The following is a 69,510-nucleotide window of genomic DNA, read 5'->3' as shown; positions in this document are numbered from 1 at the left end:
GAGATGGCAGCAGAAACACAACCTTTTAAGGCTGCATACCCAGCAGCCCAGTGCCTGAGGTGGACTCACAAATAGCTCATACACACATGCAGACAGATGCGCGCGCACACATGCACGCATCCGCACATCCACAAGCACACCAAACGCCCGTGTGATTGCACAAGGTGAGGAGTCTTTTTTCCTCCTTTGCTTTGATGTGAGAGTGTAGTGGAGGCTCGGCCATCCCTGGCTGTAGATGAGTATCTCACAGGGATGATGAACATTGTCTGTCTGCCATTTTCATTTTTCATTTATCTCTTTTTCTCTTTTATTCCAGCCCTCTAGTGAAGGGGCCATCGCGTAAACCAATGTTTCCACGATGATCCAATCTTCGGTTGGAGACAAATCAAAAGGCACGGCCCCAGCCTTCTAGTACTTCCAAATCCAGTGGGCACGGGCATGAGTTTTCAAACTGGAAGTCTATTAGTCCTCTGCCTCAGAGCGCAGCGAGGTGAAGGAAGCCATCTTTTTACTCTGTCCACATCAAAGAGTTTATTCTGTTTTTAAGTGGACATTATGAACTTCTGTTTGGATATGAAATACAGAATAAAACCCTTTCTCTCCACAGCTCGGCACGGCTGGCACAGGCATGTGTTCGGCTACAGGGCAGCTAGAAGGACAGCCATAAAGTACCATGTGTGGGACAGCTATAATAGAAAATGATGGCCTTGCAGCCGTTCTGTGCGGTCCCACACGCACACACTCCTCTGGATGAGCCATATGCCAGGTAGCACTAAACCCATCCTCACCTAACTACCCCGCAGAAGCAGATGAATGTTAAACCATTTTAACTGCAGCAGAAGCCACAAAATGGCTGTCAGCAAAAACACCTCCCCTTCTCCCCAACTGTCTTCCTCCTTCCCCTCATCTCACTCCCCCCCAACCTCTGTTCTCTCCCCTCTTCTCTGTGCTACCTCTTTCCTTTACCCTCCACCTCCTGCCTCTCCCTCCCTCCCTCCCTCACTCTTTCTGTGTGCTCTGCCAAAAGGTGCTCCAGTGCTGATATTCTGTTAAGAGCGCCTGCCAACAGTTAGATTTGTCCTTGGATCCCGTTCACATTCCCTCCTCCCCCTCTCTGTGATCCTATTTCGACCCGAGATATCCAGCTCAGAAGGGGATACACCTAATCGATATCTCATGCTTTAATTTAAAGGTGGCATGGGCATCTCATTACCTAATAGAGGTTTTAATAGCCTGCTTCATACTTTTACGCCACAAAAACGCTGCCAGAGTTTCAACTCCCCCAAACCTGTTAACAAGACAAGATCGATGGTTCCATCCGAGTCTGAATCACCTCTATTATCCATCCCTCAACCCCATTTCTTTGCACCAAGTCACGCACTTCTCTTCCGATTGCCTCTCTTCTCATGCCCCTGTTCTTCTTCTTTATCCGCTGCTCATTTCCACGCCTTCAACCCCATACATCCTGAGACCTGACTATTTTTCCACACTTCCCCTGACGCATTCGGGCTTGTCTATTTATCTTCTGGAGCTGTGCTTGTGCCTGAGGTTTCTGGGGGCTGCTGATAACAGTGGCGCGCTGCCATTCAGCCCTCACCTTCCTCCACACGGCCAAAGCACGGCCATCACTTTTGGCCACGCTGCTTCTGACACCCACGTGAAACTGATCGGCTATTGATAAACGCAACCAGAGTGGAGCAGCGCTGGCTTCCGCCCAGTCCACAACATGTTAAGTGGAAGCCACATTTGCATGTACGCTGGCGTCTCTGTACTGATGCTACGGCGGCATGAGTGCTGAGATGGAAAATAAACCAGAATGAAGGCAAGGCGACAGATGAAACACACTCCTCGCATGCCGAGTGTGCTTCAACATGCAACTTCCACAGCACTTGGCATCATTTCGTGTGACATTTGTCCCTCTGCAGCCTCTGTAGCTGGACCAGAACAAGTAGGGGGAAAAAAAAAACACATCCAGCCAAAACTCTTTCAGCTAAATGTGACACAACTCATGACAGACTGAAGCAGCCATCCGATGTGCTGCATGTCACACACTGTGATGCTATGTGATGGACCATCAATGTCAATGAAGATGCAGGAGGTCCACCCCAGCAGGAAAACACTGGACAGTGAACAGCAGTGGCTGAGCTGCTCCTTGATCAGTGCGCACTGGACACTTCATCCCGTTGACCTAATTAGCTGTTTTATCTTACTGCCACCTAATTACCAAGGTATTACACAGTAATAATGGACGGAGACAGAGTGGCACAGCATTGTTTGGGGTGGTCTGTGTGTACGTGCGAGAATGTGCGCGTGGTGGCGTGAGCATGTGCGCGCGTCCGTGTGTTTAGTTGAATTTGTTGGCATGTGACTACAAGCAATTTCACACATTTCATGTCAATGAAAGAATAAAAAAACGGCACAGGCTTCGTATAATACGCTACACGTATTAACGTGGCACGTAAAGAGCAAACATGAAAAGCAGCAGCACACGGCGGTCAATAACATTAATAACAACATTAGCACATTTACAGGAGAGGTGTATTCAGGTGTGGAATGTGGCCAGTCAACCGGGGCTACTTACCCATGTCTAATGTTGTCACACACTCGGCTCTAACGTGTAAATATTTTATCAAGATCATTTACAATCCATTTAGACACATTTTACACAAGCGACGGATGGGATGACAGCCTCCCGGGGAGCTGTCAAACGGTGCCAGAATATATGTATATATTTTTTGACAGAAAACCCCGAGGAAAATGGCGTCAACGGTGCTTTGGAAAGAAAAAAAAAAAGCGAAAATAGGATTTGCAGCCGATCTGATGACAGACGCAAGGTAGCCGCACAGGGGAGGAAAATCCAATCGGAAACTTGGCGCTTCTGTCCGATTCCTCACAGAAATAAGGTCTTTAGAGGCTCTCGCGGATGGACGCGTGCGGTGGGGAGCCGCGGCGGTGCAGAGTGCGTCTCCGGTGCCTTGCAGGATCGCTGGTCACTCGGGGAGCTGCACGGCGCAGAGATCCCTCGCAAATCCGCTACTCGGTTGGTAGGGGAGGAGGGGGGAGCAGGACTGTTACTGCAGTCAAAACAAGCCCGCATCCGACTACAAGCCCAAATCCAGCGGGAAAATGTCAGCGACAAGACCGCGCTTTCAGCCGTCAGGACAGGAGACAAGGGAGCCGAGGCAGGAGACGGTGGTTTAGGTCGCTTTCCCTCGCCGGTTACATCGGATTAGGGTTTTTTCTCTCTCTCTCTCTCTCTCTCTTCTCTCTCTCTCTCTCTCTCTCTCTCTCTCTCTCTCTGTCTCACTCACTCTCTGCTTTTCCGATCGGTGAATGTCAGGTCCCGGAGCCTGGTGTCTGGTAATGATCTCACCCAGCAGACTGAAAGCCCTGGCCGAGCAGGGGAGAGAGGAGAGGAGGAGCGACATCGCCTCCACCTGGCGGCACACACGCTTAGCGCGTCTGCTCCTGCAACCTTCTCCTCATTCCCATGGCCTTCTCCTGTGGGACTGCAAGGCAAAGGGGGAAGCAGCATCTGGCAAAAGGCTCGTTGTTTTGACTGAGTCACTGCTGTATGGACAGAGTGATATTTTGCACATGTTTCCAGCAGGTTCAGATACATGACTGCACACAATGTGACACTCACACAGGTCCTTAACATAAATATTTATTGGATAAAAGTCTATGTATGAACGTCGAATTTTGGTTTTAGAAATGTCTGAAATAGTTGCAGACACAGAAATTATATGAGACTTTGTCAAGGATAGTTGAACAGATGTGGAGCCCACCGACTCAGAGACTTGAGCCCTCATCAGTCCGGTTTGGGTCAGTCTCTCCTCGCTGCCAATTGAGCAGATAATAGTCTAATACTGGAGAGTACCAGACTCCTTTGAACAGCCACGGTGCTTCTTGGCAGCGTTCCAGGAACATCTCAGGAAAAATGAGGGAAAATTAATTTTTTGGTTAAATATCTGGTTAAATACTCTTTCTTTAACAAAGACGATGCCTTACTTAACCTCAGATTGAAATTTACACGCATAAGATCAAAGGGTGGTGGCCACATAAAATGGATAAACACCATCCTAAATCATGATAAAGGCATATCCCATTTCAGTAGTTTAGAAACACTGACAGCTGGATCAGCTTTCCTCCAATTCAAAGAGGATGGATATAAAATAAAAGACAGAATAATGATCAGCGGGTCCTCTCCTCATCGACAGCAGACAGCCATGTAAACCTCTGCTGAGTCATAACTAAGAATATAAATCTTATCGAATGTTGTTCTATTGCACATCCTCAGGGGAGTTTTGACACGAAACATTTTGCAAACCTGTGGGCTAACCTATAAATAAAGTTTAGCGCCTTCGTCTTAATAGGAAATGGTTTGCCCATAAACCGCAACTACTGGGATGCCTTCAGATGATGCTATTTGACAGGCACAGTATAATTAAGTTCAATTTAACATGTGTGTTCAGTGAGACAAAAGTTGCCACAACACACTCTGCTGACACATTTACTTCAGGGGAAGACAAGGCAGGGTGGGTGTGTGTGTGGGCTCGAGCAGATGAATAAAGGTAGATTAAAGTGTGTGTCTGTGTGTGTGTGCGTCTTCGCCGGTGCTTTCCCCTTAATATGTCAAATTGCAGCACAGTGGAAAACCTACATCAACCAACCTTGAACAAGCCACAGTTGTTCCATTCATTCATCATTGTCAGAAGTTGTGTTTATATCGTGTCTCCATGCAAACCTTGACCTTCCTTGTATGGAAAACATCCTTTAACATTAACAAGCAATGCAAATGATGTCAGATGACCTTTCTCTCTTGGTGCCCCACAGTTACTCGCTGTTACTCATCCCTGGCGTGTGTCTGTGTGTGTGTGTGTGTGTGTGTGTGTGTGTGTGTGTGTGTGTGTGTGTGTGTGTGTGTGTGTGTGTGTGTGTGTGTGTGTGTGTGTGTGTGTGTGTGCATGCCCATGTGTAGAGCACCCAATGGGAGGTATTTCATTAGCCAGGGCGGTATTTGTGATTATGTGCTCAGAAGCGTGTAAACACAGTTTCAAACTTGTAGTTAAAAATCTGCAATGCCATCAGTGGTTTGGGTGTTGTTGCTTTTCACTTCCCTTGCTGTGGCACACTGACTAGATTCACGAACGTGTGTGTGTGTGTGTGTGTGTGCGCGCGCGTGCGTGTGGGTATAAGTGTGTGTACATCGTGTTTAGAGTTTCTATTTCATTGGGAGTGTTTTCATAACAATGCCACAGCAACTTTTTATTGCCCATTTGCTCATTTCTCCACTTATGGGCATGATGGGGCTAGTATCGCATTACTGCACGTGTGTTTGCATTTCACTTCTATCTTTATGGGGACCAAAGGTCTCCACAGTGATAGGAAGCAAAAGAAAACTTTCAAAATGAAAGCATTGTCATGGGTCCTTGGTTTTGAGTTAATTTTTGGCTTAGTTTCACTGAGGTTCAATAAAGGACTTCAAATACAGCTGGCTTTAATTTGGGGGGTTGGCTTTAGGGTTTTATAGGAGAGAAATATATTTAACTCTAAAATGAATTCTTAAAACCTCACAAATAAAGAATAACAAATAGCATGTGTGTGTGTCTGTGTGTGCGTTCACATTCATGTGTGTCTATTGATTTGGATGTGTGCAAGAATACAAAGAGACCCCTGAGAGTGAGGGGTCAACAGCTGCTCCCCAACAGCCAATCAATTGCAGTGTATCAGTAGACATTACACACAGACACACATGCACACACACACACACACACACGGACACATACAGACGGCACTCTGTTCTCGAATCTGTTGCCATGGATACCAGATACAGGCAGCCAAGAGGGAGCAGTTTTCCAGCTTAAACTGTAAATATTGAATTATGATGGGGAGGAAAGAGACAGCAGTGCAGGGCATCGTTCCTGCCTGAATGATCTAAATATCTATATAATCCTTTCATCTCTATTCACTGCTACAGGAAATCTGGTGCATCATTCATGTTCATCAAGTTCAGCATAAAAAGATCAATCTGTCTTCCCCATCCAGCCATTTATCTGACTCTCTATTAGACTGAGAGCTGCCCCCATTCCTTCATCTCTCCCTGCCTTTTCGTCTGGAAGATTCCCTCAAGTGGGACGCAAAGTAAATGCTTCCCCGTGCCTGATTTGCAATACATAAAAGTGAATCTAAAACCACTTTACCAAATGTTAAAGCTTTTATGTGGCAACAGTTCCTCTGTGGTTTCATCGATGGGGAGAGAGGAGACTGAGATGAAGAGGTGAAGATGGAGAAAAAAAAGGTTTAACAATGAATGAATGCTTTTTAAATGTTTTAAGTGGGGCCACTGGAGGGGAAGACTGAGAGAGGAAGACAGAGGGAGGAAGAAAAGCGAGACTGAAGGTGAGTGTCAATAATTGGTTTGTTGTCTTTGTGAATAATATAAGCCGTGGAGTAAGCAGAGCTAGAATAATAATAACACACTGATATTCATAACAAAGCTACAGCACTTAACTGCGCCGGGAAAGAGAACGAGAGTCGGCGTGCTAACCTTGAGCTGACATTGCAAGCAGGAGAGACTCACGTTCAATCAATGAAGGGCTTTTCTCAGGGAGTCCACTAATCTCACAGGGCAGCTGAGGGTTCATCAGAGCCGAGAGACCCCTGGGAGTGACAGAGGTAATGGGGTTAGCTGAGAGAGGTGGAGAGGGAGTGTGTGTGTGTGTGTGTGTGTGTGTGTGTGTGTGTGTGTGTGTGTGTGTGTGTGTGTGTGTGTGTGTGTGTGTGTGTGTGCGTGTGTGCGTGTGTGTGCGCCTGTTGAAAAGGTCTTCGCTGTGAGCAAGACAGCGAAAGCATGCAGTTGTGTGTGATAACATGCGCTTGTGTGCTGCAGATACAGATGTGCGTAGCAAGAGTGCATCTCTGTGCATGTGTGTGTGTGTGTGTGTGTTTGAAGGAGCGAGGGCCATACTGATAGAGTGAGAAGTTAATGGGACGTGTGACAAGGTTGATTACTGAGGCCTCAGTGATCTGGCTGGGTTAATGAAGTAAATGACTTCTTGGATAACACACCACTGGGCCTATCTTCAGCCCCTGATACACTCTGATAAACCAGAATGGCCTTCTCTTCTCCCTCATTTACCTTCCAAAGACGACAGGCTTGAACACCCTGCTTCCCTTCGTTCCACAAGACACACTCTGTTCACCCGTGGCGTTATGGGTTTGAATCCATCCTGAGAGACTTTTCACACATCCTTAGTGCTTTTGTGTTTTCTGACTCTATTATACGAGATAATAATAAAAAAAAAAAACGGAACATATATGCTAAATACTGCAATTCATTAAAACAGAGCTGCTCAGCACACAGTGTACAGTCTTTCTGAACGACTGAAGTGGCCACCTGCTGTTTGCACATGCAGCCATACTTTCATATGCAATGCTAGACACGCACACAAACAAACGGAGAGAAAGAGTTATTGCAAGACTTTGTTCTCCATTTGGGGCTGAGATAGAGATTCTTCTAATGAGAGCAATAACGATGTCTGAGAGGAGATGCAGAGCAGAACAAAACAACAACGCAGATGGGAGCAAAGACAACAACAAAGACAGCCCTAAATGCAGTTGACTGTGGGCTCCCTGCTGGCTCTGCCTATGTGAAGAGATGACACCGCGCCCATCCCCCTGCTACTTATAGGGACATTATCATAATGTTGCCTCTGTTTGAGCTGAGCTATCAAGTGGGCTCATCTTGAAGTCCTCCACGAGCCCTGGTGTATGCTGATGCCTCAGATGCTGGAGGAAGACAGTGGTGAACAAAACAAATTCTGCCCTAATATTTATTCAAACTGACAGTTCTGGCATCTAACAATGCAGCCCAGCACTGACAGCACCAATTTGATGAATCTCTGCGTTGGTTGTAAACAAACAGCAGCAAGGAAGATAATGATTGTCCTTCTGTTTGTCCTTCTGCCTTTTTATTGTCTTGCCACTGCAGACATCTGCAAAGAATAAATGTGAAATGGGCAAAGGGAATCATGTTGTGGACTGCGAATGGTTGATGTGTTTTGCAGTAACTGTCACAAGTTCAGTACATTTGGGTTCAAATCCTGGTGTATATGCTGACAAAAACCTGATAAAAAACAAGCATCTATTAGACATGTGAGTAATAAATAATTAGTTCTCAGAAACAGATATTGTTTGTCGCAGCTTGTGTGAACCTTCACACCTCAAACATCAACCCTACAACATCCTGTTGTGTTATAACTGTGCATGTGGTCCGATACAGCTGCGTTCATGTGTGTGTGTGTGTGTGTGTGTGTGTGTGTGTGTGCCTATATGAAAGAGTCAGAAACAGAAACAAAGAGGAAAACTCCCTAGATGACAGAACGCTGCCACTTCCCCTGAGCCTCGGCGAGTAAAACAAAGACAGACACATACAGCAGTGTATGATACAGCAATGACCGCGATAGCGCTGAATCACTCCTCTTTTACACATTCATTGAGTGCGTCAAAATTCCTTTTAAACCTTATCTTTCTAATGTATTGACCTGATAGAGGCCATGTAGATATGACTAAAATGTCAAATGGAACAGCGAATGACTTAATTGTCAAATTGAGCCACAGATGAAATGGCCTTTTCTCTGAAGTTCTCACACTTTGATCAGATTTTCAGATTGTGTTTTCTGCAATTTGACGTGATATGCATGGTTTGTGGGCGGTGGTGGTGGCGGTGGTGGCTTTAAACAAATCTGACTGCCAGTTGTTGGTGTATTGAACATAACGTGTGTTAGGCAGGGTGATGCAAAGAGGAAATGGGGCCCACAGAAAGGCCTTATCTTCACTGTCTTTTCAAAGACTGGCCAGTGTACCCGAGCTTTGCAATCAGTGTACAGCGTCTCAAAGGGCGAATGAAGTGGCCACATACCACACACACAGACACACGCACACAAAAAAAAGACACCTGGCCTGCATTTGTTGTTTACTGTACATCGTGTGAACACTGGCCCATCTGAAACTGCTTCCCAGCAGCAGGATGTGGTGGTGCGACACGTCCTCGCTCAACAACACCCACTTCCTATGAGTTTGATAAACAGCCCTGCGGTTTCACTCTCCTCCTGCCCGTCAAACAGAGGTACACACACACACACCAGCTCAACAGCATCACCATCTGCTAATGTGACACAGAGCCAGAGTGAGTTATTGTGCATAATGTTACCCGTGCTATCACGAGATTTACTGTGACAAACTGTATAAACGCCACCAGAATCATTTATGCATCCACAACTCAGCAGCCGCTCTCCTCATCCACAGCCTCAGAGAGAGACTGAGGGGAATGAGCATAAGAATGCCCTCAAATCATATCAGAATTAGAGGAGGACATCAATATGTCACATTTGTTTTAGAGCGAGTGATGTAAGTGGGTCTGAGTTATGCCCGCCACTGGACAGTTATGTTCCACATTAAGCCCGCCTGTACGTCCCCAAAGGTTGATGATACAACGCCAGTAAAGATTCAGATTACTGCAAGAGTCTCTTCTCTTCTCTTCTCTTCTCTTCTCTTCTCTTCTCTTCTCTTCTCTTCTCTTCTCTTCTCTTCTCTTCTCTTCTCTTCTCTGCATGGTTGCATGGGCACATACGGTCCTGTCAGTCACATCTGTGAGCTGTCAGGATATGAATGTGCATGCATCTGGGGGGAGAATGAGGGGTGTATTAGGCCTGCTGATCCTTCACACTCCTCTTGTCAAACTTAACATGAAAATGAAAGTCAGTGGAGAGACAGAAAGTGTGTGTGTGTGTGTGTGTGTGTGTGTGTGTGTGTGTGTGTGTGTGTGTGTGTGTGTGTGTGTGTGTGTGTGTGTGTGTGTGTGAGCCAGGGAGGGTCAAAGGAGAGGAGCCATGCCTAATCCTGTGGGATGTGAGGGTATCTGCTGTGTATGGAGATGGGATGTAGAGATGTGTTCAGCGGTGCATGGATCACAAAACCTTCCTAACTGACAGAAGAGACTCCCAAGAGACCGATGTCAAACTGCTAACTCCTAAAAAAAAGAAAAAAGAAAAAAAGAAAAAGAAAAAGAACTGTCTGGGACATAACAGTATTGCATATTGCATCATAACTGTGAAATGTTACAGAAATTTGAGAGCAGATGAGATCTGTGTCAAGATGTGCTTTTCTTTAATTGATTAAAAAGAAACATACTGTGCATTGTGACAAACTGTTACTGTATTATCATTACAGTTGTATTATGAACGTTCTTCTAGTATTAGTAGCCATAGTCATATAAAAATAAATAAATATAAAATGTAATACAACAACAAAGGCTACAAGGAAAAAGCAACTTCTGATTTGGAATTAAAATTAAATTTCAATAAAATATCCTACATGAAAATGCAGCATAAATTAGAGTTTTTCAGCTAATCCTGCTACATAAGATTATGTATTTGTTAGTAATTTGACCATAAATAAGGTTTGAGTCGAATATTGTTTGCTTTCAATGTTTAAGAGGCCATACGAATTGTAAAATGCCGAGTACTTGACAGTTATTGTTATTAGTAGTAGTAGTAGTAGTAGTAGTGGTCCCATGTTTCTGCAATAAAAACGGACACTTTGTGATGTGACACAACATTCAAGATAGAAATTACTACATAAAAAATCCCTGTAAACTTAAAAATAAGATAAGTCATATCAGGTTTATGTAAGTTACATTACACAAGTTGAAGTGCTCTCAGTGTTGGACAAATCGAACCGGTAGGTGGCGGTGTTGGTCAATACAAAACCTCCTTTAACCCGGAAAAAGTACCTGCGGACCTTTAACAGAGCAGGAAGTGTCTCCTGATGATACTGACAGTTAGCTACCATGGCGCTTGATGTAAAATCCAGATCCAAGCGATACGAAAAACTGGATTTCCTCGGAGAGGGTCAGGTATGTAGAGACAAATATCAGAGATCTCATTCTTTATATTTGTCTACGTTCATCCCGCACAGATTCTGGTTAATGGAGTGGGAAGCCTGATAGCAGGCTAACAAGCGTTAGCTGGTCGCTAATGTCAACAAAGCCTCGCTGGTTCATGCTGTGCTGCTTATAGCAACAGTGACAGTGAAAGAAAGATATTTTGGGCTCTTTGTGCTTATTTCTCTGTTTCTCTTCTCCAGTTTGCCACAGTGTACAAAGCCAGAGATAAAACGACTGATACCATAGTTGCCATTAAAAAGGTACAAGAAATTAGCTAAATGTTGGACTCTTGTTAGCATCCATATGCTATGATGATGTTTTATATCAAGCTATTGTCTCTTTTTTTGTCCTGGCAGATTAAAGTTGGCCACAGAACAGAGGCTAAAGATGGTAAATGCTGACTCACTTCATATTTTCACCTCACAGTGCAGTCCATTGTCATCCTCCTCTTAATGACTATACTTTCTTATCAATAGGTATTAATAGAACTGCTCTTCGAGAGATCAAACTGCTGCAAGAGCTGCATCATCCAAATATCATTGGGGTAAGAAAGCATTCAAAATGTCAGGATATATTTGCATCTTCGAATTCATACAATACCAGTAGTATTTGTAAGAAATGGCAAATATTCTCCCAATTTGAGCTGTGTTAACATATCATGCGCTGTGTGTTTTTAGCTGCTGGATGCCTTCGGACACAAATCCAACATCAGCCTGGTGTTTGATTTCATGGAAACAGATCTGGAGGTGCGACAGTTCCTCTTTCCTCTTTCTGTCTGCGTCTTTCCAGGCAGAGACAAAGTAACATGATACCATATTATTCAGTCCCATACAACAGGGCTCTGAGAAACTCCAGCTTGTTCTGATCTTAATTGCATTGTGCGGTTTTTGGTCAGTTCACATTACCTTGTTAATTTGTCTTAACAGGAAGTGAAAACACTGTTTCCTTGAACTTTTAGAGCCTTAAATAGCTCTAATTGTATTTTCTGAATGTGTCCTATATAACTTTTACTTAAATTTAACTTAAAAAAAACTTCACATCATATTTTTCAGGCACTATTATCTGTAGACATATGGATGTCTCTGTATGGAGATTTACATCAATCAGTCATGCTTATTATGTATTATCAGTGGAAATGTAAAAGATCATTATGTTCCATTTCATTCATAGGCCACCAGATGAAAATTTTATTACCTCTCCTTTAGTAGAGATCAGGGAGAGAACAAAACATTGGATTTCACCTTAGCGATCATCTACTTAAAGTGTGTGGAAATTTGTTTTTCTGTTATGTTCCAATACTGTGAATGACAGAGCAGACCAGATAATGAGCAGGTAGATAAAACCGTGATCGAGAGATGTGGGGTCAGATGACAGACAGAATAGCATAGAAAATATGACCAGGATGACAAAGATAGCCGTGTAAGTGCCCCCATCCAACCGTTAAGTGGATCTACAGGGTCATTAAGGCCCCACCTCCCCCTCTGGCTTGTTTTAACATACAAGGCTCCAGATGGGCGCCCGCCACCAATATACCAGATCCAAATAGACTCTAATAGAATAATGCAAAACAAGATAAGCACGCTTAAAAAAGAAAGGAAAAATCAATATCACTCCACTCTTGGTTCTCACAATGAATTCAGTGAATGCCATTAGTGGCTCACACACCTCGAGCAGACAGGACAGACATGAGGATGAAATATGATGCTCATCTTATTACCAGAGCTGAGAGACTATTTTTAGGCCACTTGCTTAGATTTGGCTGTATGCTCTTATCAGATACAGATGTGGAATGCTTTTATTTCCAATAGCATGACGTAGAAGGATACTGAGGCCGGTGTTCATGGAGCTGCTGGAACAGTGGAGGTTCTGGGGGAGAGGTTGAATCTGTCTAGCTTGGCTCCAGCTGTGTGCACTTCTTCACAGAGATCTGTCCCTGTTGTCTTTCATTTTCTTATCTGCTCCGATAAGTGTAATTTCATTTTGAATGTGTAGCCTACAGCTGTGTAAAAGCATGAAGTGATGGATGAAGATGATCAGTCGTCAGATATCCAGCTTCACTTCATCTTCTTTTCTTTTTTAAGGTGATCATCAAAGACACCAGCCTAGTCCTGACTCCAGCCAATATCAAAGCCTACATCCTCATGACTCTACAGGGATTAGAGTATATGCACCAACACTGGGTCCTGCACAGGGTGAGGGCCCTTACACCCCACACATACCATGCAGACACACATATGCTCACACACAGTCAGTAATGGGAATTTTGCTTTCCAGGATCTGAAGCCCAATAATCTGCTGTTAGACGGTAACGGAGTGTTGAAGTTGGCTGATTTTGGTTTGGCCAAAGCATTTGGGAGCCCCAACAGAGTCTACACACATCAAGTTGTTACCAGGTCTGTGCTTTTTCTCCATCTTATTGTATTAATAATGTGTTTTTGTTAGTTATTGGAAATCTCTTACAGCAGCGTATCTAAATCCATTCAGATAAATAAATCCTCATGCTTGATTTTGTTCATTTTAATAGTTACATGTATCTCGTGGGGATACATTTGTAACAGGTTAAGACGTGTGTGACGGCACATATTGAAAATGAATAGCTGGACCCATGGATGGCAGCAAACCTTCTCTGGGTTTAAGTGTTGAAGCTTCATTTAAGTTTAACAAGACTAACCTTCTCACCAGAAGAGCAGTGTCCTGTATGTCTGTTTGAGGGGTGTTAAATGTACCTCTCTGTCTCTGTTTATTGGTCCTTTTACTAGGTGGTACCGCTCCCCTGAGCTCCTGTTTGGTGCCAGGATGTACGGTGTGGGTGTTGACATGTGGGCAGTGGGATGCATCTTGGCAGAGTTGCTCCTTCGGGTACACAAACCTCACTTCAAAGAGATATTCATACACTCACAGGGGTTATTTTGGTGTCCGTGCTAATGTCTCTGTCTGTCCACTTTGCTGTAGATACCTTTCCTGGCTGGAGATTCAGATCTGGACCAGCTGACTAAGATCTTTGAGGCTCTTGGGACGCCCACAGAAGAGACATGGCCTGTTAGTATCTGTTTTTCTTCATCACGTTTATTTCACTTTGCTCATATGTGAGGATCTTTACATGCATTTATTTGTCTGTGCAGGGAGTGAGTAGTCTACCAGACTACGTGTCCTTCAAAATATTTCCTGGCACCCCTCTGGAGCATATATTTAGTGCAGCTGGGGACGACTTACTGGAATTGCTGCACGGCCTCTTCACCTTTAACCCCTCGACGAGGACCACAGCTACACAGGTAATCCACCACTAAAGCGTGGTGGCTATTCTCACTTACACATTACTGGAGGAATATGTTATGTGGGGCAATAGTGTGGAGAAATTGAAGAACACAGCAGGAATGAAAGTTTCTGGACCACTTTACATTTTCAGTTGAGAGATGAATCTGAATTGCATTTCTAGAAACTGAGTGTTTTGTATAAAAATTTAATGATTTTTCTTTGTGAGTGAAAATGTTGCAAGAAAATCATACAATCAAACAGTTTAACGTTTCAATAAATGATTTTTCTAATGGTGATTTTGATCAAAATGATGTTTAGGAAACATTTCCAGATGCCTTTAATCAACACATTTCCTCCACAGTAGTAGGCATAATGTTCTCTCTTGGACACTTTTAAAAACAAAACTTTTTTACAGCACAAAAACAAAATTCTAAGAGGAAAAATACAGATTAAGATACAAGAAAAGCAATATATGGCATTTTAAAAAACATAACCTAAGGAATGATTCTCCATCTGCATGTATGACATGTTTATACTGTCGTCTGTTGTTCTCCAGGCTCTGAAGATGAGGTACTTCAGTAATCGACCTGGTCCCACTCCTGGTCCCCAACTCCCCCGACCCAACTGTTCAGTTGAAGCACTGAGGGAGAAGGAAACAATCGGGCTCAAGAGGAAAATGGAGGGCCTGGAGACAAGTAATGAACACATATGAGCTGACAGTTGCTACAGTATATGTACCCATAATCCACCAAGTACCACCTTGACATTGATGTACCCACAGTCAAATAAAACTGGCCAGTATCATCATGATAAAACTGTTTAAAGTGTGGTTTGAACAGCGAGGAGGGAAAGTGTCTGCAAAAATGTTTGAGGCCGATTTTGAAAGGAACTGGAAATTTTAAAACATCCCACTCAGACCAAACGTACATATAGCATGTTGTGAATTTAGACCTCATGAACTGTTCCCCATGTGCTCTCATGGTCATGCACACGATGGTCATAAATCTGAAATACCACTTGGTTGAACCTAGCAATTCGAAGGGTGTTGGCTGCACCTTCAGCTGCAGTTAGAAATTAAAAATACAGTGAAGCTGAACGCACACGCGCGCGCACACATGCAGACGGTTCAGTGGATTGTGGTGGGGTATGTTTTACTGAAAGGGGACCTTGGTGTTCCTGGGAGGTTCAAAGCTTCTCCAGCTCTGCTTGTGGTTTGGAAAATATATGGGTTGACTGTATGCTGTACTCAATGCTGCAGAATATTACAGAGAGAATTTCAAAATACTTCCAGTAGAAGGAAACTTTAGCGGTTAGCAGATTGCTCTTCGTAGGCTTGTTCTGCTTGCACATGTAGTGCAGATACAGTGTTTGGGTGTATTTAAGTGAAGCACTTTTTTGGGTGTGTTTCTAACTAAAGTCTTTGTTATTTGCAGCTGCGATGAAGAAGAAGCTTATTTTCTGACCAGATGGGACCTGGTAAATCACCGTCTTCACACCGCGCGGCTCAGCTTTCCCGCATTGCTCAGGATCGTCCACTGGAATGGAAAAAGAAAAAGAAGTCCAAAACCAGCGGAGAAAAGGCTCAGATGGTTGACTTTAGGACATTTTAGAGATTGTAGCTGTGATATCCGTTGAGAACTGCTTGAAGTGTCTGAGGAGGTGCTGTGTTCAGCAACAGAGGCTGTCTGTGGTCAATAGTATTGGCTCTGGTCTTTCTTCATTGTAACAATGATGCCTAAGCTCTGGGAGCCTCTTGGAATATGTCTATTTATGTGACTGAAGAGAACAACCAAACTAGCAAGCCTGATGTATTTCATGTATATGTATTTTTACTTTTTGTATGTTAAGACCAATAAATGGTGCATATGCATATATGGGAATTCCCTGCTGTCATCAGTGGTGTTGCTAGGGTCTCTTGGGACTCCAAGCAGGATATCCCTTGGGCCCCCACCTGTGCACACTGCAAAAATTTGATTTTTGCACACATAAATGGACAATTTCTGGGACATTTGACGAATACTGAAAAAATAGATTAGTGGTTCTCAAAGTGAGGTTCAGGGACCAACAGAGGTCCCTGAAAGCCCAGGCCTATCAATAATAGTTGTTGTAAATAAGTGGCCAGGGCCCCCCAGTGGCTGGGGGCTCCAAGCCCTGCCCCTGACTGTGATGATGTTATAGTTGAGATAAAATCTGACACTGTAAGCTTTAAATGTTCCTGTTAATGTACACATTCACACCCATACAGTCCACAGAATACAGACTGATTTCATGTTAGAGGTATTCACGCAGTCTACTTTTTCACCTGGTGAATATGTGTGGACAGAAATACACTTGTGGTTTATTTACTCAGTGAGCTACTGCGAGTCAGAGGGAAAGAGGTGTGTATTTGCCGAACTGTGTGCGTTTATGTGGCACAAGCCCTGTCTTCAGGGCAGACAGGGTGACGCTGGGCTTGACAATGTCAAGTAACAATTTGCTACTAGACAAATCCTTCTCTTCCTGTCCTTTGTCTTCAACATTAGTGTGATCCAACACAGTCTGACATGGCAGATGCCTGATGCTCCGGCAGGCGCTCTGCTGCCCTTTTGGTTTTCTGTCAAACAGGATCAGATTAGAGGAGCAGACAGGACAGGAAGAGGGAGAGTATGTCACAGCTGAAAAAGTCAGTCTCCATATTTAATCAGATCTGCTTTTTATTCTGTAACAGAAGCCAGTGCAGATTTGTATTTGTGCTTTTTGTGCAATGTCGTCAGTGTTCATAATGAAATCAGTGTCTGGTGTCTGATTTTACAAAAATCCCAAACATAATCATACAAGTTTGTGACCACATTCTGGATCTGAGCAGAGAGGTCATAGATTCGAGGTCATGGCCCCCTGAGTTCAGAGAGAGGGTGCTGTGTGTGATTCATGCCCATTTATAAATGTCCACAATACAGCACTGAGAGGGGACACAATGACTTTGTGTGGTGGCGGTGGGTGACTACAGTGTGTGTGTGTGTGTGTGTGTGTGTGTGTGTGTGTGTGTGTGTGTGTGTGTGTGTGTGTGTGTGTGATGGGTCAGATGACAGGTCTGGCAAATAGCAGAACAGTCAGTACAGCTACAGTGCCAGCCTTATCAGCTCAAGCTCTCATAAAGACCATTTCATTGGCTGGGATAGCCGCTGTTGGAACAAAAACACTGTTGCCCACATGCTGTGACAGAATATGAGCACAAGGTTTGTGGGAAAAAAGTGATACTTGCTCACATGTCTGAATCAGCGAGATATGCATGTGGGTTGAACTGCAGTGGGATGATAGAGACCTTGAATGAATAATACAGCGCAGAGCCTTATGTAAAACCAAAAACCAAAAGGCAGGTTTACTGATCTCCTCGAAGAAATAATAAATACTTTGTTATGTGATACAGGTGAAAGTGAAGATGAAGGCCATTTCATGTTATTATATTATGCTTTAAGGACTGCACTCTTCATAAAACACTCTTCATTTCTGAGAGACTATGAAGAAAAACTTGAGCTGTGTTTTAGGAAGGGGAGCTTGTGTCTGCCAGATTTCATTTTTAGAGGCTGGGAGCGAAGACAATGTTCTGTGTTTGCAATGTGATGGAAGAAGTTATGCTCATGTCTGACAAAAGTTTCACCTGTGCAGCAGTATTTTTCGGTGTCTTCCACATATATGCGGGCTGGACACTTGTCACAATAACATAACTGACCCTCATCAAGCTATATGAAAAGCTGGATTTAGTTCTCACAGGAGATAACGTCAATGACAGACGTTGCCTCATATAAATGAAGTGTATGATAACCGGGTTTAAAGGTGCTTATGAGGAATTCACCACCAATAATCAATAGGTGTCAACTGCTTAACATTAAGTGAGGTTTTACTGTAATTTGATCCAGAGTACAAGATCTGCACCTCAGGTCTTTTGCTTTCTTTCTTTCTTCTTTTTCCATTTCATGGACCCATTGGCCTTTCTTAGTGGATATATGATTGTATTTTCTCCACGTGCTGCATTTAAAGATCTATTTTGCATCGCTGAGCTGTTGCTTTCATTCCTTTCTCTGCTGTGTCAGATGGAAATGAAATGCAATGGAATATAAAAGATATAAAGATATATATGTAATATAAAAAAGGCCAAAATGTAACCTTTAACTGCCCTAACAATAGTGGTAAAACAGCAAAACAACAGAGGTTTTATTACATGTTTATCCTGCATCTCTTTCCGTGATTTTACAAAGGATCTCTAAAATAAATGAAAATAATAAAATCATAAGGGCATTTAGAGCATCTGTGGCTTTGCTTTGTACTGAGAGGATACTGTAACCAGCGTGTGTTATAGATGTATATTGTTCAAATGAGGCTCATCCTGACCTCTCCACACGCGCTCTGTGGCGGAGGCACCACAGCTTTGTGTCTGGCCTCTTGGTGATGAGCAGTGGGAGGAGAGACAGGGAGGAACTGGGGGGGGGGGGGGGAGGAGGAGAGACAGCAGCGGCAGCGGCCAGGCAGGGAGGAGGAGGAGGAGGGAAAGAGGACGGAGCAGATCGGGGAGGACAGGCGCGTTGCTCCCTGTGTGGTGGTGATTTCATGTGGAAGAAGAAGAAAGCGACTGAGAGAGCAGCGAGGTCGTCACTCTGAGACGGATTTTATTTATTGTCCACCCGCAAAATGTGTACCCCGTGTTGTATCTCGCAGGTGAGGAACAATAATTCGACTTACTGCTGTTTTTGCTGTTGTTGTTGTTGTTGTTCAACGGCTATGAGCGATACAATGAACCGTCACCACGAAGCGTTCAGCTCCGTCGACTGTTTGTTGAACTTACAGTTTGTGCAGATATCTGAAGCCGCTGACGGTCAGCTAACGCGTGTCAGCGGGGTTTTTTTTAATGTCGTTTGGACCCCCGACGCCCATGTCAGCCACCGTCATCCGTCAGCAACATGAAAGTATTATAACCCCCTGACTGGAATGATTCAGGTGAGTCCGCTGTAGTAACGTTTTAGCCGTTGGAAGACAAAGAGACGAAGCAGCGAGCTAAACGTCAGCCACAGCCTCCGCTCCGTACCTGCTGTAGTCATCTGTGAATGTCTCCGCAGATGTGTTGGACGGAAACGCTGAGGGTTGACAGTGCTCAGACGTGTCCTGTCTGCTTGGCTAGATGGCGATAAAAGCTGTCTTCCTCTCTGTTTTCTTGTTATCTCTAAACACTAAAGAACGTTGCTCCCCAGCTCAAAAACTTCAGGCTAATCCGACTTTTAGCTAGTTAGTACAGCACTTGGGTCAGTCACATAAACCCTTGTAGAAATATTCTGGTTGTATTTTTTGTTTTTCTAAAATGTACAGTAAGTTTTTTTGTTTGTTTGTTTTTTTAAGTTGTAGAATTACTTATAAAAGGCAGACTGCTAGTGGCTCAATTTAAAATGAATTACATTATACATGTGCCCCCCCCTCCCAGAAAGAACATGGTTTGGCCTACTTTTTTGTTTGTTTCTGAGACATTTGAGGTCAGTTTAAAGTTGCAGAATCATTTCTAATAATCAATATTTTGTACTCCCATATAAACATTTGAAGAGCTGGAACAACCTTTTGACTGGAAATTAACTGACAACAGTTTTGATAATTGAGTTAAATAGTCGATTAAACAAAAACGCCAAACATTTACTGTGTCCAGCTGCCCGACTGCAAATATTTGCTGGTTTTCTTTGCTGAATTTCTTTGGGTTGACGATTGGAAAACGTTTGGCAAATTAGTACATAAAGAAAATGATCAGTTGTTAAGAATCAGAATTATTTGAGGGCTCTCAGCAATATGAAGTTGCAGAATTGCTTTGAAAAGACACACAGATAGTGGTTTATCTGTGAAGTTCGAGAGGGTTTTCTTCAGAGCTGAGGGTCTTTTTTCAGCTCACACATTGTTTCTGACCACAGGGCCACCAGTGCTGAGCTGGTCCGGTCAGGAATTTAATTACACAGACACATCCCTCATCTAAGGGGAGCTCGCTTCTACTTCCTGTTCCTTTCAAAGAGGGAGCGATGGATGCAGGGAGGGATTAAGAGAAAATGAAGGGCAAACAATAAGATCTGTTTTGTGTGGCTGTGCCGGTGGTGTGTTAATCCTCGTCACAGACGTCCCATTTAGTTTTGTCGCAATCTCTATTTATGTGTGTATACTTGTAATTAACATTTTTTGCATGTGCACTTATGTGGCCCTCTTGAGGTTTGGAGTGGCCCGAATTGATGTGTGGTCTGCTAATTTCCTCTTTGGCTCAGGGATGGAAATTAAGGGAGGGTGGGCGTTGTTTGGGCTATGCAAGGAGAGAGGAGTAGGCATGGTGTGGGAGCAGCTCACTCATAATTTCTCAGTGGGATGAGGGATGTATGCCATGTTGTGATGGGATGGGGCTAGGCTTTAGCTCAGTGTTGAGTTTTGTCCAGAGCCCTGCGAGCGTTGGCTGTGAGTGTGGGACAGGACTGGAACCATGTGGGTGTCTGTGAGCAACACAGCTATGGCACAGACAACTTTGGCAGGGTACATGAGTCAGGAGGTCTTAGAGGATACAAGAGACTGCTGCTCACTGAGCATCCTTACTGATAAAGTGTCCTCAAGTAAGACATCAAGCACAGAACTTACACCCTGGCCTCAGTGGATTGAACGTTGTTTCACTCACTGAACATTTCTGGCTGTCCTACTTGTGTGAGGGTGGGGTGAAATGAGGATTGGTGGGCAGCGTATTTTTAGTTGTTTCTCATTTATGACAGTAATTCTGTGGTGGGGATTTTGAATAATCACTCCATGATTGATGCAGGTTAATGAGTAGTGAGGACATCTGGACGCATCAGACCACTGAAAAGGCGGCCAGGTCGCAAACTTTCCTATTTAACAGCTTAGCTAAACTAAAATATGTTTCTGAAAATTAGCAGTAACATAATTTTGATTCATATTTTATCAGCACCGCCTAGTCTGGCAGTTCTGATCCGATTTTCGCGAGCCTGGTGCAGCGCGCTGGACAGACTTATTTGCATAACGTTGAGGACGAGCCATGGTTATGCATATTTAGATACAGCAACTGGTCTGTCAACACACTGTGCCGTATCCATCATGCACCACAGAGCCAGCTCTCCTGCTCTCCATAGAAAATAAATAGGATTCATTGAATTGGCATCCTTCAATGGATCCAGTGTGTCTGTTCCATAAGTGCAAGGTTGCATTTCTGCAGTTCTTAAGAATGGCAGCTGAGTCTAATGCTATTTCCCATATACACAAATTATGTGAAATCCCCAGCTGTCACCATTAGACTGTGGTTTGAAGGTTTGCTGGCAAGGTCACGGCACAGAGGCTGTTATGTTGCAGAAGGGCAGGTGATCCTAAAAAACAGGTGTTGATGAGCTGTAAAATGACTTGACTTGTAAAACCGCAGCCTTAGTGAATACATCCACCAAACATCTGTAGTAATCCCCTCCAACATAAATTACTGGGTCAGTCATACGATTTGGCCACCTGTGAGACATATCGGCTATTTTCAGCTTCTCTTCAGGAATTTTGCTGTGGTCAGCAGCAGCAGGAGTTTGTTTTCCCACAGCGACATCATTGTCGATCTTTCATTTCTTTTGTCTCCCTCTGAACTGACACACGGCAGCGAGAATGTCTTCTTCAGCCTTCCTGTCTCATATCTTCCCATGTCTTGTCTCTAATTTATTTATTTTTTTCTGGAGGGGTCGAAGGTGCTGATGTAACCGTGTGAAATGCCACTCTTTGCATGGTGCCGTTAGTATCAGTTCACTTACAGTAAGGTTGGGTGGAACTGCCTGATACCGTGTGCAATTCTGTGTAAGTGAAACCTACACTAGCAAACAACAAAGTTTGGGAAGTGAAACAGGCCTCTTGGTAAACACAGCATGACGCTGGATCAGCCTGTTGATCTGATATTGCCTTGTGTTTTGACTGTGTTCCTGTTCTTGTTTGTTCGCTTTCCTTTGGTTATTTTGGTGACTAACTCCATTGTCTGCATGGGATTGTTTCATTTCTGCCCTGTTTTCATCTCTTCACTGTACCTCAGTTCTTCTTTGGCTTGCTTTTCTTCTCTGTCCATCGGACTTAACTTTGTCTCTGTTGGTTGTAGCTAGGGGCTGTATTTGCCAAGAGAGAAGCAAAGACCTCCCTTTGTGTATAGGAAACAGAGCAGTGATACATTTTTGCTGTGTGTATACAGCTGCCTAGCTATATAGACAATAGTGGAGCTGTCAGTCACAATATAGGAGGAAACAGAGCAGGTCTTGGTGTGGAGCTGGCCAACCAAACTTGTGTGTGAGAAAGATTCTGCCTTGTAGCTTATTGTTTTAAAGGTTTTTTTGTTTCGCCTTTCCCTGTTTTTTCTTTTTTTTCCCACTGCTGGTTTCTTCTCACTGGGTTCAACACTCAGCATTGTTGTAATTTGAGATGAGAGGGTGTGTCTACAGTTTGATCTGAGCCGCTGGTCTGTCATGATCCATTGTGGTCAGCTTTGTCCACTGGCCACTATCATTAAGGTCTAAGTAACAGGCAGTTCCTGCAGTTGTAAAGCAGCCAGCTACTGCACAGAGTACACTTGAAATGCGGAGTGCCCTTAAGTAAAGAAGCACAGGGGATAAAGATGAATGTATGAGGTGTGATGAATGAATGAACTTCCACACTGACGGTTGGAATCAACCTCAGACCTGTACTCCCACAGACGCAGCCACTGAAATAGTTATGCCACACTCTTCCAGTCAAGCTGTTTTGACAGCGCTCATCTCAGATATGAGTCACGTCTGTCTGTGCTGCTATATTTTTCCCACTGGAAAGGGGGTGGGGTTTTTTCTTCTTTTTTTTCACGACTTAAAAACATGAAAGCCGACATCTCAAATCAGCTAATGAGAGTTTTTCTCTCTGTTCAAACCCTGGGAGGGGAAAATCTGTGTCAGCCACAGCAGGAACATATCATTTGTGAAGCCTGGTGCACAAACTCACAGATGCCACTTTTAGTACCCATGGTACTTGTTATGGAAATTGTTGTGTTGTGAATTCTGTTTGTATGTGGCATAAAGCATTGATTATAAGTCTGGAGAAATGCTGTTTGTTCTGCCTGTTGGCTAGGCTCTCTCTCACATTTAGGTTTAGGTTTTTCTCCAGGTATTTCATCTGTTTTTTATCAGATATCCTCACCTGTGGAAGCTTGGCTGGTTGTCTTGCTGGAGGAGAACTGGCTGTGTATCTGTCCACCCCCTCTTGATTCCGATTTCGCTGTGGTTCCTGTAATATAGTGCGTGACCTATTTTTGTGATTGCTCTGTTTGTATTGTGCAAGCAGTGTCTGTGCGACTGTGTGCTGCAGAGTTTAGCCCTTTGTGTTTGATTTAGGCTACCCTTGCCATTTCCTGTTTGTGTAATGCCGTGAATCTTTTCATCACTACAGGGTTGACGATAATAAGGAGGAGGAGGGAAAACCATGGTAATTATCATCGATGCTCAGTCCAATTACAGATGTGGTCTTTGGATTGTTTACATGAAGAACTGTATCACATTTGTTGATTGAGCATTCAGCTGTAGGTCAGGGTGCTTGTTGATCAATACAAGGTCATACACACTAAGACTGCCTCTGCAACCTCTTGCTTTACTTTGAACGGCATTTGGGTTCATTTCCTGAGGGTATTCTGAACGCTGTTTCCTGTCCATCCTCTCCATGTAAAGGCGATCATCTTTCCTCCGACCCCAAGAACAGCTGGAAGGTTGGCAAGCGTGAGGGAGGGAGTGCTTTAGGTTAAAGGGCAGCTGAAGATAACAAAGAAAGGGTGAAGAAGAGAAAACAAGAGGAAAACAGATGAGAGATGCCGACAATAAGCCTCCAAGTAGCAGGGTGGGGGAGGATGGAGGAAATGAGATGAAGAGAGTGAAACAGAGCTTCAGCCTGAGTGAGAAAGAGACAGGCCTTTGTCTCTTGAGAGTCTCACAGTCACAGTGTAGTGAGGATTCAGTGGAGGGTACTGAGGACTTGGCTTATTTAAAGTCTGGTAGGCCTGGCTGGCCTAAGCCGGGCCAGGGTACGGCTAACAAGTGCTAAAGTGCCGTGTTTGCTGTTGCATGGGACGATGATCTTTGGGACCGATGGCTCGAGCAGTATGACAAGCTAGTGGGGGGTTGCTGTTGATATTGAAGTCGGGGTGTACACGACAGACACGGAGACCACCTGTCACCGTGCTGGCGGGGCAGGCGGCCAGTGGAGGAGGGGTAGATGCCTGACCCATGAAGTGGGTAGGGTCAGCGTTGGTTACCATGGATACTCTTTTTGTATGTGCGTATGGTGGAATTCCCCGAGACATTCTTCCCCTCTCCTGGCTCCCCCTCCCACCATCAGTTCTGCTGAAGTTTGCTGCTGGCCCCCTCACTGTGTGCAGCCTGCTGCTGAAACACCCCCTAACTAATGAAATCTAAATACGCTCGCAACTTCAATCATCCTGTTTATTTCCTGCTTAATTTCAATCTGTTGTGGTTAATTAATTGCCCATTGAGAAAGACATGTGGGTGCAGCAGGGACAAAGGAAACAGCTTATCCTGTTAAGGCGTTCGTAGTCAAATGGAGACCCGGGCCCACATGCATAAAACTTAGATTCAAGGCTGGAAGTCTGTGTATGCATAAAAGCAGAAATATGCTCATGCGATCCTGGAGGCAAAACGTCAAACCTTCTCCACATTGGTAAATTGTGTGCAGTATATGAGCTTAATTCCCGCTTCTACATTTATCCATGAATGGATGTTAACACAGCCCTCCTGCATCCTGATTGGGAATAAACCGGTCGTGTTCTTTTATTTGATCTGGAATCAAAGCATCAAAGAAGTCTTTGTGTTTGTTGCCCACAACCGTTAACCAGATAGATCCTGTATGTTGACCTGTTTACTCCTGCTTGAATTCTCTCACGGGGCCAAATGCATAAAACCCTGCGTAGATTCATGACTAAAACTGTGTGCATGCACAAGGTCAGAAATATGCACACACATTGTTTTTGTCAGATTTATACGGCTGTGTGCATGCCTGAGGTGCATTACCACCACCAGCTTTCACTCTCATGCCACGTGAGAATGTGGAAAGCAGTCCTGCTGCCCACATTGTGTTACTTTGCAAGGCAGCTGGACGTGCAAGTTCACACGAGAATCCAGCCCTGTGTTGCTACACAGCTCGCCCCAAGTATACTGTATAGCAGAGACACTGGGATCAGTGGTGGAGGCAATATTGCCAAATCCCTACCGGTGGACACATAGCATCATATTTCCTAACACCACCAGAACAGTTGTCATTTTGTGAGACCATTAACTGATCAAATGATTGCTCAAATGTAAGTAAACAATAAAATGCTCCTTTGATTGGCATTTTGCAGAACATTGAGTAGAAATAAAAAAAAGTCTGTGAAATAGGCAAACAACCTTAAACTGACAGTGCTTATGGACTGATGATGAATACCTTACCATGCCATCCTGTTCCCCCTCTCTGTTGATTTCTGATCCGAAAGTTGCAGTTGAGTGTTTTTTTTTTTTTTTTAAATTTAATCAATGATTTTACACGTTGCAGTTTAAAAAAAAATCTACCTTCTGTGACAAAAGCAACAGACACGGCAATGTTCTTCTCATTCTGAAAGAGCACCGGCTGGAAATGTTTTGAAGGTCGGTGGTGAACTGTCAAACCAACAACTCACGGCTAGCATCAGAAAGGCAAGGCTACAAACAACCATTCTACGCTTTGAGGCAAAAAAACAATCAGGTGGGCCATCTAGAAGACACTTAGTAGGGAAATCTCTGGACAGAGAGAGCGGAGAGGCAGAGCCATGTGGGCTGGGAAGTGGCTTGATCCTGACCATGTGCCTGTGTGGATCCACGAGTCTGCAGCATACCACACATTACTAGCATCTGGAGCGGAACGTCACACATCAGACAATGTTGCACACTGGCTTTACGAGATCAGTCCAGCCTGGCTAGATTACAGACCCCGGCTTAGGACACACTCACAGATGAGGGATAAGATTACTAATATGCCTAAATGGCGAATTGAACTGATTTGACTAGGATGCCTTAATTAGGCCTAGAGAGAGAAAATGTATTACTCATGAGAGGACCGTTACTGGAATCCCACTTTGTCCGGACACACTTGAGCGGTGTCCTGGTGGCCTGAAGGTTTGTGACTCAGTGTACTTGCAACTGGGGACCTTGCATGTCATTGCCCCTTTATCTCCACTCTCATTCCTTGTCTGTCTTGGCTGTATCCAATGTAATACATGCCAAAAATAAATAAATAAATAAATGTGAGCTACAAGGTGCATACAGGAAATGTATGGTAAAGATATGAAGGACGGTGAAAAAATGAGTATTGCAGACTGTTATTTCTAAAGATGAGATGTTTCTGTCGTCGCCCTTCAGTTGACAGGTCAGCAGTGTTTTTGCAAGTCATCTCCCATAATTTCCTACCTATCACCTAATGTCATAATGACAGCGTTTAGAGAGAAGTTTTCCCTGCAGCTCACAAAGACTCCCCTGTGGCTTGGGAATGTCACCCACACCAGCAGCATTCCCTCATCATTAGCAAAGTCTGTGTCGCTGCACGTAAATGGAAAACGCACAAAGACAAATGGCGCGTCTAAGCCCTCCAGCAGTGCGCCACACCTCAACCGTCGACCACATCAGAAGTTCACCTCTCACCACAGCAGAGTGTGCTCTGCAGGCTGTGGAGTAGGAGGCTTACAAGCTGGGTGGGGTGGCTACCGAAAAACATTATACTGTATAATTGTAGAGCTTCCTCTTTCCTAAATATAACGCAGGGCCTGGCAGGAGAGCGTCCTTCTGTATGAGGGCTTCTGTGTGCGTGTGTGCTTTCAGACAAGACCTCACTGTCTACATTGACCAAGAGCTGCCACTGTGAAGAAGAGGGATGGATTTGTTCCTCGTGATAGAAACCATCGATGCACAGAGACAGTCAGGCGGGGGTATTCTGTTGGAAGTTTGTTGCTGTGATTTAGATTTCTGGCTCAGGCCTGCACGAACTGCCGTAGTAACTGTTAAAGGACTGAGGAGGGTGAAGCTATAGAAGAAAATGAAAATGTCCCAGAAGGCACCAGACACTGAAGCACATAACATTTTGCAAGAATGGCTGCAACCTTTGGTCAATCTGAATGACAAACATGCACCTTGTGCTATAATGGCTTTGTTTAACTCACCAAATCTAATTTAAGACACCACCTACAAGCTCATTGTTTTTGGTGTCTGAGGTTTAACCATCTGTAGTATTTTACTGCTGCTATTTTTGTCCCTTTTCTGTTTGCCTTGACAGAGTAATCTCCCCCTAGTTGCTCTCCTGAGGTCCCTCCCTTCTTTTCCTGCAAATTTTGCCTTTTTTATGGAGTTTGCCTCAACTGAATTGAGGGTCTAAGGATGGAGGGGGTATGTTTTTCAGATTATGATTTGTGGCTGTATAAATGTGACTTGGCTTGACTCCTGTAGAACTATTAAACATTACACAATCTTGTGTAAAACCTTAAATATTTGAGTATCTTGGCTCCCACTATCTTGTCTTGAATTTTCACTCAACAGACCTTTAATGCCTCCACATCTGTGACAGCCATGATTGAAGACATTATATTGTGTTGAGTTTGATTGTTCGTCCGTCTACGTGGTATCTGAGGAAGCCTTGAGGACATTTCTACAAATTTGCCACAAACCTCCACTTGGACTCAAGGATGAAATGATTAGATTTTGACAGTCAAGGGTCAGGAATGCCTGGAGGAAATTTCATTACATATGGCACAAACATCTAGAATTTGCAGGATAGTTATGACATAATTTCACACAACTGTCTCATAGGATTAAATGAGGATGTTTTATATTCAAAAGGTCAAAGGTCATTTTCAATGTGACATCAAAATGTTCTGCAAAAATACTTTCCTGGCCATTATTCAACACTGTAACTCAGGAACAGAAGGGAAGACATTTGGTCAGATACTCACTGCATACAGTGTATTATATGAGTCTGGACAGACATGAATGTAAAGTGCAACTTGGCTGGTTGGTGGAGGCATACAACAGCAGGGCAGCAATTCTTGTCTATATGTCTGTTTTTATTCATTCTTCTTTCCACTGCTCTCATTCTATATAGTTTAACATCTACAAAATGTTTGTTCTGTAAAAAAATTGTGGTTTACATGGTTTCAAAATGCACACCTAAGCCCTGGCCGACCCTTGACCCAGTGCTCTGTAAATGCATTGTGCCTGTATCAGATGTCTTACATTCTGAAAGGATGTTAATGTATTCCCCGTCTCTGCCTCTTGTTTCCATTGTTCTCTGTGTGCAGCTGGCCTGCTGCTGCGGCTCAGCAGCCTGCTCGTGCTGCTGTAACTGCTGCCCCAAGATCAAACAGTCCACAGGGACCCGAGTCATGTATGCCCTCTACTTCCTGCTGGTCACCATCATCTGTGTCATCATGATGTCCCCGACTGTGGAGCAGGAGTTGAGAGACCATGTAAGTACATAAGTCACGCACAGCAAAATATCAATCTTCCATCACATATATGCTCTTTTTTTTTGTTACTGTGTATAGCTGTATATAATTGGAGAATATATAATTGAATTTTTTGGAATTTGTGCTTTTTTGGAAGGTTGAAAGCATTAATTGTAAAAAGGTAAGAAGAATAAACAGCACAGAGGGAAAATTCAAGCTCTCATTTATGCTCCACAACAGCTGCGTTTTAAATGGAGGAAGATTGGAGCGGATCTAAAACTCTCGGTCTGATAGACGAGTGCCTCCGCTGTACGGTGACGATAGACTGAAGATATGATGAGATGTATTTAGATCAGCTCAAATTAGAGGCCATGATTTCCTGTGTGTGCGGTTGTGTAGGTAGCGGCACGGCTGCAGACTCCTTGAGCGGCGACAGACAGCACAGTCATAGGGCCAATTATAGGTGATGATTTGAGTGTCACCATTCAGACAGTTGCTGTTGATAGTAGGGAAATAAAAGTCAGTTAGCAGTCAGATAATTGTTCTTATCAAGATTATTTTGAACATATCAGATTTAAATAAATAACTGTCCAAATACAAGCAAACAGATTAACCTTGTAGGATGCTGTAAGTGAGAGTGTGTCGCTTTATAATTGAGTTCATCCAGGTGTCAGGGCTGATCACGGCTCAGCTGAGGTCCACCTTGCTCAAGCTCAGTCCCACCTACCTTCCATCATTTCATCCAAATTCTGCTTTTTTGCTTTTGTAAAGGAACCCTCTTTGGATTTCAGGAAGGGCTCACGGTGCTACTCTTATGCCCACTGGTTAAATATCTGCTGCGTTCTGATTGTGAGAAACAAACGTTAAGTTTAAAAAATGTTTACGTCTTTTCTCAGACATAAAGTCCTAATTCTGATGTTTTGCAAATGGCCTATTTTACTGACAAGAGCGGTGGGGGTCTGCTCAGAGGCTCAAGTAATCAAGCCAACAGTAGCCGCAACACGGTGACCTTTTACACTGTTTGGTCTTCCACAGATGTCTGTGCTCTCTCCCCAGGCTTCACTTCGCAGAAGTTAGCAACTGTATTTAAAATGAGCTGTGAGTGTCAGTCTGTGATAGAAACACATTCTGAAAAGGAAAGAGAAAGAAATATTTTGTAGGTTACACGCTCTCACACATTTATGTTGAAATTGGGTGCTCTCTTGTCAGGTTAGCCAGCCTTTGCGTTTAGCTCTCTGCTGGAAACAGAATAGGATTTCAGAGAATGTGCCAGTGTTGCCATGTCGAAGCTAACGGCCAAAATGAAAGATTTATAACATCGCTACAGGCAAAGCAGACATCCTTCTATTTCCCCTGGAGATCCCATGTGTATCTTCACAGTAGTAAGGCCACAGTCGAGGAGGCAGGAGTTCAGGCTGGAAGCTTTTTGTTTTTAACACCCACCTAGCCTCTGAAGTTGGGAGAAGATACACTGGAGGCCTGCTGCTCTCTCTTTTGATCTTTAGAGCTTTCATGTTTTGTTTTTTTCCCCAACGTTAGCTCTTTGAATCTTCCTAATGCAGGATTATTATCAGACTGTGGTTGTTTCTGAGGAATTCCGGCTGGAAGGCTTCTGCGGATACCGTTATCTGGGTGAGGCAGACTTTAGTCACACAGTCCGGCACAAAGGATGTCCTGATACACCGTCCTCTTATCCTTTTTCGTCTGCGTCATAATGACAGCTGAGTATCTGAGCTTGAGAGGTGATGTTCCTGTTTTAAGGTACAGCAGTGTGTATCAGGATATGCTAGAGTACAAGACAGAGTAAACAGGGAATAATGATGCTACTACTGAGAAGGAGAATACCCTCAGCTTGACAGTGTTACCGTGGCAATGACTGCAAGCTTTCTTTAACTGAGAGCGCCATTTGAAGGCAGTGACATTTTTCCACCAATCTTCTTTAATGTTTTTTCATCTCTCTTTCTCCGCCAGTGTCTACTGCACAGTATTAAAAGGACTCCCTGCTGTATGTCTCCTTGTGAGCGGGGAACCCTGTAAAAGGCCCATCCAGGCACAAAATGGCCTCTGATAGCCCCACGCAAAGCCCGCTGAGTTACACACACATATATGCACACATACACGAACACTGTCAGTCTCACACTGCGCACAGTGGGAAGTCCCAGCTAAGAGAGCAGCCTTTGTGTCATTGAGAGTGCTGGTCTTTTCTCAAGAGATTTACAGCTGTCTGAAACAGCCGGCCCCTTTCCTTCTTAATCACTACACCATGGACATGCTAATATGGTCCTCAACATCAGACAAAAGCTCCAAAATGGGCTTTTACTCTATGTTGTGATCTGGCTCTGGACTGTGCTGCACACTGAGGTGATGACAACTCAATCCGCTGCCGTCTCACCCCTGTGTACAACCTCAGGGACCAAAAAACTCATAAAGTCAAGTCAAAACCCTTATTATCTGTAAGTAAATCTGTAGTTCTCTCAAAAAATGACTTCTGTTTGAGAAGCAGCTCTTGTGTTTGACTGATTCACATCTCTACAGTCAGGGGCATCAGAGAAGGGACCAGATATTTGAGCTTTCTGTGGTTGTCATTCAAAAGACCGTCTCTTCTGTTGGCACCGAGCCACTGAAGCACTTCCAATTTCCCGTTTAAGGCCACAGCAAAGTCCTTATCTGCTTTGCTGGACCTGGCCTTGCTCTCCTAATTTTTTACATAGCTCACTGTAGGTACGTTGAAATAGATTTTGGAAATTTATTTCGAGACGGATCACCCGGTCTTTCCCTCCCTCTCATGCTCTTTCTGCTCTCTGCTCTTCCCAATCCCTCTGACTTGCTGACAAAAGGCGGTTAATTTATTCATCTGTGTCTTTTGTTTGGGTACACTGACAGTTAGTTGTAAGGCCCCTCTAACAGCCTGTAGAGAACGAAGGATGAAAGAGGGCTTCATGGAGAGAAAGAGGGGTTGTTGTTGCTGCCTGTTCGCTCTTTCTGCTCCTTTAGAGGCGTGACACTCAGAATAGATGCCATTGGGTCCTTTTCTCTGAGGCCGCGTACTAGACAAACATGAGCAGAGGTGGGTGTTTTTTCAACTCCATAATGATCTAATCGCGGTGTTTTGGGTGTGTGATTTTGTCATTCAGATCCCCTTCTACAGTGAGCTGTGTGAGAAGATGAATGCAGGGGAGAACTGCAAGACTCTGGTTGGCTACTCTGCCGTCTACAAGGTGTGCTTTGGCATGTCCTGCTTCTTCTTATTCTTCTCTATCTTCACCATACGAGTCAACAACAGCACAGGCTGGAGGGCGGCTGTGCATAACGGGTAAGAAGGCCCTGACACAATGACTGACATACACAGAAGCACCTGTTATCTTTAACACAAGATCTTATTGCTCTTGTATTTTTGGATGAATTATACTTCATATTCTGTGTTTTTTTCCATACACCATTCTGACTAGGTCACGCTGAGGCAGTTCAGTCAGAAGTCTTGTTTTGTATGCTAGTTTTTGCGTTTTATGTTTTATTTCTTTCATGTGCAACCTCTAACTTTGTGGCTGCTGTGAATGTCAGGTTCTGGTTGCTGAAGTTTATCGCACTGGTGGCGTGCTGCGCTGGAGGCTTCTTCCTCCCAGAAGAGGAAACCTTTCTGGAAGGTAAAGAGAGGAAACATCTTGCAGTAAGTGACACATATATTACCGTGAGGTCTTCTCATCTCCATAATGATTTCCCTGTCTCTCCCTCTGTTCAATGCCACAGTGTGGCGCTACGTGGGAGCTGCTTGCGGGTTCATTTTCCTGCTGATCCAGCTCATGCTGTTGGTGGAGTTTGCACACAGATGGAACACAAACTGGTGAGAGCAAGATGTCTTCTCTCTGGTCCTGTCTCTCTTTTGACCCAGTAACTCGGAGTCTGGCTCAGTTGCGTAAGCATGGGTGCCCTGCGAATGGGAACTGTGCTGTGCTTTCCGTTTGTTCTTGAGACACTCAGAGGGTGGGACATATTCGTCTGTGGGGTTATTTGGATGAAAAAGGTTTGGAAAGAGGGAGTCATGTAGCTTTGTGTCTTTGTGTGTGGAGGGGAGGCTTGGCAGCAGGCCGGCTCTGGGCAGATTCACAAGATACATATGGTTTAGGAGTGTACTCTCAGTTTCCTCTTCCCTTCCCACAGAGACACACGCATACCACAGCAGACTGTTTCAGAAACCTTTAATGGTTTGTTAACCAATGCAGCAAACTTAAACCTCTCAATATGTATTGGTATGTGCACCCACTTATTTAGTTTTTTAGCAAAACCTTACATTTCCAGGCAAAGTAAATGTGATGTGAAAGCACTTAAGCAGCCATAAACCTGTCCTCTCATCTCATGCAGGAATAACTCACCGAGCATAATTTCTCTTTCTTTACATTTTTCTTTAGGATGTCAGTTTTCTTTGCTTTTTTTCCCCTGTTCACTTGATCTTTTGCTTATTTAATTTGCTTTACCCTTGTTCATCTTATGGTTTTCCTTTCTGCTGTCTGTTTTCTCTCTCTCTCCCTCTTCTCTTTCCGTTTCCAGGAGTTCAGGAGTAAAGTATAATCGTCTGTGGTACGCAGCTTTGGCCCTTGTGACTCTGGTGCTGTTCAGTGCTGCAGTAGGAGCTGTAATCCTGATGGGTCTATTTTACACTGACCCCGAGGCCTGTTTACTGAACAAGATTTTCCTGGGCATCAATGGCAGCCTCTGCCTCATCGTCTCCTTGTTGGCCATCTCCCCATGCATACAGAAACGTGAGGGCCTCTACTCACAAGCACATTATCTCATTTGACTGTGGAAGACAAATAAAAAACTGCCATTTAGGTGGCATTAATAGAAAGTGTTTTGACTTTTGACAAAGAGAAATTCACAATAGCAACACATTTAAGACACAACAAACATAGTATATTGATAGAAAGTAGCAATAAATACGACTGTTGGTTGTAATAATTATAATACTTTTGCATAAACTCTAAATCCTGTGTTCATCTTTGTGTCCCTGCAGTGCAGCCCACATCAGGCCTGCTGCAGCCGGGAGTCATCAGTCTGTATGTCATGTACCTCACCTTCTCAGCTTTCTCCAGCAAACCAAAAGAGAGTGAGTATGAGTGTCAGGCACCCAGCTCCACCTAGTAGTCACAGCCATTGTTGGGTATCAGCTTGGATCAACAGGTATTATTGGTATTGAGTTATGGGTTAGTCTTATTAATGCTGCAGCAAACATTATGGAAAACAATCATTACGTGATGTGTACACTTTACATGAAAAATATACAGAAGGACACAGAATTGAGAGTCAAGAGTTCATTGGTACTACTAATAACACAAATATTTTATTTATATAACAAAATTCATGCATAAAATGCATGAATTTTGTTCATTCAGATGATTACCATAACAGCGAGGGAATTGCGCACGTGTTACGTGAAACGTTGTTGTGACACACTCGAGAGGAAAGAACATAAGTCAAACACATATGATGAGTGTCAAGCATTCAGATCTCTACAGTTTAACCGAGACCTTCAGACAAAGTTGTGATTCTCTGCAGAGACTGGTGCTCTGAATATGTTCATCTCAACAGCACAGCGGTTTATTAATATTTTATGCTAAGATGTTATTTTAAAAATAATCTGTCCATAAATATTTGATATCAGCACATGCCTCTCAAGTAACACACATGTGTACTACATACTGCCATGGAGGCTGTTGGTGTGTTTCCACTTTCCGTATGTTTTACTATCTCCACCCCACCCCCCTTCTCCTGCTGCTGCCAACACTGTGCCAAAATACACACTCACACACTGCATCTTTCTCAACCGCCCTTCTTGTTTCAGTACTTTGTCTTTCACCTCATCCATCTCTGTCTGCTCTGCTCCTTCTTTCTGTTCAGCGGTGGAGAGAGACGGTGTGAACGTAACCGTGTGTGTATTTCCCTTGAACTCTGGGACGGAGAGCGACAAGAAAATCGTCACTGCTTTGGGAACTGTTATCCTGTTTGGCTGCGTGCTTTATTCTTGGTAAGACACACACACACACACATACACACACACACACACACACACACAAACTTATTTAGGTCATATTAATTTCCTGGTGACTTAACTGAACCCTAACCATAACCACTGCTTGCCTGACCCTAACCCGTAACGTAACCCTGACCTTAACCACTAACCAAAAAAATCTGCTGTTCTGGCTTTTGTTCCCAGTTGCACCACCTGTCCCCAGTTAACTGGTCTTGCATCTGAATCTGTCCCTTAAAGTAGCTTAAGTCATACTGACACACAGCTCTTGCTTCTCTTTTTCCTAATTTCAGTGTCTACACACATGCTAACCAAGTTCCCCTGTAGTATAGCTCCTTTAATGTTATATCATAGAATGTAGAGAGTTGAGAGACTGTACAGAGGCTGCCATCCAAACCCATTAACAGTATTTGTGGAATAAAAGTAATGTTTTTTGTAGCAGTGTGTAGCGACAGAGGAAGGCTAGTTTTGATTGGCTATGGCTCCGGAGAGGCAGTGCGTGATTGGCTGTGGCTAAGCGAAGAGTGTGAGAGACAAGAACTATGGCTTTTTGCATTTGTTCACATGTGTTTCCCATTAAGTGGAGGCATCGTGTCTCTTGTGGTCGTTGCCTGAAGAAGAGGGAGTTAGACTCTGCAGCAATGTGAAACGGCACATTATTGGGAAAATACAGAGTGACAGAATTACAACCTTTCTCTCCCTCCGTCTGGCTTCATATCTCTTTCTCTGTTTCTCTTTATCCACTCTCCCTCTAGCTTGACATCCACCACCAGGCGAAGCTCTGCAGCGCTCAGAGTGTGCAGGAACAGTGAGCCAGAGACTGAGGTAAACGCACAAATATTCAGATCTCCGTGCGTGTTAATTAAATATACAGATGGGTTAAACGGATTAACAGGACTTGAAACCCCCACTGACCAAGCTCTCCTGATTAGACTCCCTTATGAAATTATAGAGATTAGGCCCAGGAGATATACAATGTGTTCCAGTTAGGTGGTAACCTTTTATGTGTTTCTTTATCCTGCAGAGAGCTCGCTGCTGTTTCTGTTTTGGAGATGACACAGGTAAGGAAAGTCAAATAATTCCTCCACACCATCACATCTTTTTTCCCCCCTCACCCTCTCTTCCCCCAGCCTCTCCAGCCTGTTCAGTGTGCATGTCTAAGTCCCCAGTGTTTGCACACATAGGGGGCTATGCTCATTGCTATTCCTCAGCCAGATTGAAGACGGTGAGAAAGTATTGGTCAGCAAACACAGATGATGTCACTGTTACTAGGAGGTTAGTATGACAGTGAAGCAGCACCAGAGGCAAAATGAAATTGTGAGTAGGCTGACACTGCCCCCTGCTGGAAGTAAAACTGCTCCATGTTGGCAAGTAGAGCCATCAGAAATATATTGCCACTAGTACTTAAATTCAATTTGGGAGTTACATATAATATAAACTAACCAGTCCAGAACAGCATTTGACTATCTCTAATATCTTTTTTCCTGCCTCGTGTGAGCTAAAGTCAAAGTTTGAGGCATTTTCTCACATTAAAGGTGTAACTCACCCATGCATCCACCCTTAACATCATTCAATGTGCACTCTTTAGACGACTACGACGAGGAGAAGAGCGGTTCAGGCCAGAATGTGATGTATGATGAGAGAGAGGGAACCATCTACAGCTACGCCTACTTTCATTTTGTCTTCTTCCTGGGATCTCTCTACGTCATGATGACCGTCACCAACTGGTTCCAGTAAGTGATCCTCAGTGTGATGCACGTTCTGATTGTGGTGCAGTGGGCGTATACGGATATGCTCCTGAGAGAATTTCACAAATCAATTTATTGTCTGAACTAACTCCCAAGAGGAGTAAAAGGCACTTTTGCTTTCCATTTTGATAAGCCATGGTCCTGTTGTGCTTTTATGGGACATTTAATGGAAATAAGACGTTTTTAACTATAATACATATTAATAACACCAATGCGTTTCCTGCTGCGACAACTTAGGATGTCTGATATGAAAACATGTCTGTAGGGACCTTATTTTAATCAACATAAACAGATGAAAGTTATCGGTTGTTATTATTGTCTTAATTGGGTTAAATCGGCTATAATCAATATCTTTATAATAACTATATATACTATAATGACTGTAAAAGGCTCATAACTTGTGGTGACGAACCCACAGGATGTCATCACCCGGCTGTACAGCTTCTCTCGGCTCTTTGGAGCTGAGAGAGCATTTTAGATCATTGTTTTGTTTCTGTGGTCTGTGGTGTAGGTTCATTCTCATCGCTTTCTAGCATTACGTTTGGACGCTGCAGCCAAGTGTTTTCAGGGAAAAAAAAAAGCCCATTGCTACCTGTCGAGCATCGAAGAGCAGATTGACAAAAAGCATCGAGCTGATCTACATAGTGGAGCATTGAGCTGCTTATGAATCAGATATCTGGTGGAGAACAAAACAGAGCTAAAAGGAGTGTGAATATTTGACTTACATTATACTAAAGTTGGATTACATCAGCTGTATGTGTAAATCTGCATTTCTTTGCAAACAGGCTTGCTGTATCAATTTAAAAAGGTGATATGTCAGTGTTGTTGACATCCAGTGTTTGCTGCCCCCAAGTGGCAAAAAAGTTGTTGCAGGTTTGGGATTGCTCTGTTGTTAATTGAGGTTAAGATTAAGAACCAGTCCCGCTCAGTGTTTTCACTGTGCTTTCCTTTTGCAGTTATGACAACCATAAGATCGAGAAACTGTTGGAGGGGAGCTGGTCAGTGTTCTGGATCAAGATGGCCTCCTGCTGGGTCTGTCTCATCCTCTACATGTGGACCCTCGTCGCTCCCATGGTCTGTCCGAAGCGCTTCGAGGCCTAAGACCCACATCACTACACTACAGTCAGGGTACTCTGATTCTTGGGATGTGGCCAGGCAGACACACTCATCCTGAGCCAAGGGACCACCACAACCCCCATTTACCTTGAAATACAACCCTACACTACCCTCAGCATTCAAAATGGAGGATTATCTGTTGCCTTTTGTTTTATATTTTAGTGTTTCTTTTACTTTGTTTTACGATGTTAAGCTGTTAATACTTTGATGATGATTTTGTCATCTTTTACTTACTCCTGGAGTTTTGTATTACTGACAGGTTTGTAATTACATAAAGAATCATGGGACTTGAGTTACATTGTGAAACATGTGAAGCATCCACCTCCTATAGATTCCTTGATAATTTCAGATTTGAAAGTATGTTTTGTAAGTATTTCCTGTGTGTGTCAGTTTTTCTTGGATTCCCGCTTTTACTCTCAGCCAGGCATTTCAGTTCTGTACAGTCGGACCATAAAGTTGTAGCAAAGGTGAGGGACAAATTTATTTCAGGTTAGACATGTTACAAGAGAAATTGTATTTATTGAAATGTCTCAAGTAATGACAAATCATTTGGAAAGAATGTGGTGGAAATTGAGTTAAATTTGTCCCCAACTTTGTTTAAAAACTCATCTCTCAGGCTCAAATGTAAGCTGTATATGTTTATGCTTTGTTATGTTGCGCCCTTTTGTAGAAGTTTTCTATGCAACAGAACAAGCTCTTTTCGATATTATAGACGCCCAGTGTTGTGAAGTTTCCACTTAGATCACAAGGATAATGTTACAGATTTTATTAATGTCAGTGCTCCCTTTGAGCCAGATCTTTTCTTAGGAAAATCGATGTCATTTGTACAACATTTCCAGTCATCATCATTGTGGCACGGGGCAGTGCTCTTCAAATCAACCTGCCTTACGCAACAATGACGCTAGTGGAGTGCCGCCTCTCTGGAAGAGCTGCAGTGACATAGATGAGGAACGTTTGCCAAAGGTAGATGTCAGAAAACAAGAACATACTCTATCAGATTGTTTGGTCATTTACACACAAAATTATAACTGAGAACATTATGTATTTGCATGCACAGACACTTACATCAGCTATTTTCTGTACAGTTAAAAGGCGTTTTGCCTTGTATTTGTTACGTCAGCTCATAATGGTGGTCATAAGGTAGCATGAGTGCTTTTATTAGTTATTCAACACTGGATGTTGAGTTTACTGCCGAATTAAAGTTCACACAAAGACCTGTTTGGTTTTTTTTTGTGTGTGTAAAATTACATTATATTGCACATTTTCAACTGCAAGTCGTTTATCATTCTCATTCATAATAAATCAGTATGTTCGTCTTTCATCTGACTGTATTCCTAACATGTTTTATAATAACTTATATGTACATTTTGCCGAAAGTTCTGTGGTCTGTGGAAAGTTTCATTTGAATTATGCTCTATGTACCTGCAAATTATGTCATGTGACTTATCTTTTTTGGAAACATTTCTGCATTTGAATTATTGGTATGAATGTAGAAATTAAATGGTGCTCTGCAGCTTTGATACCAAGCTACAAAAGAATCCTAAATCAGATAGCAGGACCCACTGTGAAGGCTGTGTACCACCGTAACATACACTTTTTTGACCAATTAGTATGTTTGAAATACGGACATGTGGGTGCCATGCAGTTCACATTTAATAAAACATCCATTGAACACCATTGTAGTGTCTTTAATTGCCCATATAGTTTTCCTTCATGTAGATAAATAACATACAATGATCTCATACAAAAAATGAGATATAACCTGCTTTGATTTTGTGAAATGCTCAAGATTTTATTGTACTTACAATATATTCAAAAAAGTATTACATCTTTAACACTACTCCTAAAATACTGATAAAATCAGAGAACCCTTCTGAACATTTATTCAAAAATGTACTGGCTTTAGTTACACTGAATTAAAGTATATAATGCCCAAAGTTCTGCTTTCCTAAGACCCTCTCACTCAAATAACAAAGTTAAATGTCATTGCCATAGTCTTTCACCAAAGCTGTCCATCATGTTCCCTCTCACACCCATCTTTAACTCCTGTCCTCTACCTCTTTGTTCCCAGCTGTGCAGCTCTTTCATCCACGTATTCAACAGGGTTCAAGTTGCTTCCTTGGTGGGTCACCCCCCTTCTCTGGCCTCACTGTGTGCTCTGGGCGCTCAGATCCTGGTAGTCAGCAGGAATAGTGTCTGTAGGGATTAGAAAGGAGAAAACTCATAAGCATACTTGAACGTTGTGTACCTGACTAGACTGCCTTTAACTTGCAGCCACTCACCGTTGCAACGGTACTTCAGATTGGACCAGATTATATTCTCCTGTGAGAAGCAGAACACGCCCAGTCTCCCGCCTCTCATGCTGGTGTCAATTATCACCCCTGTGTCGGCCACCAGGTTCGAACCCTCGAAGAAGCGAGCCCTGGTCCACACATTCAGTGAAACGAGTTAGATCACCCACACACACACAGAATGAGTATGTCTCTTCAGTGCTGGTGTGCGTCAGATTGTACCTGATGTATCCAACCTGTGGTCTGTGCTGGAGGAACCAGCGGTAGGACACTTTGTCCTTCCAGCCAACATTCCTGGGATCCTTCCACAGGAGACGGACCTGCTCGCTGGTGTCTCCCGTGTGCCAGAGGGAGTTCCTCAGATACTCACCAGGACCAGTTTTAGACTTCACAACCTAATGATAAGGAGCCAGATAGCACAAGAGAGGGAAAAACTGACGACAGATGATGAAAGTGAGCAATGATGGTCAAGTAAGCACCTTGGCCGCCATTGGTGCGTGAATGGGTGAAAACGTTAGTGCTATATAAGCGCAGCCACTGACCTTGAGTTGTATTCCTGGCTCAGCAACGGCTCTGAAGGGCGCAGCCTGCCAGTACGTTTGTTCTGTCTGTTTCCACATCACCACGTAGAAGGAGGAGGAGTCCTGGTAGCCGAAGATGAAGCCAGCATAGTCATCATCGGTCACCGTGTTCACGTGGAATGTCCCCTCAAAGTCAACCCCACTGAACGCCGTGTAGCCTACAGAAGTGGACAGGGGAGAAGACATAGACCTCGTCAGGCGAAGGCTGACCAAAAACACATAGAAGAGACTGGGAAATATTCAATTGTTAAAAGAGATGGAGATGAGACAGTATGAAGGTATTCTGTGCTCACCTACAGCAAGGCCAGGGTCAGAGTTCATGGTCTGAACTATCTCCATGCCCTGACAGCACAAAAGAGAGTAGCTTCACTTAATTTGTACTATTATGGGACTCATATATTGTTTAATGTTAACAGATTAATCACAGCTTTATGTTGTTTAAAATGAGGAGGTGATCGTATTATAAATATTTTATAGAATATGGACAGAACACACTCTTTATACAAAGACTGATTGAAACAATAACAGGGGAGCCAGGAAAGAGTGTTGAACTTTAGCTATTGTTTACCTGATTGAGGACCACCCAGTTGGGGTCAATCTGAGAGTCCCCCTCTGGGTCCAGCACTACAGTCTGATAGGCTCTGAAGTCGGTCAGGGTGACCTCAGCGTTCTCTGGGCAGTGGTCGATAATGTCAATGACATTGTCTTTGTCAAAGTCTCCTTCGCATGCGTCTCCAACCTTGTTGTCTGAAATACAAGAACACCGCTTAGAAGCCACACAGCAGAAACACGTACAGCACACACACGTACGCACCCAGGAAGAAACATGAAGCTGCACTAACTGTCTGTGTCCTTTTGGTCCGAGTTGGCAACCAGTCTGCAGTTGTCATCCTCGTCCAGTACGTTGTCGTTATCGTCGTCATCGTCGCATTCATCTCCCTTTCGAGACAAAACAGCCCGTTTGGATGAGTGCAAGCATAGAGCCATCTATTTGTCAGTACTCATGAGATGAATCAATGAAACATGATGCATTGAATAGATTAAGTAAAGGATGAAGGAAGAGGCCGTTTAAAACCATTCCATCCTTGTCGGTGTCCAGCTGAGAGGAGTTGATGACTGTGGGACAGTTGTCCTTCGTGTTCTGATGGCCGTCACCGTCGCTGAAAAAGAAGAGCAGGGCAGGTAAAACAAAATGGTAAAACTTCATACATCTTTACACGCACTCACACCACAGGCCCCGACAGTGGGCTCTACCTGTCTATGTTGTCGTCACAGGTATCTCCTACGAGGTCATCATCTGAGTCAGACTGCAGGTAGACACGACAGACACTGATGTTCAGAGTTATGGCAGCACATGAATCTTTTTCAGGTTGTTGTTTGGTTTGTTACCTGGTTAGGGTTAACCATATCAGGACAGCTGTCACAGGCATCTCCCACCCCATCGTTGTCTCTGTCTTTTTGGTCTGGGTTGGGGACTCGCTGGCAATTGTCAAGAATATTCTTCAAGCCTGAGAACATAAACGCCTCAGCATTTTAATTTCTGCATCATGTGTAAAAGTGGTGACAGGCAAATAAAGACAGCATGACAGAACGCAGCCCACAGACCCAGTCTGTCAAATGCATCGCCAGATGGCAGTGTTTGTTTAAGAGGAAGGTGAAATAGTTTCCAGGGGCCTTCAATGCCTGGCGGAGGTTCACCGTGGAAAAATGCTTTTAGAACGGAGACAGACATGACCAAGCGTTTAGCAATCCAGCCTTGGAGTTAAAGACATAACCAAACGATCAAGAGGCTGGCGCTCTGCCAAAATGAACAAAACGGGGTCACCAAACAGTCTAAACATGCAACATGCATAAGCATATAAAGGTAAACATGCAGGCATGCACAGAGGCAAGAAGTTGAAACTGTGCTGCGAGTGGAACGAATGAGAGGTCCTCTAAAAGGGCAACCGAGTGAAGTATGTGAGAAAAGTGTGTGAGACATCGCTTATAATTCCAGTTGGAACATTTCAACATTTAACACTGTTTTCTACTGGGGTTTAAATGGCTTGTTTCTTTAAATGACGCTTGAGTTGTTTCCCTGAAGGCCAATGATCTAACTGCTGGAGGATGTGAATTGGAAACAGAAGCAAAAAAGACCAAGAGGATGTTTTCAACAGATAAAGTGCTGCCAGCCCGCACTTTCCACTGAACAGGATTGTAAAGGTTGTATTCTTGTCTGGACAGTCTGGTCCAGACAGTCTGTGGTTTGGATAACCCTCACAGACACGATGGTCTTTTAATGCGATTATCAGCCATCAGGTTTCACAATGTGTTCTTAGCTTTATTACCTCTAATTGATGCAATAAAAGCAGTAATGGTCCAGTTACTAAACCTCCCACAGTAATGACCATCCAACCTTTTCAGCCACTGCGACCATTTACAAAAATATGCCCCTTTAATTACACCCAGTGATGGGCAGCAATTGCAAACCTATGTGACGATAATAATTATGCGCCTTTTAAACAACAAACACGCTTACCATCCCCATCCATATCATCATCACAGTCATCTCCCAGCCCGTCCTGATCGGTGTCCCTCTGTGAAGGATTTTCAACTGTTCTGCAGTTGTCGCAGGCGTCACCATGGAGGTCCTTATCGCTGTTCCTTTGGTCCACATTTGGAACGAGCCAGCAATTGTCCTGGGACAGAAAAATTACAATTGACTGCAAGATCTGACAGAGAGTTAAATTCCTGTTCACAGAATGCTAGAGCCCACTCATATCTGTGAGAGTTCATATGCTGGTCCTAAGACACCTACATCAATGTTAATAATGCCATCACTGTCTGCATCATCATCACAGGCGTCACCCATCCCGTCCCTGTCTGCATCCTCTTGGCCAGAGTTTGGCACAAACACACAGTTATCCTGGAAACAGCACAGCAAAAACACACACAGCTTTATTTTTTTTATCCTAACATGAATTAACCGTAACAGAGGGTAATGGGTATAGTCATGAGTACCTGCTTACAGTTGTTGTCCCTGCACTTGAGCTTACTGTCAGGATATGCGTCAATATCGGTGTCCTTTCCACACACATAGCCATTACCTGCCCAACCAACGCCACACTGACACACACGAGAAGGAAAAGGCATGGCATGGCATTTTAGGTAAATTATGTAATGTGGAACAGTTAGTGATTCACATTCATAGTACTGGAGTATTCATAAAGCTGCATATGACGTCAGTACTTTCTGAATTCTTACCATACAGCTAATGCTGCCGTCTCTCTGCACGACGCACTCAGCATTGACGTCACAGGGGTTGGGTTGGCCGTTGGGGCAAAGCCTGGCACCATGGCAACCTCTCACCTGGTCACCTGTGAAGCCAGTTCTGCACTCTCCGCAGCGGAAGGAGCCCTGAAGAGGACAGTGCAGAGTCAGAAACCAGGACCTTCTGCTGCAAGAGAGTGTGGTACAAACCATACCCCAGTCCCAGTGGTCTTACCATACTGTTGTAGCAGTGCGAGTTGGCAGTGCAACCTCCATTTTCAGGTGGGCCCAGACACTCATCAATATCCTCACACACCTGGGAAGAGCAGATCAAAGTCAATATATAAAGAGGAAGATTCATATTCTGTCAACAGGCGCAGATAAACAAACAGATTGATGTTTTATATACAGTTGTTATTGTACCTGTTTGTGTGACTTAGCGTAGGACACTCCCACCCCAGTTATCTGCGGTCCAGTGTATCCCAGAGGGCATTGCTCACAGCGGAAACCAGGAGCAATGTTCACACACCGGACACCAGGGAAACATGGGTTAAACTGGCACTAAAACACACACAAATATATATTTGGTAAAATGCTAACAAGTGCTACTGTCAACGGCTGGCGGCAGAGACATATCCACACTGAGGAGCACATGATCCCTACCTCATCTACGTCGTCACAGTGCGTCCCATCTCCCGTATATCCATCTGGACAGGGGGCACACTGGATATCCCCTGACTCCGTATGGATGCACATATCCTGTCTGAAGCAGGTCCCAGGTGGGCACTGAGATGGAGGGTGATTTGTGTCAAACTTCCCAGAACTTGGAGCTGGACCTGAGTTGGTTGGACTGCCTCTGAGACCTGTGGACACATGGAGAGATATGAGAGCACCTTGTTGAAATTTCCCTTTGACATTACAGTCTAAATACTGTGTAAACGACAAGTCTGGTTCTAGTTTTTGTGCTGCTTACCACAGGCAAGACACTCTGCGATGGTATTCCTCAGAAAAGTTGTCTCTTTAATCTTAAACAGAAAGAAACAGCGTGCAGAACTGTTGGTCAGGATAAACCGTGCTGCTCGGGTAATTATGTTGTCACTTAACAGTTATCTCAGAGTTTTCTCTTTTTAAAAAACTACTGAAAAGTTGAATGAGATGGAGAAGTTTTGAAAAGCTGCGTGTCTGCTAAGGTAAGCTCCAGTGATCTGCTTCCTCACATAGAGGATTCTCTCAGTGTGTCTGACAAGTCTGAAATGCTGAACTCTATAACGAGCATTTTATTGCCTCCGGCTCCCTGTTTGATGCCTTATCTTCTAGCAAATCCCCTGCTTTCAACGATCATTTGAAATCATCCACTTCTCTCTGCTGCTCGCTTTCACTCAGCCGTCTGTTGCTGAGGTTACATAAAGTCTTGAAACAAGAGAACTCCAGAAAATCAGCGGGTCCTCACAGTCTGGATTCTCACTTTTCACAACAAAAGCAGATTTTATTGCAAAGCCAATCTTACCCTGAAGAAAGAGGAAATTCCACACAGTTGTGTATCAGCCCACATTCTTCCTCTTTTCAAAGCAGGTAACTCTTCAAAACAGCCAGGGACAATTTCTGCTACCCAGCGTTCCCCAAAAAGATTTTATCTATTTGATTTTTAACAATTTAATTTCATCTCAGCATCAACCTGGTTTAAAAAAGCAACCATAAAGGTTGAAAGCGACACCATCAAAATGATTGGACTGTTGATTAGAACTCCATGTTGAAATGCTGGGGCGCTCTTTTATTGATTTTCCAAATCATTTTGAACAACTTCAGTTTTACCCCTGTGAGACACAAGGCTGGGGCACAGAACAGGTTACCTGCTGGTAGAGCAGCTCCTTCATCTCAGATAACATGCTCTTCAGCTCCACCATGGTGGCCTGGTCCTGTACCATCCTGCCTCCCTGGATGCCTGAGGGAATTTCACAAATCAGAAAGAGACAATCAGACACGCAACACATCCACCAGGTTTCACTTGAAATGACTGCATGCACTTGTTAGGTGCTGTCAGACAGTCAGCTGCAATCTGTTCTCACCCAGCAGCTGCAGAGATTCAGCCTGATCCATGCTACAGTCCTGCAGAGTGGCCACATTGTCTATGGTGTCGCCTATCACCAGCTTCAAGTCTGTCAGTTCATCCTCAAATGGAAAAGAATAGGAGAGTTAAACGCAAGTTATTGCACTTTTCAGTCAGTTCATATTACCCTGTAATTTGTTTCTATGCAGCATATCTCCGTATTCAAATTTATAATTACTCACAGCTGTAAACATCTTATTTACCTGTCCACTCGACTGCAGGGTCCTCAGTGCCACCTTGTTGGGACCAGATGGGAGTGAACCAAACGCAGCCGGCAGATCATCCAAAGTGTGCGCCAGTCTGCAGTCCACGTAGATGTTGAGGCGAGGTGGGCCGCGCTGTAGGCCGCTGGCGTGCAGCATCACGTGGTGATCTCGACCATCTGCCAGCGAGGCATGGTTGAAACTGGTTGTGCCAAATCTGCCATCAGTCTTCTGGTAACGAATAGTCACTAGAGAGGGGAGAATGTGAGACAGAGGAGGGGAAACAGAACAGACAAACAGTCACAGGAAGGCAGCAGGAGAACAGTTAACGTAGTCTGTTTAAGAGCTGTCACAGACACTGTTATGTGTCAGTTTAATAATTCACCCTTGCTCAGTTTGGCCTGCACGCTCAGCTCCAGGTACTTGGTGTTGTCTCTGGGGTTGATGACGCTGTAGAGAGAGGTGGGGGCCTTGTTGCGGAGCTTGAAGGAAGACAGGAGGAAAGCCTCATCTCGCCCTTTGTTCTTCAGACTTCCTTGAAGCAAGTCTGGCAGGCAGTCTGGAGACTCCAGCAGGTCATAGACTAACACAGGAGAGCATTGTTAAAAAGCTGCATCGTGCTGCTGTAGATGTACTGTTATTGTGGCAAATATGTTTAGAGAAAAGGCACAGATTAAGACGGACAGTGAGGGAAACGTGCAGTCTAGTGGTCAGTACATAAAGGAGCTTCAGGTATCTTCAGCACAGCAGCTGAAAGCACTCCATCTGCTCCACTATAAGTGCTGCTGACTTTCTTTTTTGTCAGTATTAATGGAGAGTTTTCTGAGTTTGTGTCTTGATGGCTACGGTACGCAGTGTACTGTGGATTGCTACTGCTGAGTCAGAGCACTACGGTACTTTATTATGTGTGACAGTGCATCTGTGTGTGTGTGTGTGTGTGTGTGTGTGTGTGTGTGTGTGTGTGTGTGTGTGTGTGTGTGTGTGTGTGTGTGTGTGTGTGTGTGCATGCACGTTCATGTTTGTATCCTGCTGTTTTTTATGGAGTGGTGGACTGGAGTTTCAGAGGGGAGCAGAAGTAAACTCTTTCCACTGGAACAAACTCACCGCCTCACACCCACATGCACGGACACATTCACACATACACAAAGAAACACAGCCCATTAGCTGAATTCAAGAATAATACAGAGTGACAGGAAATTGTATGGAAACATTTGTGTGTAGAATCCAGGAAAATCAAAGTTTGGTGTTGTTTCACCAGCGAAGACTGGCCTTATTTAGGTCAGACTGATCAGACGACAACTGCTGCAAGCTACAAAAAAGCCAGCTTCATGCCAGCTAAATCAACAGAATTACCCTCATTATTTGTAGCTAGATGCAGATGAGGAGTTATAAGAGCAGGCAACAGATTGATAGCATTAATAAACGAAAGGACAGTTACTGAAACAGGCTTATCTGATAGTGACATCAAGAGGTTTTTAACATGTGCTGATCTCCTGCTGATCTACAGACGCATATTTGATGTTTTCTAAAAGAGCATGGATCGTGAGAGTACTCACCAATGCCTTGAGCTGTGACACTGAGCACCAGCTGCTGCAGCAGCAGCAGACACAGAGCCGCTGCTCCGGCCCACACGCCCATCATCAGTGCTTCAGTATGGGACACACCTCAGGAGAAGCTGTGCTCAGGAGTTTCCTCTCGAGGATCAATAGGAGATTAATCTCCGATTTTAACACAGCGGTCCAACAGAGTGATGGACAAATCCAGAGGCTGGAGCAAAATCTCAGCAGAGGTGAGATGGTTTTGTTGCCACAGCCACAGCTTTTAAAGCAAAGGGGAGTGTCTTTGTACTCCACTGTTGCGAAAGTGGCACAGTGTGGGGACTATTTTAAGTTTGTGGGAGTGTCCCCGCGCTACTACAGTTCGATTAAATGATAAGTTGCATTTTTAGTAGCACTACTACATGCTGGAAACAGTGCAAACAAAGAAATGACAAAAATATGCAGTATTATACGTACTATTTTTTTCTGAAAAGGATTGTCAGTGCTGCATTACTTGTATTGTATAAACTAAATGAGACTTTTTTTTAATGTATTTCTGACCTTGTTTTATTTAGAGTCAAGATAAAGCTCCTTGAATCTTTCTGTCTACAGTCTTTTGAGGATTTGTGATATAATACCATAAAAAGCCCTCTAAATCAGCCCGTATACAGTCAGCCAAGTCTAAAAAATGTCTGAAATGGATTGTGGTCTTAAGGGAGGAAAACCTTATTCCAGCTGGCCATGTCTTTCACAAACATTGTGAACCTGTGTCATAGATGTGGATTTGATCTCCTAGCTCAGCTCCAGTAAGCCAGTTGAACGGCATAACTGTATGCCAGATGTTTTTAATTTCAGTTTAATTTAATTCAACTTGTTCTACATGCCTCTGCAAACCTTTTCTTAATTCCATCTTTTGTGGGAAAGGAAGGACAAAAAAGGGCTAGACTTAGGACCCGGGATTCATTTCATGATAGATGTCTGGTACTTGTCTCAAAGGTTTCTCTCCGAACCTCAAGTACATTTCAACATCTCAGCTGCTGGGCTGAGCCAAAAAGAGACATTTACCATCCCTCGGTGCATTATCACCGTGCATCCGCCTGTGTCTGGCTGTCTGGTCTCAAACCAAACACCTGGCAGTCTGGAAATTTCTACCTGACATGGAAATGAAAATATGAAACTGTCACCAACTTCATTCTTGCTATACAAGACGTCAGTCATGGAAGGATGCAGTATATCACTGTCCTTCAGGACAGATCTTGCTCTTTTCAGTTCTTGTTTAAAAACGCATGAAACCAGCCAATAAAGACATAAAGAGACATATTATAAAGCTAAATTCTTACTCATTATGTATACTATTTTTGTGCAGCCTCTCATAAAGGAGCATCATGCTGAGTTACTACGATGGTTGAATTCCGTCATGATTACCTCACCATCACTTACCGATTTTATGACCCTGAACGTGACGTAAAGCATCATAGGAACAAACTGACAAAGTGTTTTTACAGGGAATGAACGGTTGAATGAGACTTTAAAAAAAAAACAAAAAAAACATTCATACGTAAAATTATTATTCTTTCACGTTAACACAAACGCGCTCGACACCTCCGCGCGCTCATATGTGCAGGTACCTCATGACGTCACCGGCTCCTTCCATGAATCAAAACATGGCGGCTGCCATGGAGCTGAGATGCTGGGGAGGAGACTGGGGTTTGCCTTCTGTCCACACCGAGTCTCTCATAGTTCTGGTAACGTTATCGCCTGCTCGTTAAACTAAATTACGGTCGCTGTGTCCTGACTTGTTTTATGGACGGAAGGTTTTTTCTCCGGTTTTCTTTGCGTCTGCTCTGTGTGTCTCTGGTTAGCTTCCATGCTAACTTACCCACTGCAGTTTGTTAGCTGCTCATGTTCAGCTCGATGTGCAGCAGGATATGCAGTAATATGTCATGCTTGGTCAGCTGCAGCATAACAACTGTGACTGCATGTTGTGTCCTGCATGGAGGACTGGTTGTCATAGCTAGTTAGAAATGTGCTGCTTCAAGGTCAGCTTGTTGATGCTCCTTGTATGTGTGTCTGTACCTCAGTCAGTTTCTGGTCAGCTGTCGACGGTGGCCGAGGTCGTAATAACCTTGTCAGAAAATTAACATTGAGTCGTTTGTTTGCTGTTTCTCATGTTGTGTCAGTGAATCCATGCAGTTACAACTCTTGCCACAAGGTGACACTTTGAGTAATTTTCTGCCACCTTTTTAATGCATTTATTTAGTGCTGCTAATGCCTTCAGTTTGGTTTGCGTGTTTTAATTGACAGCAGTCTAATAACATGTAAGGCACAACTGTTGTTTTCATCAGCATCAACATCTGGATGCCTACATTCTAGAAAACAGGAACTATTAAACTGGAAATGTAAATCATATGAACAGAAGCAGAAAAGATGAATTGATAGGCCGATTGACAAAAAATAATCAGTTAATTGCTTCAGTTATTTCTCTGCCAAATATTCTTTGGCTCTGTCTCTTCTATGAATTATGCTTTTCTCTGTTTATATCATTGTAAACTGAACATGTTTGGGTGTTGGACTGTTAGTCGGTCAAAATAATCTGAAAATTGAAAATTGAAATGGGCAATTTTAATTATTATTTGTACACCAAATGATTAATTTAAAATAACAAAACTACACATTCAATGATGAAAATGATCTGTATTTAAAGCCCTAATTTTGTTGTGTGTGTGTGTTTTTTTTTTTTTAAGTTTAGTTTTACTTGTTTTCCTCTTTCTGCTTTTAGAGTCTGTTCCAAATTCCTACTGAAGGCTCTTTGCTTACAGCAAGCATTCAGCTTCATTGCACGACTGATGAGATATAAACTCAGCCTTGATTGTATTACAGTCCTGCGTTGGGTCTGTGTACAGCAGAGGAAGTATTCCCCTGAATATTCTGGAGTCCTCTCGCGTTTGGACCAGTAGTTCCAGCCTTTACCTCATTAATGCAATAACTGTTGTCTCTTTGTACCATTTTCCTGTCAATTTTCTTTCAGGCATATGCCAAATTTTCTGGGGCAAAAGTCACAGTTTCTCCGATAGACTGGACATGGAAAACTCTAACAGGTGGGCAGCAGCTTCCCGTAAACCAAAAGTTTATGGTCCAGACATCACCTGGGGATTGCTTGTGAATTCTACAGCTGATATGTGAATATTTGTTAAGTATGTATGGTACACATTTTGAAAATGTATCTATATAACCGCTACAACAGTATTCTTAAAATCACATGACAACCCAGTGCCTGTAATGAGTCATGAAAATTTTGTGGATGCCAAAATGTGCCAGTACGGGCTGAAAAATGTAGATTTAAACATGCGTGTTATGTTTTTATGCATCTGCCTGGGTTCCAAAATGGAGTGAATTAACGTAAATTGCCTTGAATTGTAATGTCTTGTCTCCGTTGTTCGATTTGCAGCGACAGTCCCAGAGCTGCTTTGTGGAGACTCTGCAGTTCAAGAGCCCACACAGATCCTCAACTTCCTGAGGAAACAGGTAAGAGTGGACGCCGAGGCTGCTCGCCGTCCACCACCCGATCATTACGTCCCCAGACCCATTTAGCAGAACCAGAAGGTCTTGGTGATATTTGTGGTGTTTCTTTTTTTTTCCAGAGGTTTAACGCAGACTTTGAGCTTTCAGCCAGACAAGGAGCAGACACCATGGCGTACATCGCTCTACTCGAAGAGAAACTACGACCAGCTCTGGTAAAACCACGTGTCTTCTGCTTATTCCCTGACAAGAACTAATCTGTGAGTCCTGTTGATATTTAGAGTGCCGCTTCGTGTCCCACAGTTGCACACTTTCTGGGTGGATGCGGAAAACTACGCCAATGTGACGCGGCCATGGTTTGCTTCACGCTCGCCGTTCCCTCTTAACTTTCTCGTCCCTGGTCGCCACGCCAACACCGCCCTCTCCCGCATCCTTCTGACCAAAGGAGAAGCACCGCTACACAGAATAACTGAGGTGGAGGGAAAGGTAAATATTGATCTGATCTGTCAGTCACACATCGTGTCAACATGCCAGCTCTGTGTAGTCTGCAAAGCTCTCTTTTTCACAGCTGTGTGTTCTCTCTGCCTCAGATCTACAGTGATGCTAAAGAGTGCCTGAATCTCCTTTCCTACAGACTGGGATCTGCAAACTACTTTTTTGGCAACTCGTGAGTTCATTAATGTTGACTGATTCAAAGCTTCATTTGAAGGACTGTATACTCATGTAGAGGCAAAGCTGTTGGCAAACAGAATAGAGGAAAAAGCTTGAGAGTCTGTGTGCACATTTCTCATTAAATATTCAGCTGGCCATGTGATTATGGCTCAGCGGTATAGGAAAAAAATAGCTTGATAACAGGAAACTATCACAATAAGCAGCAGTAGTGCGCGTGCCTCACAGCAAGAAGGTCGCCGGTTCGATCCCCGGGTCGGGCGGGGCCTTTCTGTGTGAAGTTTGCATGTTCTTTCCGTGCATGTGTGGGTTCTCTCCTCCCACAGACCAAAAACATGCTCATTTGGTTAATTGGTGACTCTAAATTGTCCTTAGGTGTGAGTGTGAGCGTGAATTGTTGTATGTCTATATATGTTGTGACCGGTTCAGGGTGCACCCCGCCTCTCACCCGTTGAGAGCTGGGATAGGCTGAAATGAAATTTGAAGTATTTAAATCACACGATGATGATCTCAGATATTGAGAGAATGGGTCGTATGTATTTCAGAAATCATTCTGGGAGAAATTGGACGTAGGAAATGCTTTAAATCCATCCATCCATTTTCTATGCCGCTTATCCCTTTCGGGGTCGCGGGGGGGCCGGAGCCTATCTCGGCTGTCAACGGGTGGGAGGCGGGGTACACCCTGGACCGGTCGCCAGCCGATCGCAGGGCACATACACACAACCATTCACACTCACACTCACACCTAAGGGCAATTTAGAATCAACCTAATGAGCATGTTTTTGGCCTGTGGGAGGAAGCCGGAGTACCCGGAGAGAACCCACGCATGCACGGGAAGAACATGCAAACCTCACACAGAAAGGCCCGACCCGGGGATCGAACCTGCGACCTTCTTGCTGTGAGGCACGCGCACTACCTGCTGCGCCACCGTGCAGCCGAAATGCTTTAAATATTAAATAAAATATTAATAGTAATTCAGGACAATATGAGTAAAAGTACTTCTAATGTTTCAGAGCTCTATATCGCTTGCCTCTGTGTGTGCCTGAATTTACTTCAGTGTACGTCCCTTTGTGTCCGCAGGCCGACCAGTCTGGATGCCTTTGTGTTCGGTTTTGTGGCTCCACTTCACAAAGCCAGTCTCCCCAGCAGTCCTCTGCAGAGCCACCTCAGACAGCTGGACAATGTCACACACTTCTGTGACAACATCCTCGCAGTCTACTTCAGCTCGGACCACCCTTGTAAGATTGCTGCACATGCTGGAAATACTCACACTCTTGCGGCTTTAACTCGGTGAAATCTGCACACAAAGGCGAAGGGAACGTTTTACGTTTGCAAGCACGCAAAACAGCTAACATCATCAGCACTCCCATCTGCTTCTCACGTCTTCGTTTCGCTGCACGTGCACACTTTGAATCTGCTTCATTTTTAGGTGCTTGTTGAGCTAACACTGTTCCTGTTCCACTGACTCTGCCATCTCTTCTTCTCTGGACGTCATCTCTTTCCAGGTCCTCCCCCACTTGTTCAGGAAACAATGGATGCCAACCTCCAGAAACTAACACAGCTTGTAAATAAAGAGTCCAACTTGATAGAGAAGGTGTTTCTGCTTTCCTTTTATCTTCTTTGCATGGGTTCATGGTTGCATTTGGCAGGTACAGTCTCAGCTGTGCTATAAGTAGAGATAGTGTCTTGTACTCAATCACTGTCATATTATTTTCTGCTCCTGCATGTGTGCTGTAACTAAACTGGACATCCTGTACCTTAGATGGATGACAACCTTCGCAGCAGCCCTCAGCACAAACCCCACAGACCAGACCCCAAACCCAGCCTGGCCAATGAGAAGAGCTCTACCCCTGCCTAACCCCTGACCTGCCAACCCTGATCCAGCCTTATGAATGGAGGAGGAACAGCCTGTAGATTAAAGGTGCAGGTCTGAATCTGACTCAACATCCGGAAATCAAAAAAATGTCACCCAGCTGAACTACAACTTGAGTGGCAAATAACTAAAGTATGACTGTATAATTATAACGTAGGCTATTTTACAGCAAGATAATGATGATAGATTTCTAAGATGTTAGCTTGGAAGCGATGGAAAAGTGCATGTGTGAGGTTTCTAAAAAGGTTGAGCGCATGTACATGGTTCAGGATGGAATGCTATGAAGCGGTGCTCGATGAGAAAGACACAGAAAGTTCAAAGGAAAGGCAAAACGAATGCAAAGTCCAGCAGGGAGAAGAAGTGGAACTGTTTGACCTCTGAGTGTCCATTTTTTCATTGACCTCTTCTTCTTCATTTTGCTTTCTGTAAAAAAAAATCTGTTCTTCATCGCACGACAGATGAAGAACAATGGGAAACATGTTGAAATGTGAGGATATTGACATTAAAGAGCTAAAGATACCTAGGTCACTGAAGTAAACTGGCCCTGCGTTAAGATTTGTTGAGTTAGCTAATGTTGCTCCAGTTCAGAAATTTGTGTTTTCTCATAGAGGACTTCAGATCCTTTAGCTGAGCACACGTCCCTCCTCATCTCCACTGTAAAATACTCTGTGAATTCTAATAACGTTTAAATTAATGTGTATTGTATGCAGTCATGACTATCAGAATAACCGGTTATTTATTTTGCTTTGCTCTCACCTCCTCTGCTTTGTATAGCTTGTATAGTTGTAAATAGTTTTATGATTAAAAGCAATGCAATTTAAGTTTCCTCTCATAGGGCTGATCAGCTTGTTCCTAATCTTTGCTAGATACACAAGTAATGCAAGGGCCTTACATCCTGTATTAACTCATTCATGCAAACGTGTGTTTGTGGGTATGTCTTCTCAAGGACTCTCAGAGTGTGTCTTTCATTATTGTTTCTTCAGCATATTTCATGTCATTAACAGTCCACTCACTTTTGTTGTCGCCATGGTTTTCCACAGCCATCTTTGTACAACTTTTTTTTTTAACTTTTCTGCTGTGTTATCATTTGCTGTGCCTATTTAACGACCGTCTTGCTAAAAATGAAATGTCATTAGCTGCCTTTGTTTTGTTTTTTGCTTCGTTTTTACTGTCCAGTCTCTCAAACTGAAGTTGGACTATGACCTGAGTTGCCACCATTGTGCGTTTTGTTTTTGTTCCCTAACATCCTCACAGCTTGTGCATTACTGAACCTTGTCGACTCCATGTCAGTGCTTTCATCATTTGGGCTTTGCAGCTTTCAAAAAAACCACTTCATGGTTACATTCCCTTTAAAGGACCATGTCCTAAAGCACAAGCGTTCATTGGGACGTGTTTGTGCTGCCAATTACAAAATGTTGTTGGACTTCAAATAGGCTCGTGAGGACCATATGGGTGCAGTGTGCCTTCATGACTGCTGGTGTCTTTGTACAACTGTCAAAATGTTAACCGTCGATTTCATAATTTTGATACGTTGTCATAAATTATCTTCGTCGTTTCTGTTACAGTTCATTCTCCTTTGATAGTCGGTAACTGTCTTCATGTTATTGAAATACAAATCGGATTATCCAACCATGGCCACTGTCTTTTTTTCAAGTAAAATAAATGTGCCTGTTACCAGTCAAGCGGAGTCCAGTTTGCCTCTTACTTGCTGCTTTAAATGATGTTTCGGATGTTTCCTCCATCCTCTAAGCCGCGTTTTTCACCTTTGCCCACCTCTGTTGATTGTGTGATTGGTTGTTTGGATGTTGGGAGGACAGAGAGCTCTTTGTTTGGTTTTGGCCCTGGACATGGAAAAAATGAGAGTAATGAAGCTGAAGGATGATGCATACTTGACATCAGATATTGTTGAAGTCATCGATCACGTGAGGGCGAGAGTCCTGCTGAGGCTTCTCTTGGCTGCCTCTTTAATAGTTGCGGTAAAGGGAAATAAATAGCACATTTGGATCTGTTCTTCATTTTGTGCTAAAATAAATATCTTAAAGATATGAGTCTTTTCACTTGCAGTATTGTTTAGGTCTTTTTTCCTTCGTTTTTCAGGGTTAGAAAAATATGTTTGTCAAATAAATCATATTAAATAACGTCAAAGAGCTCTGTGTTGAGATGAGCTACAAAAACAGTTCCCAATCTGTGCTAAACTTTTTGCCGTAACACAAAAAAGTCCATCCCAAGTTCAGCTACAATAAATTTTGTTCGAACTTCCCAACCCAGTGCTACCCACTGCAGGAAGGCAGAGGCCAGTAGCTCCATTAAAATGAGGCTGTCATCTCTCAAAGAGCTTTCTGTCAGGTTCCAGCTGAGCGGTCCAACAGACCACATGGAAGCCAGCAGCTGTTCCCGGATGGTCCGCATGTGTTTGCTGCACGCTCCTCTTCTCCCTCTCCTCTTTGTTTCCCCAGAAAAGAGGAAAGGTGTCAGAGATGAGGGGAAAAGGAGTGAGCGCCTGGAAAAATGGCAGTGCAATAATTATGAAATGTCCTCTGGAGAAGCATGTAGCTTCGTCAGCGAGGTGTCTGTCTCACAAATCTACAGTAGCTGCAAGTCATAAAGTGCGTGATAGATTTTGCAGAAGTCGTCAGGATTGGTAGCAGAAATGCATTTGATTTATTTCTGCCTGATGTTCCTTTGGTTTGCAGTTGAGGTTAAACCCATTCAACTCACATTTTTTCCTCACATTTAATTTGTGTATCAAAGTACACACACATTTTTAGGTTGCTAATAATGTACATTATATTACATTGCAGTAAGCGTAAGCAGCAATGAAAGAATACATGGCAATAGAATCTTTAAGGTAAACAAACATAAACTTCTGAAAATGTTTGATTTCTGCTCTTCTCAGAGGTTGATTAGGTCATCATGAGTGAAAAGTTATAGTTCAGGTTCATTTTTATGTGACACCGCACTGCTGCTTTGGAGTTGTAGAGCATAAACTTTATGCATTTTGAGATGAGTTTGAGCCAATATTTCAGCTAATGGAGTACTGAGGCCCTCTAGTGGTGAATGTGTGTAAGAGGGGAAAACTAATGAGCTGAGTCAAAACAAATAGTCCACTTACACAAATAAAAAAATAAACATGTTCATTCAGCTCAGGCGTGAAAATCAGTTTACAAGACAGGAAAAGAAAAACAGTCTCCACCGCTGAGTTACACATAACAAAATACAGAATTGATCACATCCGGAAAAGGTTATTTACATACATTAACATAATGAAACGCAGTTCAAAAGTGCTACAGGATATTTCTACATTTCAGTCTCTAAACTGTGTGGTGACAAAAGGCTTTAGCTGTTGTTTGTCTCAGTAATGATACAGTGTGTGTTCAATATGCAGTCAGACGCTTTGCTCACAGTACTTATCCTTAAGGGTTTAAGTAAGAGTAAATCACAGAACATTTACAACTCTCGGCACATATTATGGTCAGATTTATGATATGATCCACAACGTTTCACCTCTCCTGTGACAAAACAAAATACAAGACACTCACCTGTGGAAAAAAAAAAATTCAAGGCACTAAATTTCAATCCTGTTGTATTTCACACAGTCATCATTCACTTCCACTGCCTCTGTTTTTGATATGTACAATTTCATTTTGAAGTGATTTCCTCTTCAATCGGAGAAAACTTGTCCTACAATGAAGTGCTACATTGATAAGGTTCGATCACGCTAAAACTACACAAACCCATCAACGAGGCCTCTTTAGAAGAGTGGGACCCAGTATGTCTTCTGCCTTTTCCACAGATATCAGTATATTTCATGTGCTGTAATGTCTGCAGTTTTCTCAGCGATGCATTAATGTTTGTCATTCAAATCAATATATGTCCAACATGAACTGTAAACAGTGTGTGTGAGGCAGATAGCAGAGCTAGCTGTCTTTGGTAAACTCCGGCGCCTCCAGCACCATGCTGACCTCCAGGCTGCCCGGCATCTCCAGGGCCAGAGCAGGGTGGCACGGCTGGGCGAAGCGCTGGCGGAAAGTGCCTAACAACTGACCGCTTTGGGCATTGTAGAAAGACAGACGACCGAGCTGGTAATCCAGGAGAGTACCCACTCGCTCAGGCATCTCAATCACAAACACACTGGACTGAATGTCACTGTGGAGCAACTGATACCTGCAGCTGGACAGACAGGGACAGCAGAGAAAGGAAGGGTTAGACCAAAACAGTGATGGGAAGCAGAGTCAATTAGGGAGAAATGCTTTATGCGTACCCTGATGGTGTAGGGATACACTGCAAACACCACGACAGGCTGTTTTCCCCCAGTGGGACGTTTCTATTGGCAGCGCTGTACGCCACTCCAAGCCTGTAAGCTGTGCTTCGTGACACGACGACCTCCCAGTAGTAACGTCCTTGTGCCAGCAACAACTCACCCAGGATGGATGGGCACCTTGAAAACACACACACACATTCTGGTTCGCACATAGTCATTAAAAGAGGGTCCAAAGAGTGTTTGGAGCTGACTGAAACTCACTGTTTGTCTGTAGATGGTGTGTTTTCAGGTGCATCCTGACAGTAGTGCAGCGTGGTCTGGTCCACTGACAGCTCCAGAGCAGGGTGGGCTGAGGCTTTCAGCAGGCGGAACCTCGTCCCTGAAAGCAGTAACGGGTCAGAGAAAAGAAAATGAAAGCGTATTTGTGGAACGTCGCACACTAACAGAAGCACAAAGAGCGTTCACGTGTGTTTTGTTACCTTTGGTGGAAATGAGTGCGGCCTCGCTCTGCTCGCTGGCTCCAGCCTCATTCACAGCTTTGATGTAAAACAGATAATTCTCATTGGGCTGCAGGAGAACCTTCTGCTCACAGCTTTTGATACCTGAGATGGACCTAGGAGTATGTAACACACACCCACATACATGCACACACATAAACCTTGGTACATCAAAATGTGTCAGTGTATAAAATGCTTTACTGTAAAGTGTAACTATGTCTGAATCTTTATGTCAGACACATGTGCAGTTTATCATTAGCTTGTTTTAAACCAAATTGACTGACTTCCCCAGTGTGGTCAGGTTGCCTATCAACACCCACCTGAGCCCCTCTCCCTCCAGTTCATACTGGCGGCAGTACTCCAAGGTGTAACTCTGTTCAGGAGTCTGTTTAGCTGAGCTCCACCGCAGCGTGGCCGAATCCCACATGACTGTACAGCGCTCGGTATCAATCACTGGTACTGATGGAGCTGCCAGAAAGAGAACAAGCTGTCAATAAATAAAACTAATTCTTTCTGGGCCCCCACAAATGTAGATACTGTAACAGAATTTACCACTTAAGACCGATTATTTAAACCTTATTATCATCTAAACTTCCTAGAAACAATGCTGGTAAAAATGAAAATGATGCTTTCTAGTTTTATCAGACAAAGTCGCTGTGTTGTTGTAACTTCAGCTCCAGTGTCTGGACTGACCAGTTCTGAAGGTGAGTCTCTCGCTGGGCAGAGAGCAGCCGTTGTAGTTGACAGCCATCACCCACACCTTGTAGGTCTTGTCGGGCTCCAGCTCCTCCAGGACACAATAACTCTCCTTCACTGTCACGCGGTACTCCTCTGACACAGCTGTGGACAACGGCAGCCACGACACATGCACTGTGTTTGTATGCTGATTATTTTAGATTAGTAAAATTAACAATTAATTACATTTTCAATTAGATTTATCTATTAACTTTCATTTCTATCTAAACAGTACATCATTTGACCTGAAGTAGAAGGTGATGAAAAAAATTCACCCACTGTTTTTCAGTTTGAACACCACCCTGAAAGTATTTACCTCCTTGTGGATCCTCCATGCAGTAGACCTGGAAGCAGTCTATGATATCTCCAGGGTTGACTTTCCAGTAAACTGTGACACTGGTGCTGGTGGCTGAGCCTGGCTCCTGAGGCTGCAGCGTAGGCCTCTGAGGCACTGAGGCACAGACCGGGAGACATACATGATTCATAACTGCCACACACATGCACATGATACAAGACTTCTTGAAGCTGACAGGTGTATCTGCAAAGACTTGTTTTTATCAGACCTACCTGGGATTCCCTTGCGCTGTGCCAGGTGAGAGCTGGAAGTGTTGCCCTTGGCATAGTCCTCGAACACCAGCAGTCCCTTGGGACCCAGCTCCAGGGACATGGCTGAGTCCAGAGCTGCCTTGAGCCTGACCACACAACCACAGCAATTAGTCTTTGGCTACAGGCACATTTCTTTTCTATATACTGAGCTCGAAATGGAAAATTTACCCCTACAATTGAATATTCATCTTATTGGCATACTGCATACGTTACAGCTCTGCAAGTCAAACAGCAAACTGTAGCGGTTACTACTATCCGGTCTAATGTTAGTATAAACTGGTTAGAAAACCACATTCGGTCACACTCCATTCACTGAAAGCCCATTACCTTGCATGAATGTCTTCAGGTGACTAGTGGGAGAACAGATTGAAGGGGGACTTATCAGAAATTCGATATAAACCCTGAATATTGGCTGAATATGATCCCACTGATCAGTTAACCTCAGGACTCACCCGTGCGTCAGTCTCAGCCTCTCTGGCCGTGGTCTCCAGCGTGGCCTTGGCAGAGTCGATGCTCTCCTGGAAGGAGACAATCTGGTCATACAGCTGCTCCAGCTTGGCCTTCTTCTCCTCTTCCATGCTGACAGACATGCTGTTGTACTGCTCCATCACCAGAGCCATCATCTCCTCATTCTGTGCCTGCATCGCCGCCTCGGTCTCCACACACTGGTCCTGGTCAAGAGGAGAGGGACAGAAAACAGAGATATTATCTTCACAAATATTCCTAAGTTTAATGAGATGATGGGCTGTATCATATCACTGAATGACAGTGGTATGTACATATCAAAGAGCGGTATAGTCCCATTTGGTTTCATCTTGTTTTACCTCTACTGAGTTGTAGGCCAGTTCAAGCTCAGACACCAGGTCCTCGATGTTCTCTGACCTCCCCTGAAGCTCTGAGATCCAGTCACTCAGCTTCTCCTGATGAGCAAGACACTTGTAGGTTAAATGTCACTTTCATATCTCATATCCTCTGACACCACCATACAGCTGGGATTAAAAGTTATGTTCACAGTTTTTCAGGTCTATTTCCACACTGCCCATGAAGATATCCCTTCCTGACGTGTCTCCAGTGGAAGAGATGGGGAACAAAAATCTACAGTCTACACTGTAAAAAATGTTTTTGTTTCTTCAGACAATGTTTCTTTGCTGAGCCATGTTAGAAGGATCATAAAAACAAAGAGGAAACTCTGTATTGAAAGCAGTGATTTGGGTAACTCAGACTGCTGAAGCCTCATATTTTGCCCATCACTTCCATTAAAATGAGACAGAATCAGCCAGGTCGGCATAGAGAGGAGGAACATTTACAGTGAAGAATAACTGAAAGCTACAAACAGGCATGTGAGCACTGGAAAAATATGAAGCTTTCCTTTGATCAAAAGATGATCATTGCAACTTTGTGGATCTGACTGATGATAAAACTGCACCAAACTCAGCCTTCACACCAGCAGAGCTTTGAATCAACATAAAATAGTGGCTGTGGAGCTTTCTGGGGGTTGACACTGTGGGGCATGTTGCACCTCCACCCACTCCCTAACCAGTGATGTCACAGCATGTGTATTTGACAGGTAATATGGTGTGACATCACTGATTAGGGTGCAATGTATCTGATTCAATCGATAGATGTATGTGTTTCTGCATTGTCGTGGTTAACTGAGCCTGACCTTTTACCTTTAACACCAAGTGTGTGAGGAGGTTCAGACTCTAGCTGGAAAGTTTCGAAGCCCTTGAGAGACCTTGTCTCAGTTTCTTGATATGCTGGGTGGAGACTGGATACTGTTTAGACTAGCTGGCTAACACGCCTCTATTCATGACCTTGTTTTCTTGGGTGGACTGTTGGAAAGATTCTTTGTCAAGCAAGCGCCATGTCATCACTGTTGTCAGGGGTCTGTTTCCTGGTACCAGTTATTGTAAATACATATGTTCATCTTAAGAGAGACTAATGAGAGTGTTTATTATTCACCAAAACAGAGACTGACCTAAATGTGCAATTTTATTAATCAAATGCAGCAGTTTTCTGCAGTGTTGCAATCATGGCGGTTTTTTTAAGACTGGGGTGAGATTACAGCGAACTGCGCCTTCCCTTCACCTTCTGCTTCTTTACTGGAACAAAGAACAGACATTTCTACTGCACATTCATCATTCATTCATGTCAGTGAATCTCCTAACTCTCTTTCTCTGAACTGAGTTTTTCACCTGCTCTAAAGTTTCAATTAATCATTTGCTGGGTATTAAAGATTTCCCACCAGTGGCAATATCTAAAATATGAATTTTACTGAGGCAGATCTGTGGGGTCCCAGTTAACGGGCGACCAATGCTCCTTTGTGTTGTTATTATTTAGACTGATAAGACAGGTTAATCTTCAGGTTAAAATGTTGCCTTGTGCAGCTTTAAGGTCAATCATCAGGGAGGATATTCCAGGAAGAGGAACGGTGGCAATCCCCTGACACCACCCCAACACTGACAGCTCACATTTAACTAGGTCAAGCTGTGGTCCCTTATTGCTCCCTGCTCCACTAAGAGTCAGAAAACAGGTGTGTGTGTGTGTGTGTGTGTGTGTGTGTGTGTGTGTGTGTGTGTGTGTGTGTGTGTGTGTGTGAGCACACTTGCACATATCCATGCATGAAGAAGTTCGGGGTGCATTGCACACTTAGCTCACTGAACTGGACTGGATACAGTTTTGCCGAGTTGTTTTGCTCAACTTGTCGGGATCGATTTTACCCTCCGTGGAGTATCTGAATACGCCGCACTTCTTGGTGCTGAAGTCAGACCTGCGTTAAAGCTTTGATCTTTGTCTTATTTACAGTCCAGCTGTCAATGTTTCATAGAAATACAACTCACACATACACAAGACCTGGTTCAAATATCATCTGGAAATGACATTTGATCACTCTCAGTTTGTTCCAGCTTTCCTTTGATTTAGATGCCAGATACTTCACTATAGTTGTTTAGCAAAAGCATGGTGAAATATGTCACTTCATGTTGATGAATATCTCCTCACAGATCACAGGAAAACAGCTGAAAACTGAGTATTATTTCTTCTCCTGAATGAAGTGTCTTGAGCTACAGTGAGGAACCATGAACTTTAGAAACTGGACAAACGGCTTTTGGAAAACTGCATGTAAAAGAAAACAAAATGGTTTTTTTTAGGTTGCTAGAAGGTGCTATAACATTGATAGACAATAAACAAAGCTGATGGCTGGCCGTGATGGCCCTCGAGGACAGCGAGGGAGAACAGTGTGCATGAACAGATCTCATATCAGTCTCGACTTGATGATGTCACACTGGACCTTTCCACCGATCAAAGTGGAGCATTACATCACAACAGTTCAATGTGCTGGAGCGCAGCCTGCCAGCAGCCTGAGAGCATGCAACCTGCCAGCATGAATGGAAAAGTTACAGCCGACAGATTTAGGATCGCTTAATTATATGATGACCCAAACTAATGCCGGTAAAGTGTGTGATGATCGTGACCGTGTGTTGTAATAATGCTGGTAAAGTGTATGATGATGAGCTGCTATTTGAGCACAGCACGCCATCAGACATGAGAACTGCTGCATTGCTTCAGCAGCAGCCTGCGAAAGGGATCGCTGTGAAGTCTCTGAGGCCACAGACAGAACGAAAAGAAAAGACGTGTTGTCTGATCTGAGAAAGGAATGATTCAACATTTTGGGAAATATGCTCATTTGCTCCAAGAAAGACAGAAAATAGGGTTATTTCCAAAAAGGTTGAACAAGTCCTTTAAATCTAACATTTTGCCACACCTTACAATACATGTGCATTTACTAATGCTGTGCAGTTAACTAACAGTATAATGCAATACAGGTCAACAGCACCGCTAACTGCAGTCTCCAAAAGGACAATACCGCTGAATCAACACCTCTCTGACACATTTTCAATAAAAATGAACTGTATAACCTTCATGAAGATAGGATTTATGGCAGGACAGTTGCATTAGGCTTTGCTAATTTTAGCAGTGGATCCCTAATAAACTGGCAACTGCGTGCATATTCCTTTTGTTTGCCAAAAAGCCACTCACACACAGAATATAATATTATAAACAGAAATCTGTCGACACCAACCACAGACGAGAAGATGATAATTCATTGTATTTAACCAAGAACTTACAGCAGGGGTTTCTGGGACCAGAAACAGAAGCGCTGAGTAATAGTCCTTACTTCTTCATCATCATTGTAAACTCTAAAACAAATGTTTATGTACAGAATAAATGTTCATAGTCACATGGTACACTACCTTAATTTCCTCGTAGGCTTTGTCCACAGCCGTCACCTCATGGCTGTGATGCTCTCCAGACACGCAGTCGTCCTCTGACAGCAGACATCCACAGGTGAGACAGAACCAGTCCATCCCCTGCAGCTCGGCAGCCAGCCGGGCCAGACTCTCCTCTTCTTCATCAATGATTTCATAGTCAGCCTCAATGAGCTCTTCTTCTGGGGACAGATCAAAGACTTTCTCCTCCTCCTTCTCCATCACCATCTCCATCTCCATCTCCATCCTCTCTTCTCTCTCCTGACCACACTCAGGTTTTGGTTCCTCTGCACATCTCTGTGTTTCAGGTTCTGGCATCTCTTTTGCATCCTGTTTGGAGATCACTTCATATTCAAGCTCCTCAGCAGTCACCTCTGGAACCTCTGTGCCTGCCTCATCTTGCTCCATCTTTTGCCCTACATCCTCTCTGTGCAGATCAATCTCTGGACCTGAATCCTCTTTAACAATATTTGTTTCTGAGGCGGTCTCCGCCTCGTGCAGCTCTGCTTTCTTTTCCACATCTGCTCCTTCTGACTGCATATCCTCTCTGTGTAACCCGGATAAATCCTCCCGGGGAGTAAAGCTCCTCAAAGGGGGAAAGATACCTTTGTATTCTTCAAAGTCACGCTCCACCTTCTGCTCAACTTTGTTAGCCTCCTCCAGAGGTGCTGGACTTGGGTACAAATGGTCTAACTCATTTCTAGGTAGTCCTTCTTCCTTTAGAGCAACTTTTGGTTCTACTTCCAGCTGAAGCTCTGTCACTGTCTCCTCACTTGGCGGCTGAAGTGTCTCTGAGCACAGTGTGATGGGTTCAGGTTCTATGAGACCTTCACATGTGCTGTCAGGTTCAGAAACAGCTACTGTAGTCTTCCGACTGATCTCTATGTCCATCTCTACAGCCTGTCCTTTGGGAACAAGAAGGATTAAATCATCCCCCTCATTCACCACCTCCTGAACATCAGGCCTAGTGTCCTCTGTGGGTGTTTCATCTTTGGTTTTGGGTATGAGCTTTGTTTTGTCTGATCCTCTGGATTCCTCTTGCTGATGCTGCTTGAACTGAAGAGTTTCATGCCACTTCTTGTCTGAACCTGTCTTGACTCCATCTGGCCTCTCAGGTTCTGTTCCGTCACTTGAAATCTCAGTTTTAACCTCTGACCCCTGATCAGCTTCAGTAAGAAGACCAGGCACCTGCATCTCAAATGCAGTTTCTTCTGTGAAAGCTTCACAGTCGTCCTCTCCTTCAGGAGCTGCTGTTTTACCATCTGTCGTCTCAACACTCGGTACCTCCTGAAGATCAATCTGAACTTGAGTTTGGATCTCTTTCTCACGCACTGCTTTTTCAATTACCTCCACGACTGCGTGTACTGCAGCATCACAGTCAGTGATAACCTCAACAGGTGCAACATTTTCAGGAACAACTTCTGTTGCTTTTTTTTCCTCAGACAGTAATGGATCAGCTGAAGTCTCAATTTCAGTTTCAAGTTCTTTCACTTCCACTGAGGCCTCTGCTGTGGACTCAGTTATTACTTTCTCATCAGCAGCCACCTCCTTAGTGTCAGTAGCTGCCTCCTCAGACAAACGCTTCTCAGTGGTTTCTGTTGGTGTTTCAGATTTAGTGATAATGTGAGGCACCTCTCTGCTTACAGGTGCTATCATAGCTGTCTCCTCTGAAACATTACTGCTAGCTGTTCCTGCTGGCACGTCCCTCTGATGCTCCTTGCTCTCCTCTGTTTTCTCTATTTTACTCTCCAGCTGTTGAATTCTCGGATGTGATTCAGCAGTGCTGCTCTCAGGAGCCTCACTTTGGTCTCTCTTTATCTCGAGTCTCACCTTCTGATCCTCCATCTGATCTGCTCTCAGTTTAGACGTCTGAATTGGTTCTTCTGAGCTTTCTCTGACTGTCTGCTCCTCCTCCTTCCTCTGTTTTTCTGTTTCTGTAACTATTTCCCTTTTCCCTTCAAATGTTGCTGATGTTAAATCTTCACTCCTATCCGCAACACTGACCTCCTGCATCTTTGGATCCTCTGTCTTTGTCTTGTCCTCGTCCTCCTCTTTGACCACTCTTGTTAGACATCCTGTCATCTCAAACTTATTCTGCGACCACATCGTCCTCCCCTCACTTCTATCCTCCAGTGACTCCCCTTGAACATCCACTGTGGGAGTTTCATCCTTCAGAGTGAACTTCTCCAGGTACCCGTCTGCCTCGTCTGAATCTGACAGACGTCTTTTATAAGACTTCTCAGAAGCCACGCTCTCTGCCTCAGAGTGCTCCTCGTCACTCTTCCTCCTCTCGCCTACAGCATCCTCGTAAAGGTCTGAGTACATGAAAGACATGGCGGTGGGCTCCTCGAGCAGGATGGGGTCGATGATCTTAGGGGGTCCAGGGGAGATAAAGATGGGCGTGAGGGTGGTTTCTTCACTCCCAAACAACACTGAACCATTCTCCTTCACAGATCTCTGGCTCTCTCGTCTCGTTCTCATCCGCGCTCCACCCTCCACCTCATCATCATCTCTCCGCTGCAGTGCATCAGGAGGAGCTCCTTCACCATAGAAGACCTCGTCCAGGTGTTCCCCAACTATCTCCACATCCGTAACAAAGACAAAAGAGTCTTCTGATGCAGATGGGCTGTCTGTGGCTGTCTCCTTCGCAGGCTTTGGCTCCTCTCTTTGGGGCTTCGCTGCAGGTTGTTCTGCCACCTTGTGCAGCTCTGAAACTTGTTCCCCAGGAACCACCACATCAACCAAGGTAAACTTCTCGAAGTAGTCTATGTCGCTGGTGCTCTCTTTCTGAGTGGGTGTGTGTCTGAGCTCTGTGTCGGCTGATGGTTGAGGAGACTCTTGTTCTGAGGGCTGAAGAAAGATCATAATCAGCCCATAAACGTAAATACAGGACGATTTAGTGTTTACAACAGCATTTTACCAGACAAATTCAGATTTCAACTTCATTTGGATGGAATAAAAAGGCAAATTAAACCAAAGCTAGAGTTTGAAAGTGTTAGAAATGAAACATATCATTATCAACTCAACCAGATAAATCAGTAAATACCTCTTGGTGATCCAGTATTTCCCCCTCCTCTGTCTGTTTCTGTGTCCAGTCATGATGGTTTCGAGACCTGATCTTTGGAGTCTGGTCCAAGTAAGACAAATTGTCCTGCAGATCTGTGCTCTCCTCCTCATCCACAGTGGGAAGTTTGGAGGGAACCCTGATGTTGAGAATCTCATAACCCTCTGAAATCAGACTGAACAGCTGCTGATCTTTGTTTTTGATTTCCTCCATGCCCGGCTCTGTTTCAGTTTTCTCCTGTTTGATGTTAGGAAGAGAAACCTCTGCCATCTCCAGTCTCTCCACTCCCAGAGCTGAAGCTGATCTTGAACTACCAGGTCGGCTCAGTCTGTCCCCCAGCCTGCTGCTCCTTCCTCCAGACCTTGTCCTCCTGCGGACTATTTTCTCCTCATCGAAGACGATGGTGATCTTTCCGGCAGCTCCAGAGCCCTCCATGCTGTAGGCTTCAGAGATAGAACTGGTCTCAGAGGTCCAGGGCGTAGAGCAGCGGCTGGAGGCCGTCTCCCAAACGATACCACTGTCCTCACTCTGAACAGTTACCATGGAGAACGATGGATCCACCATCAGGCACTGGAGTTTGGGCTTCACAGAGTGGTCCTGCACAACCTCTCGCAGACTAGAGGAGAGAGGAATGGACTGGGTTAGAGGAAGGAGAGCAGGCTGTATGTGCAGTTCACGAGAAGAAGAAGAAGTGCATAACTGCAAGAGGAGATCCTTTTGGCACAGATTATGGTAACGCAAGCAGAGAACGAACCAATGAATCAAATCAAAACATATCTGAGCAAGATGTCCCAACACTGAAACCTCATTCACATTTTGCACCTGAGGTAAGTTCACAAATCTAAGCTGAAAACACGATAACACCCACCGATCTATTGTCAAGATAATAACTTGAGGAGTGTGGATCTCCAGCATTAGACCGGGTGTCTGGTGCCAGGCTGCCAAAGTGGGTGACGAGCTGAAAAAATAATGATGATATGGACTCCAAGCTGTCCCTCCAGCTATGAATACATCTGGGCTACTGCAGGGTGACAAGCGTCATTCATGTAATATTAGAGAAGAGGTGCCTGGCCTTCCCAGATACATTTAACATATCAGTGTCCTCTACTATTTAAGACATGGCAAGGATAACTAGAGCACCCAGTATGAAATGTGATAAATGAGATGTAAAATATGGGATGGTGAATAATATCAAATGTTAGAATAGAGCTGTCTGCAGTGCCACACTGACAATGTGAGCTGAAGAACCGACGGTCTTTTAATGTATTTAATAAAGGTGATAGAGTGCTGCTTTGTGCCACTGGGATACACTTGTCCAGACTGCGATAAGACTTGTGTTGTCTCTTTTCTCTCTGTAAAGCGAAATGTATTTGAGCCAGAAAGCCCAGAAACTAGTTCCTCACAGATTCTATTCAATAAATTTCATGGTAAAAATCTCTCAGCAGAGGAGACACCACTTTTCACAAATCTAAAGTGAGGCACAATTGAGGTTATTCAGCTTGTAAGATCCAGAGTGTAAAGCACCTGTTTTGTAGTTCCTCCACTTCATCTTCGTCGTCCTGGCTGATGGCCTCTGAAGCCTCACAATGAAACCCCTGCAGCTCTGTCATCTCCGAGTCCAGACTCCCACACTCCTCCATCTTGATAATATCCTCCCTCTCTATTCTTTGCAGTTCCCCAATGTTATTTCTTTTCTTTTCTTTCAGTCCTTGATGTTTTCAGCCACTCTGGTTTCGAAGAGTTGGTCTGCCTGTTTCTGTCATTCTAAGTTGGGATGTGTCCATCTGACTCAGCGGGGGACAGAAATAGACTGAGTGGGGAAAGAAAAGAGGGGAGTCAGTGAGGGGCAAAGCAGTTAAAAAGGATAAGTGTGAGTCTTAGGTTAAGCACATTATGAACAAACTCGAAGAAGTTAGATGTTGAACTTGTAATAAAAAGACTTGCAGTTTTTTGAAAATCATTATCTTGGTCTGTTCCAGTGGCTAACAGCCGAATGAGAACAGTGTGACTTTAAGATTAAAATCCCCTTCACTAAGTTAAATATAGGCCATGAGCTGAAACAGGACCCACCCTGGTCCCCCTGCTGCTAGTGGCAACACTAACAGGGCGACACACATACACACACCTATAGATGCACGCACACATGCATCTTGTAAAGTATCTACCCCGTAGCAGTACTGGCACTATGCAGGAGTCATAAAACGAGGTGTAATAAGGCGTCAAACCGCAGAACAAAAACTAATCAACACAGTCGCTGCCAGAGGAGGCTGTAAACAACACTGGAACAAAAGGCGAGGATATCCAGGAGTCATTCTGAGCTGGCTTTATGATATTTAAGGCCTATGAATCACAAGTAACTATAACATGCTCAGTGACATCAGAACGCCCAGTGTCGGTGGATAAACAGCATTACCCAGAGGACACAAAATAACAACAAATTATCAGGCGGACTGGACCACATCTATGGGGATGTAT

At 43.9% G+C, this 69,510-nt stretch overlaps 6 protein-coding genes across 8 annotated transcripts in view; 3 read left to right on the top strand and 3 right to left on the bottom strand.

The window, feature by feature from the left end:
• The window catches only part of setbp1 (SET binding protein 1), a 34,940-nt gene extending 31,557 nt beyond the window's left edge, over positions 1-3,383 (bottom strand). Inside the window, exon 1 of the mRNA XM_070963674.1 lies at positions 2,582-3,383. The gene's annotated coding sequence lies outside the window, so the exon portion shown is untranslated. The remainder of the gene's footprint in view (positions 1-2,581) is intronic.
• A 7,414-nt stretch (positions 3,384-10,797) lies between these two features.
• On the top strand, positions 10,798-16,083 carry cdk7 (cyclin-dependent kinase 7). The gene is made up of 12 exons (XM_070964447.1): positions 10,798-10,918; positions 11,149-11,208; positions 11,305-11,338; positions 11,425-11,492; positions 11,626-11,694; positions 13,030-13,140; positions 13,223-13,341; positions 13,708-13,807; positions 13,901-13,987; positions 14,071-14,220; positions 14,760-14,898; positions 15,637-16,083. The coding sequence occupies exons 1-12, from the start codon at positions 10,853-10,855 to the stop codon at positions 15,663-15,665; spliced, it is 1,032 nt and encodes a 343-aa protein (XP_070820548.1). The 5' UTR covers positions 10,798-10,852; the 3' UTR covers positions 15,666-16,083.
• Positions 16,084-18,568: 2,485 nt separating this feature from the next.
• Positions 18,569-39,246, top strand: serinc5 (serine incorporator 5). The gene is made up of 12 exons (XM_070963546.1): positions 18,569-18,895; positions 28,542-28,709; positions 31,823-32,001; positions 32,250-32,332; positions 32,436-32,529; positions 33,234-33,445; positions 33,697-33,789; positions 34,581-34,707; positions 35,466-35,535; positions 35,735-35,771; positions 36,299-36,443; positions 37,415-39,246. The coding sequence occupies exons 1-12, from the start codon at positions 18,869-18,871 to the stop codon at positions 37,557-37,559; spliced, it is 1,380 nt and encodes a 459-aa protein (XP_070819647.1). The 5' UTR covers positions 18,569-18,868; the 3' UTR covers positions 37,560-39,246.
• On the bottom strand, positions 39,244-47,861 carry thbs4a (thrombospondin 4a). The gene is made up of 23 exons (XM_070963545.1): positions 47,562-47,861; positions 46,391-46,588; positions 46,006-46,253; positions 45,762-45,864; positions 45,546-45,637; positions 44,669-44,720; positions 44,359-44,558; positions 44,119-44,256; positions 43,931-44,011; positions 43,690-43,842; positions 43,447-43,551; positions 43,244-43,351; positions 42,965-43,124; positions 41,836-41,954; positions 41,701-41,753; positions 41,522-41,606; positions 41,289-41,385; positions 41,015-41,193; positions 40,740-40,788; positions 40,408-40,604; positions 40,088-40,260; positions 39,857-39,996; positions 39,244-39,770 (listed from the first exon to the last, which is right to left on the bottom strand). Exons 1-23 carry the CDS (start codon positions 47,644-47,646, stop codon positions 39,721-39,723), a joined length of 2,865 nt encoding a protein of 954 aa, XP_070819646.1. The 5' UTR covers positions 47,647-47,861; the 3' UTR covers positions 39,244-39,720.
• A 1,330-nt stretch (positions 47,862-49,191) lies between these two features.
• mtx3 (metaxin 3) lies at positions 49,192-55,284 on the top strand. 3 transcript variants are annotated; one of them, XM_070963548.1, is made up of 9 exons: positions 49,192-49,288; positions 50,572-50,641; positions 50,992-51,068; positions 51,185-51,277; positions 51,366-51,548; positions 51,653-51,729; positions 52,812-52,969; positions 53,237-53,380; positions 53,494-55,284. In XM_070963548.1, exons 1-9 carry the CDS (start codon positions 49,196-49,198, stop codon positions 53,499-53,501), a joined length of 903 nt encoding a protein of 300 aa, XP_070819649.1. In that variant the 5' UTR covers positions 49,192-49,195; the 3' UTR covers positions 53,502-55,284. The 3 variants fall into 3 exon arrangements, with proteins under 3 accessions (XP_070819649.1, XP_070819650.1, XP_070819648.1); XM_070963547.1 differs by having other exon boundaries at positions 49,196-49,288; positions 53,237-53,325; XM_070963549.1 differs by lacking the exon at positions 53,237-53,380.
• A 1,915-nt stretch (positions 55,285-57,199) lies between these two features.
• On the bottom strand, positions 57,200-68,675 carry cmya5 (cardiomyopathy associated 5). The gene is made up of 15 exons (XM_070963853.1): positions 68,560-68,675; positions 67,018-67,651; positions 64,491-66,821; positions 63,957-64,331; positions 60,528-60,623; positions 60,156-60,374; positions 60,031-60,053; positions 59,665-59,789; positions 59,414-59,548; positions 59,056-59,202; positions 58,683-58,830; positions 58,345-58,478; positions 58,127-58,244; positions 57,866-58,042; positions 57,200-57,774 (listed from the first exon to the last, which is right to left on the bottom strand). The coding sequence occupies exons 1-15, from the start codon at positions 68,673-68,675 to the stop codon at positions 57,522-57,524; spliced, it is 5,031 nt and encodes a 1,676-aa protein (XP_070819954.1). The 3' UTR covers positions 57,200-57,521.
• Positions 68,676-69,510: the final 835 nt, after the last annotated feature.

Source organism: Chaetodon trifascialis, chromosome 6 (genome assembly GCF_039877785.1).
Source record: "Chaetodon trifascialis isolate fChaTrf1 chromosome 6, fChaTrf1.hap1, whole genome shotgun sequence".
NCBI lineage: Eukaryota > Metazoa > Chordata > Actinopteri > Chaetodontiformes > Chaetodontidae > Chaetodon > Chaetodon trifascialis.
This window is presented reverse-complemented; position numbering and strand designations above follow the sequence as displayed.

Coding starts and splice junctions, on each gene's coding strand:
- cmya5 (XM_070963853.1), bottom strand. CDS start 68,675: ATGGAGGAGTGTGGGAGTCTGGACTCGGAGATGACAGAGCTGCAGGGG. Junction 59,549..59,664: donor ACAGCGCAAGGGAATCCCAG/GTAGGTCTGATA, acceptor TCTGTGCCTCAG/TGCCTCAGAGGCCTACGCTG. Junction 57,775..57,865: donor TGTATCCCTACACCATCAGG/GTACGCATAAAG, acceptor CTGTCTGTCCAG/CTGCAGGTATCAGTTGCTCC.
- serinc5 (XM_070963546.1), top strand. CDS start 18,869: ATGTGTACCCCGTGTTGTATCTCGCAG. Junction 18,896..28,541: donor CCCCGTGTTGTATCTCGCAG/GTGAGGAACAAT, acceptor CTCTGTGTGCAG/CTGGCCTGCTGCTGCGGCTC. Junction 33,790..34,580: donor CTCCAGCAAACCAAAAGAGA/GTGAGTATGAGT, acceptor CTTTCTGTTCAG/CGGTGGAGAGAGACGGTGTG.
- cdk7 (XM_070964447.1), top strand. CDS start 10,853: ATGGCGCTTGATGTAAAATCCAGATCCAAGCGATACGAAAAACTGGAT. Junction 13,141..13,222: donor AACACTGGGTCCTGCACAGG/GTGAGGGCCCTT, acceptor TTTGCTTTCCAG/GATCTGAAGCCCAATAATCT. Junction 14,899..15,636: donor AATGGAGGGCCTGGAGACAA/GTAATGAACACA, acceptor TGTTATTTGCAG/CTGCGATGAAGAAGAAGCTT.
- mtx3 (XM_070963547.1), top strand. CDS start 49,196: ATGAATCAAAACATGGCGGCTGCCATGGAGCTGAGATGCTGGGGAGGA. Junction 51,730..52,811: donor AACTACTTTTTTGGCAACTC/GTGAGTTCATTA, acceptor TTGTGTCCGCAG/GCCGACCAGTCTGGATGCCT. Junction 52,970..53,236: donor CTTCAGCTCGGACCACCCTT/GTAAGATTGCTG, acceptor ATCTCTTTCCAG/GTCCTCCCCCACTTGTTCAG.
- thbs4a (XM_070963545.1), bottom strand. CDS start 47,646: ATGATGGGCGTGTGGGCCGGAGCAGCGGCTCTGTGTCTGCTGCTGCTG. Junction 44,559..44,668: donor CGCAGAGTGTCTTGCCTGTG/GTAAGCAGCACA, acceptor ATGTGTCCACAG/GTCTCAGAGGCAGTCCAACC. Junction 44,257..44,358: donor ACTGTGACGACGTAGATGAG/GTAGGGATCATG, acceptor TGTGTGTTTTAG/TGCCAGTTTAACCCATGTTT.